The sequence below is a fragment of the Bufo bufo genome, chromosome 1, assembly GCF_905171765.1.
Source record: "Bufo bufo chromosome 1, aBufBuf1.1, whole genome shotgun sequence".
NCBI classification, from domain to species: domain Eukaryota; kingdom Metazoa; phylum Chordata; class Amphibia; order Anura; family Bufonidae; genus Bufo; species Bufo bufo.
The window spans coordinates 654,186,840-654,247,787 of NC_053389.1; the positions used below are offsets into that span (position 1 = coordinate 654,186,840).

General features: G+C 44.1%; 1 protein-coding gene across 1 annotated transcript; it reads left to right on the top strand.

The window, feature by feature from the left end:
* The first annotated feature begins 8,710 nt into the window (after window positions 1–8,710).
* LYSMD2 (LysM domain containing 2) lies at window positions 8,711–56,061 on the top strand. The gene is made up of 3 exons (XM_040413968.1): window positions 8,711–9,106; window positions 38,411–38,754; window positions 55,460–56,061. Exons 1-3 carry the CDS (start codon window positions 8,864–8,866, stop codon window positions 55,506–55,508), a joined length of 636 nt encoding a protein of 211 aa, XP_040269902.1. The 5' UTR covers window positions 8,711–8,863; the 3' UTR covers window positions 55,509–56,061.
* The last annotated feature ends 4,887 nt before the right edge of the window (window positions 56,062–60,948 follow it).

Consider the following 60,948-nt stretch of genomic DNA (forward strand, 5'->3'; position numbering starts at 1 on the left):
AGTAGCATCAATAAAATATCAGACAAAATGGGGTCACAAGGGTCTAAAACAGATTATCCCAAAACTGAGACGGGAGAAACATGCAAAGTTTATGTTGCACTGTGTAGTCCCACAAATTACTTCCTAGTTAACCCATGGGTGGACTGAGTTCATGAAAGCTGCTAGCCCCTTTCCCAGGGATGGCGATAATAGCCCGTACCACATGGACATGATAAAGGGTCTTTGTCTGGGAGACAAAGAAGCATGGCCACATTTTGACCATGACCCGTCCTAGGATATGGATTACATGATACAAGGGGGGAGGGAATCCTGTAGAGTAAGCGATGTTATATGTGTAATATTATTATAGAAAACAAAGAATTGTTCAATAATTTTCTTTCCCAAGCAGTGTAATGAGGGAATCCAGCTTTTAACAAAATGACTGTATGATTATAACATGTATATTGTCTTGTTATAAGATTTGATTAATCACAGAGTGAAGACAAGAAGACATTGGAAAATACAGCACAACAGCGACATATACTATCAGCACTTCTGGGTGTGGTGTGGCTATCTGTTTCCAGGAAAGCTGTGTTTGTCTGTGCTGCAAGTTTTGGGATGAAACAAAGAAAATTGTGTGACTGGGTTGTACGACAAATGATTCAGTGGAATGTGAATGGGTGTGGCTTTGAGTTGTAGTGGAGTTGAAAATGTGAAGACTAATGGATGCTTTTAGCAGAGCTGTGTGTGCAATTCAGTTTTTATGTGTAAGGGCGAGGTTATGAGCTGTTTGTGAAAATGAGTACATGAAAATGTGAATGAAATGTGTATGGAATACGATATTTGTTTTCATATAATATGCGCATTGAGAATTTTATTTATTTTTCTTGGAAGTTTTTGGGTTTTTATTGGTGCCAACAGTGTTGATCGAGCTGTACATTTTTTTTTAAATTGAAGTTGATGAAAAGTTTTTTTATGGGCCCTTTGTGTGTTCATGTCTGTATTGTCAGATCTGTTTGTTTCAATGTTTGAAGTTACATGTTACATGTTAAGTGTTGTGCTTAACATCAGAGCTCTGTTCTCATGGATAACTGGGACACTACTGACGGACAGAAGGAGGACCACAGCGTCCGACTAAAAGGGGTGGACTTAGATGACTGAGAGTAGGATTCATGGTAGATATCAGTGCAACCTCAAATGTGTTAAGTAAAGATTTGTTCATTAAGCTTGACTTACAAGTGTCAAAAATCAGGGCATAAGAGTACACTCAGATCTCATTCCAATCTCTACACCAGTGCCACTATTTCTTGCAAACATACAGAACCACCCAGAACTTAACAACATTAACCCTGCATTAAGGTCTTCAAATGAATATGACACAGGATTCATAGATTGCACACCTTACACAGCTACTGTGAAACCAGGTGTCATTTCAGTGTTCCAGAAACAATACCTACTGCCAAAAGAGAAAGTCGATGTACTTAGGCCAATGATAAAATAATTCCTACAAAAGGGAATCCTGGAAGAGGTGATTTCACCCTACAGCACGCCCGTGAATCCAGTGACAAAGGCAGATGGTACTACCCGCTTTGTACAGGATTTAAGGGCCATCAACAACATCATTGTGCCTATAGCCCCTATTGTACCTGACATCATTCAATTACTATCTGCCATTCCAGCAGACGCTGTTTGGTTCAGTGTGATAGATCTGAAAAATGCATTCTTTTCTATCCCAGTTGATAAGATAACCAGACTACTTTTTGCTTTTTCCTTTGACAGATGTCAACTGACCTGGTGCAGACCCCAGGGATATGCTGATTCACCTGTAGTGTACAGCATAGTCCTCCAAGCCACGTTAGAACCATGGTACCCCCCCCCCCCCCCAAGGTTCTGTGCTGCTGCAATATGTCGATGATTTGTTACTGTGTAGCATGTCAGCGGAGGCCAGCATTCAGGATGGTTTATCACTGTTACAATGGTTGTCAGGATGTGGTCACAAAGTGACACTTAAGAAAATGCAATGGTGTAAAATGCAGGTTGAATACTTGGGCTTTGTCCTCACAAAAGGTGAAAGGAGAATCAGCACAGAAAGAGTCCAGTCTATTGCGGGCCTGGTCACCCCGCACACCAAGAAAGAACTGTTATCTTTCCTTGGGATGATAAACTACTGTAGACAATGGATTCCTGATTGCTCCCACTATTGATAATGTTTTGAGGCAAGCCACTCTGGAAGAAAATCCAGATTTGATTAAATGGTCTTCTGAAATGTACAATGCATTTGATTATCTGAAATGTTCGCTCATGTCGAGTCCAGGGCTGGGCCTCCCTGACTATAATATGCCCTTCCACATATTTGCACGCTAAAATTGTAAAAACATGGCGGGTGTACTGACACAAGAACACGGAGGCAAGTTGCGTCCTTGTGTATTTTTCTCAAAGGTAATGCCCACCCCTGTTCAAGGGATGCCGGCATGTCTGTGTTCTCTTGCAGCCTGTGCTATGATGGTAGAGTTGGCAACTCCTTTCACAATGTGACGTTACACCATTTTTGTACACCACTCATGATGTTGTAGGCCTCCTCAAGGACATCCACACTCAACACAGCAGGCAGCTGAGCTCATGGCACTCACTAGGGCATGTATTCTACATACTGATAGACCTGTCACCATTTATACTAAGAGTAGGTACACACATGGGGTAGTGTGGGACCATGGTATGATTTGGCAGAGGAGAGGATTCACGGCAGCAGATGGTAAGGATCATGTCTCACAGGGCAATGCGCTGGGACATAAGGTGGCAAAACGAGTGGCCAAATGCAACCCCACAGGTCCGTGTAACCATTGGGAGATGCCATGTCCGGCACCTCCAACCCCTGAGATGTCGCAAATGCTTAGTGATCTTCAAAGGTATGCCACTGAACAGGAACAGCAAGACTGGTGCTATCCAGTATTGCAGAAAAATCCTAAGACAGGATTAGTCTGCAAAGAGGGGTAGGATATAACAGCATTAAGATACTCATGGGAAGGCCTTTCCCCACCCCCTGGGCCAGACGCCCAATTATAGTGCAGGAAGGAGACCTTGATTTAATAAGGGAAGAAATGTCACCAAATTGATACAGGTACTTAATAAAACTTAAGAAAAAGTTACTTGTAAGTCTCCCTCTCTTCCACAGGAACCCACCCACCCATACAGGGTGGGGGATGAGGTAGTGATCAAAACACTGAAGAAAGGAAAATCCCAAGGTGACTTCGTATATGGCCCACCCACTACCGTGGTCGCAGTAACCAGAACAGCCGTGCTGACTGAACAATCTCCAACTTGGATCCACGCCACCCGAGTGAAGCTTGTGAGAGCAAAAGAGGAGGCAGGAACGGAGGCAGACAGCCTTGGCCTTGAAGAAGGACAAGAGGTACTAACGGGGGCAGACAGCCCTGACCTCCAACGAGGCCCAGAGGTACTAACGGGGGCAGACAGCCCTGACCTCCAACGAGGCCCAGAGGTACTGTTATGGACTATTGATACAAAATGGACACTTGCTTGTTGAGAACTATACTGTAGTTAAAATGGCGGCCAGGTACCCAGCCAATGCCTATAACAAGAATCTTGCTCTTTGCTTTATCATGTGTCACAAGACGGTTTCCGTTCAGCTCAAGCAAGCAGCTTCAAAGAAAGAAGTAACGGCTTCACCCACCAGCAAGGGGGGAGGGGGGGGGACTTCCTCTTGTCATCGATGTGACAGAAAATACAGAGTTTATAGCCAATAGAAAAGATACACGCCACCGTACACCCCCCCCCCCCCCCACTCCTTTCTGTCCTATATACTGTCTACTGTTCCGCAATAAACCAGAGATCCTGTTATAACCCAGCTGTGTGTTGTCTCAGTATTGATCTCTCAGTATACGTATACTTTAACATTAATTTGGAGCAGTACATCAACCGAACTGGCAGCTTTGCCAGAACCAGAACAGTACTAACGGGGGCAGACAGCCCTGACCTCCAACATGATGAGCTCCTCACTCTTTTCTGGGAGATGGTTGAATGTACTGACTAAGATTGCTTCAATAATCTTGTTGATTTTACCAATTAGTAGTAAGGGAGAAGTAGCCGCAACTAGCAAGGGCGACGTCATCACCTTTTGGTATAATTCATCTAACACTCACGTAGCTACCTACACCTTTTGTCTTTGTGATATATTGAAAACATGTTCATATTATAACTACTGTTCCAACGACTATGTAGAAGGACAGGCCTATATATGTGTAACAGACTCATACTGGGAATCAGTAGGATGGAATACAGGGACTGAATGGGGATACAAGCCAGAAAGCGCCCTCAAAAGGAGGGATACAAATTCTAAGTCCCTTTTGACTAGAATGACACTCCTTGAGAGAGGGACGTGTTATGTGGACACCTCCTCATTGAATTATTTCAAAAAAAGGTCAGCGGAAATGAAAATTGTATTGACAATAGAAAACCCTGGTAAATATGATGAAGGAGATTATGTACTGGGATGGTACTTCCATAAAATGTGGGGAGCTGCGACTTCCCGGGTAACACAAATGTTCAGACTTAGAGATATGTATAAGTCTAAGGAATACCAACCCATCATAGGTGTCCCCAAAAACCCACTAGCCCCACATATAGTTTCTCTAAAAAACCTAAGGGCCATATCTGATCCCACATATGAGGATACTTTGGCCATGGAGACGGGTTTTTCTGATGCTAATTTGTGGCTGGAGTGGATGAAATATAGAGCAGCCTCTGAATAAAAGTAACTGTTACATATGCGGTGCTGCCAAGCCACACCTAGGTACCGTACCCCTAGTGTTACCAGAAAGTGTTGAAGAATGGTTCTTGACTCTTTTTGTTAATATATCTTATAACCATAGTGCATGTACAGAATGGAAATCAAAATACCCTCTGTTGTTAAAAAATCCTCGCCCAGGGGCAGGTATCCAGGTATATCCAGGTAAATACACATGTCACAAAGGGAGTACACATGGGAGGAATGTACAGAATTTCACCAAAGGTTATTGTCATAAATACAGCAATTTGAACATATCCCTCACTCAGAACCAAGTATACTCCATAGGAGATGTGTACTGGATCTGTGGAGATGGAAAGATAAGATCCAGATTGGAAGGTGCCTGGAAAGGTGAATGTGCGCTTGCCAAAGTATAATGAACATGCACATTTTTACTGAATCAGATATTACAGACAAAGGGGTGCTAAAGAGAAACAAAAGAAGCAGCCCCCTTTCAAGCTTTGATCCCCATGTATATATAGATGCAATAGGTGTTCCAAGAGGGGTCCCAGATCAAAGCTAGAGATCAAGTAGCCGCCGGATTTGAATCAATATTTCCCATCATTACTGCGAATAAAAATCTGGATTGGATAAATGACATATACTACAATCAGCAAAGGTTTGTAAACTATACCAGAGATGCATTACAAGCAGACTCAATCATGACATTCCAGAATCAAATGGTGTTAGATATGATTTTGCATAGAAGGGCGGAGTGTGCCGAGTATTGACTGATCCAACCTCCTGTTGCACATACATACCAAATAATACTGGCCCCACTGGTAAGGTCACAATAGCTATAAAAAAGCTTGAAGATCTGTCAATAGAACTGAAAAAGAACTCAGGTATAAATAATCCATGGGATCAATACTTTGGGTGGTTCACAAGTTGGAAACAAGGTCTCATGCAACTAGGGATTGTCATACTAATAGTAATTGTAGTAATAGGTGTAGTAGCATTATGTGTTATTCCTTGTGTGAGATGAATGCTAGAAAAAGGGCTCTCTAATATGTCATTATATCAGACTACTCTACCCCAGGAGGATCGAAGCCCAGATGGGTATAAGAATTACCTAATATCATATAGAGAGAAAAGGACAAGAAAGGAAAGAACCATGTAGTGTGATCCACTAAAGGTTCTAAGAGGGGATTTGAAAGGAATCCATGTTCTTTTTTATGTCAAAACCAATTCTGCCTTTTGCTGAAGTTTCATTTCTCTGTTAGAAACTAACTCTGATTGCTGTTAAGTTTCTTTTCTCTGTAACCCTGAATCTTATCTCTTTGGCACTACTCCCGGACAATATTCCTAATATGGAAGTTCCGTTTTTGTTTCTCATTTTCCCGTCTGTAGAATAGAACGTGTTAATATGATAGGTTGAATACATAACTCACGTTGATATGCTAATAAAGAGGGTAAAGCCCCCTCTATATAACCTGTGTCCATTAAAAATAAACCTCAGAGTGTTCATTCAGTACATCACTGTTGTGTATTTTGTTACCTCCTGAGTGAAGCGCTCTCCTGACGTCAGAAAAGGACTCAAACCAAGCCGATACTAGAAGTTTGGTGCCAGGGGTACCAAGTGGGACGTTGAGATTCCTATCTAACCATGGCAACCAGGACTGCAGTAGCGTCCTGGTAGCCATGGTTACCAATCGGAGCCCCAGTGATTAAACTGGGACTCCGATTGGAACTCTCCACTGCCACCAATGATGGGGGAAGGTGATTTTAATTAGGAAGGGGGGGGGAAGAGGGGAGGCCGCACTGGCCACCAATGATGGGGGGGTGATTTTAATTAGGGGGGGAGAAGAGGGGAGGCCGCACTGGCCACCAATGATGGGGGAAGGTGATTTTAATTAGGTGGGGGGGGGGAGGGTAGGCCGCACTGACCACCAATGAATATAATACTGGGGAGGGAGAGAGGGGGGCCGCACTGGCCACCAATGAGTTAAATACAGGGGAGGGAGGGGGGCCGCACTGGCCACCAATGAGCAGGGGGCAGTCATGTACACAGTTCTTAGTATATTCTAACTTGAAGCGTCCCCATCACTATGGGAACGCCTCTGTGTTAGAATATACTGTCGGATCTGAGTTTTGACGATCTAACTCAAATCCGATGGTATATTCTAACATAGAGGCGTTCCCATGGTGATGGGGACGCTTCAAGTTAAAATATACCATCGGATTGGAGAAAACTCTGATCCTATGGTATATTAACTCCTGACTTTACATAGAAAGTCAATGGGGGACGGATCCGTTTGCAATTGCACCATATTGTGTCAACGTCAAACGGATCCGTCCCCATTGACTTGCATTGTAAGTCAGGACGGATCCGTTTGGCTCCGCACGGCCAGGCGGACACCAAAACGACTTTTTCTTCATGTCCGTGGATCCTCCAAAAATCAAGGAAGACCCACGGAAGAAAAAACGGACACGGATCACGGACCTACGGACCCCGTTTTTGCGTACCTTATAAATATTGAGTTTTGTTTGGCTGTTAACCCTCGATGTGTTAAAGAAAAAAATTGATTAAAATGGAAAATCTGCATTTTCCTTTAATTCTTGTAGAACGCCCTAAAGGGTTAACAAAGTTTGTAAAATAATTTTTAAGTAACTTGAGGGGTGTAGTTTCTACTGGGGTCATTTATGGGGGTATCCACTATGTAGGCCCCACAAAGTGACTTCAGACCTGAACTGGTCCTTAAAAAGTGGGTTTTGGAAATTTTATTAAAAATTTGAAGAATTGCTTCTAAACTTCTAAGCCTTCTAACGTCCTAAAAAAATAAAATGACATTTCCAAAATGATGCCAACATAAAGTAGACATATGGGGAATGTTAAGTAATAAATATTTTATGAGGTATCAGTTTCTGTTTTAAAAGCAGAGAAATTGAAATTTGAAATTGAAATTTTGAAAATTGCAAATTTTTTAAACCTTTTGGTAAATTTGGGATCTTTTCATAAATAAAGGTGAAATATATTGACTTAAATTTATGACTATCATGAAGTACAATGTGTCACGAGAAAACAATCTCTGAATGACTTGGATAAGTAAAGGCGTTCCAAAGTTATTACCACACAAAGTGAGATATGTCAGATTTGCTAAATTAGGCCTGGTCAGGAAGGGGGCAAATGGCCCGGATGGCAAGTGGTTAATGTAAAAACTGCCTTTTTCAGAAAAAAAGGCAGTATTTACATTACTGCCAAGGAACTCCTCTAGTGCCACTCATCATGATTAAAGTTTACTCACTCTACCAGGTGTGTAGATTTTTTTTGGGTGTGTTGTGGTGGAGGGTGTGATTGCATGCTAGGGTGTGGAGGGCGGGATCCAGGGGGCCCAAGTAAATTCTCGCCCAGGGTCCAATCAATATTAGGGCCCATTCACACGTCCGTATGTGTTTGGCAGATCCGCAAAATACGGACACCGGCACTCTCATAGAAAATGCCTTTTCTTGTACGCAATTGCGGACAAGAATAGGACTTTTTCTATTTTTTTGCGAAACAGAAGTGCGGATCTGCAAATGATGCGGACTGTCGGACAGCACATTCCGGCCCCATTGAAAATGAATGGGTCCGCACCTGTTCCGCAAAATTGCGGATAGCATGCGGACCCATTTTGCGGAAGTATGAACGGACCCCTAAAGACGGCCCTGTGGGCCACAAAAAAAAAAAAAAAAAACCCCGAAGGGACATGGGAAAAAAAATATGTTCCTGTGCATGAGCCCTAACTCAGCAAACTACGTGTTACAGAGGACAGCCGGCCTGTATGTGCCCCCAGAAACCTGCTTCAATATTATACTTGAGGGTCTTGCTGCCACTGCTGTGGGGGCCACAGTATTTGCTCGTAGCCACCAGAGTGAATTTTTCCGGTGGGCCAGTCCGACACCGACAGTGTACACAGCGATCCCTCCAGAGGGCGGGCCCCGGCTGCAGACGGTATTACCGGGGGCGCCGCTCATATTACAGGACCGTACAGCCGCTCCTCCCAGTGCGCCCGGGATCACACCAGCGCCCCCTGCTGCTAGTGGGGATCCAGTGCATGTAGTGTGGTTACCGTTACCGGAGCGTCTCTTCCTCCGCAGAAGATGGCGGAACTGTCTCCGGTGCTACAGCCGCACAGGGATGGAGGCAGCCGGCTCGGCTACACCTTGTTCCCCAGCTCGGAGTGCGAATCTGAAGCCGAGCTGTCCCTGAGCTTGGCCCGGACCAAGACCCGCTCGTACGGCAGCACGGCCAGCGTGACGGCGCCCTGGGCTGAGCGGCTCATCGAGCATGAGGTCGGCCCCAGCGACACCCTGCAGGGCATCGCCCTCAAGTACGGGGTGACGGTAAGTGGCGGCGCGGGCCTAGCTGAGGGTCTGCACCTCCAGGCCCGGTTCACACCTTGCGTTTTGGTCTAGAGTTGTAAATGTGCTAGGCGGATCCTGTGAATCTGATTCGGGGCACAGTTAGCATGCCTGTCTATTTGGTTGGCACCTATGTCGGTGTGCCAGGCCGGTGTGGAGTGGGTCTGTCCCCTCCCCCTCTATTGCGGGTGTTCCGCTAAGGCTCTGTTCACACTTGGCACAAGGCAGTGCTGCCCCCTGGACCCCACTGTGTAAGACTGTGTTCACATTGCATTATTGGCCTCCAAACGAAAGGAAGAGGCCTCGTCTAAGGAATGTCGTACTGCGGCGTCCATCATCGGCGGAGGCCAGTAATCTGAACACAGCCTTAGGCCTCATGCACACCGCCTTTGGGCAGCCATGGCCGCATTGAGGCCCGCAAACGGCAGGTCAGCGATCCACGGCCGCCGGCCATGTGCCCCCTGCATCACGGATGTGGACCTATTCACTTGAATGGGTCCGGAGATACGGAACACCGGCAGCACTACGGAGTGCCTCTGTGGTGTTTCTTTCCGTTGTTCCGCACCACAAATAAATATGACACGTCAGACAGACCACGGACCCATTCAAGTTGATGTTGCCCGTGCATTGGGGACCGCAATTGGGGTCCCCAATGCACGGAACGGTTGCACAACAGCTGTGTGCATGAGGCCTTCTAATGGGGTCCATTGGATTTCCCTCTTTGTCCTCCATGTTGATGGTTGCGCGGTTCTTCTTTCCAAATCTGCCAGAATGTGGTGGTCCCTCGCTGAGCGCTATCAGTAAGATGAAGGGGGGGGATCGGTCTTCGTAGAAAAGTCACCTGACCGCTCTTACAGAAGAGGAGAGGCCGGTGTCAGAGTTGGAGATTTTGATATTGATGGCTGATCCTCAGGATAGATTATTGGTATCAGATTGGCGGGGGTCCGACTCACAGCTCTTCCCACCGATCAGCTTTTTGGAGATGGAGAACCACAGCCTCTTCCTAGGTGATGTGATGTCACGTTCTTCACGCCTACGTGTAGTCACTCATTGAAGTGTAATACCAAGAACGGCCACTACACAATGTGCAGCGCTGTGCTGGGTGAGCTGATCGGCGGGGGTCCCGGGTGTCGTGCCCCTGCCAATTTGATATTATCTATCCTGAGGATGAGTCATCGGTGTCAGATTCTTATAAAACCCCTTTATAACGTCCCCCCCCATAATGTGTGAATACAGGAGAAACTCGAAAAATTAGAATATCGTGCAAAGTTAATTTATTTCAGTAATGCAACTTATAAGATGAAACTAACACATGAGACTCATTACATGCAAAGCGAGATATTTCAAGCCTTTATTTCTTATAATTTGGATGATTATGGCTTACAGCTTATGAAACCCCAAAGTCACAATCTCAGGTCCCCTTTACTCAGGAGATTATGGATTAATAGTAGTGTTGAGCGAACTTCTGTTTTAAGTTCGGCGTCTAAAGTTCGGCTTCCGGTTAGCGGAGAATCCCGATATGGATTCCGAATTCCGTTGTGGTCCGTGGTAGCGGAATCAATAATCGGCCATTATTGATTCCGCTACCACGGACCACAACGGAATTCGGAATCCATATTGGGATTCTCCGCTAACCGGAAGCCGAACTTTAGACGCCGAACTTAAAACAGAAGTTCGCTCAACACTAGTTATTAGCTGACTAGAGTGTGACACTTTGAGCCTAGAATACTGAACCTTTTCACAAAATTCTAATTTTAAGTTGCATTACTGAAATAAATGGACTTTTGCACAATTTTTTGAGTTTCACCTGTATGTACTCCACTGCTTCATTCTCATTGGGAACTCGATGACCTCCATTTTTATTACTAGGGGTCCCAATATGATGCGCCTATTTCCTATCCTATGGAGAAGCCCTATAATGGTTATGTCCACCTTTTTGGAGCTTCTTAAGGGGCCTCTACATAGGAGTAAGGTCAGCGAGACCATCTGGCCGAGTCTGGAGGATGGATTTCAGATAAGATCCCGGAGCTGCTGCTTCCCCTCCCCCTATAGAGAACACTGAAGGGGGAGCCCAGCCCATGTCTGTGGCCCCTTTAAAATAAACAAATGAAGCTACTTTGCAAATAGCAGTGATAACAATGTTTACCAGTCTGTGCCCACAACTACTCTACAGACTGAAGTCCATGGTGCCTAGTGAGGTACAGTTTCTCATCGGGGGCGCCAGTTTATCCCTGGTGACCATTAGAAAGTGGCAGCGATACAAGGACAGTGCCCTTTCAGCGTCTGTCAGGTCAGATCTGGGGGGTTTTCAGAACCGCATGGCTGCCTGCTGGGTATGGCGGGACACTTCAGGGAAGACTGTCAGAGCCAATAGTTCCTAGGGTGCTATTAGTTTGGTTCTGGTGACACCCGGGAGTTGATGCCCCACTGATCTACACGTTGATGGCATAGTCTAGCTCTGTTCTATTAGGTTCTGTTACAGGGGATTTCTGAGATTCTGGTATTGATGACCCATCCTTAGGATAGGCCTCAGTATCTGGTAGATGGGGGTCCATCACGTGGGCCCCCCGCCAATCTCTCACTTCAATGAGTGCCATCACAGCTTATCAAGCAGTGTGCCACCCATAGGCCCTATCCTAAGTGCGAGGCATCAGTATAAAGCTCCTGGAAATCCCCTTTAATTACTAATATTTGAGGCTCCCGCTCTATAGCCCACATCATTTACTATGCAGTTTAAACCAGATTTTTGCTTAAAGGGGTTGTCTCCTCATGGACAATGGGGGCATATCACTAGGATACGCCCCCATTGTCTTATAGGTGTGGGTCCCTGCACCTATATCGAGAAGGGAGCCCCGAAAGTGAAGAAGGGTGCACTACACATACGCAGCCGCCCTCCATTAATTTTATATGAGGCCGGTGAAAATAGCTGGCTCGGCTATTTCCGTCTGCCTCATAGAAATGAATAGGGGCAGGGGGCATGCGTAGTATGCTCCCATTCACTTCTCTGGGGAGCCGGCTTGGAAATGGCCGGACCGGAGTCCTCCAGCCACCACCTTGCCGGGCTCTGTTCTCGATATAGGTAGGACCCGCACCAATAAGAATTATGATGTGCGGCAAATGTGTGAAGATTTGACTTTTCTTGGCACTTGCTACAGTTAAAAACGTGGACGTGGTCTTCAGTGAGTAGGCATGGACAGATTTGGTAAAGTCATATTATTATTATTATTATTATTTTTATTTTTTTCTCGGACTGGTAGAAGAAGCCCGTAGTGCAAGTGTGGGCTTGTGTGTCTGCCCACAGTATTGTCACTAGTGCTACAATAGAAATCCAATTGACAGCTCACTATACCTGGAAGCGTTGGGCGGGAAGGAGCAATCCTCAAACACCTGGTAATGAGAGAATCCCAGCAACGTTTTTCTTCTGAATTAGTATGCTTTTATTTCATCCACAAATAATGATACAGGACGCGTTTCGGCCCGTCCAGCCTTTCTCAACTGCATAATGTCAGAATAAGGGTACTTTCACACTTGCGGCAGGACGGATCCGACAGGCTGTTCACCCTGTCGGATTCGTCCTTCCGCTATTTCGCCGTGCCGCCGCTCCGTCCCCATTGACTATAATGGGGACGGGGGTGGAGCTCCGGCGCAGCACGGCAAAAGGCTGTTGGACTAAAAGTCCTGCATGTCCGACTTTTTAGTCCGGCGGCCTCTCACCACGAACTGCTGTACTGCACTGGAGCTCCGCTCCGTCCCCAATATAGTCAATGGGGACAGAGTGGCGGCACGGCGAAATAGCGGAAGGACGGATCCGACAGGGTGAACAGCCTGTCAGATCCGTCCTGCCGCTAGTGTGAAAGTACCCTTACCAGAAACAATATCAGGTGTGCTACACTGAGCACCTATATATAATGACATCATCAATTAATCAAAAGAGCAGGAAGTGACATCATGTATGAGAAAAAATAAATAAAAAATCAAATCTACCACATATCAGAGATTTTTCATCCTTGATAACGTCGATCATTGTGATGTGGCTATCTGAAAGAAAAAATACATCATATATTTTAAAAACACATAATTTCATAGTCCCTATTGAGACCTCTGGGTTGTAAAGTGTCTAATGTGTGTATCCAAAAGGCCTCCCCCCTCAGTAACGCTTTTTTTATATCGCGCCCCCCCTTCTCGGTTGGTGAATCTGCTCAATAATCTGATATTTCAACGGTGATATGGAGCGATTGTGGAAATGATATGGTATGGGCAATAGCAGGTTCTTCTTTCGTATTGTCGACTTATGTTTACTGATGCCACACGGGCACTGGATTATGTAAATGACATGAGAGTTTTCGCAGGTATAGAAGCCATTAATCCTTAGGGGTGTGGATGATAAAAGAATTGACCCTTAATCACACTGGAGCACTGCGTGCGGTGTAGACATGGGAATGTCCCTGGTTTCTGTTGTGTCAGGGTTCTCTGTGTATCTGGTCTCTTAATGTTACCAATGTCCGCATGTACCAATCGGTCCCTCAGACTTGGACCGCGTTTATTACAAATTAAAGGGGGATTCTTAAATTCTTTGACTGTGGGGTATGCTTTCTGCAAAATATGCCAGTGTTTGCGTATAATATTATCAAAATGATGGAATTGATGTATAAAAGCTATCCGATTGGTATTCCTGTCTCATCCCCTAGTTGTGATAAAGTCTCATTTCTAGCTGCTGTTGATATCCTCTCTGGATAGCCCCTATCTAGAAATCTAGATGTCATCTCATTCATCCTTAGATCTAGTTGTACTGAATCAGAGACTATCCTTTTAGGGCTCTTTCACACCTGCGTTCTTGTCTTCCGGCATAGAGTTCCGTCGTCGGGGCTCTATGCCGGAAGAATCCTGATCAAGATTATCCCAATGCATTCTGAATGGAGTGAAATCCGTTCAGGATGTCTTCAGTTCCGGAACGGAACGTTTTTTGGCCGGAGAAAATACCGCAGCATGCTGCGCTTTTTGCTCCGGCCAAAAATCCGGAACACTTGCTGCAAGGCCGGATCCAGAATTAATGCCCATTGAAAGGCATTGATCCGGATCCGGCCTTAAGCTAAACGTCGTTTCGGCGCATTTAGCTTTTTCTGAATGGTTACCATGGCTGCCGGGACGCTAAAGTCCTGGCAGCCATGGTAAAGTGTAGTGGGGAGCGGGGGAGCAGTATACTTACCGTCCATGCGGCTCCCGGGGCGCTCCAGAGTGACGTCAGGGCGCCCCACGCGCATGGATCATGTGATCGCATTGGACACGTCATTCTGGAGCGCCCCAGGAGCCGCACGGACTGTAAGTATACCGCTCCCCACTACTACTATGGCAACCAGGACTTTAATAGCGTCCTGGGTGCCATAGTAACACTGAAAGCATTTTGAAGACTGTTCCGTCTTCAAATGCTTTCAGTACACTTGCGTTTTTCCGGATCCGGAGTGTAATTCCGGCAAGTGGAGTGCACGCCGGATCCGGACAACGCAAGTGTGAAAGAGGCCTTAACCCGTAGGTACTGTGACTTGGGGATGGCCTTTTTAAAGAGGAGGGGGTGCGCACTTTGATAATGTAAAATACTGTTTCGGTCTGTCTCTTTTCTATATACAAACCGGATTCCAAAAAAGTTGGGACACTATACAAATCGTGAATAAAAACTGAATGCAATGATGTGGAGGTGCCAACTTCTCATATTTTATTCAGAATAGAACATAAATCACGGAACAAAAGTTTAAACTGAGAAAATGTACCATTTTAAGGGAAAAATATGTTGAATCAGAATTTCATGGTGTCAACAAATCCCCAAAAAGTTGGGACAAGGCCATTTTCACCACTGTGTGGCATCTCCCCTTCTTCTTACAACACTCAACAGACGTCTGGGGACCGAGGAGACCAGTTTCTCAAGTTTAGAAATAGGAATGCTCTCCTATTCTTGTCTAATACAGGCCTCTAACTGTTCAATCGTCTTGGGCCTTCTTTGTTGCACCTTCCTCTTTATGATGCGCCAAATGTTCTCTATAGGTGAAAGATCTGGACTGCAGACTGGCCATTTCAGTACCCGGATCCTTCTCCTACGCAGCCATGATGTTGTGATTGATGCAGAATGTGGTCTGGCATTATCTTGTTGAAAAATGCAGGGTCTTCCCTGAAAGAGATGACGTCTGGATGGGAGCATATGTTGTTCTAGAACCTGAATATATTTTTCTGCATTGATGGTGCCTTTCCAGACATGCAAGCTGCCCATGCCACACGCACTCATGCAACCCCATACCATCAGAGATGCAGGCTTCTGAACTGAGGGTTGATAACAACTTGGGTTGTCCTTGTCCTCTTTAGTCCAGATGACATGGCGTCCCAGATTTCCAAAAAGAACTTAGAATCGTGACTCGTCAGACCACAGAACAGTCTTCCATTTTGCCACACTCAATTTTTAAATGATCCCTGGCCCAGTGAAAACGCCTGAGCTTGTGGATCTTGCTTAGAAATGGCTTCTTCTTTGCACTGTAGAGTTTCAGCTGGCAACGGCGGATGGCACGGTGGATTGTGTTCACTGACAATGGTTTCTGGAAGTATTCCTGAGCCCATTCTGTGATTTCCTTTACAGTAGCATTCCTGTTTGTGGTGCAGTGTCGTTTAAGGGCCCGGAGATCACGGGCATCCAGTATGGTTTTACGGCCTTAACCCTTACGCACAGAGATTGTTCCAGATTCTCTGAATCTTCGGATGATGTTATGCACAGTTGATGATGATAGATGCAAAGTCTTTGCAATTTTTCGCTGGGTAACACCTTTCTGATATTGCTCCACTATCTTTCTGCGCAACATTGTGGGAATTGGTGATCCTCTACCCATCTTGGCTTCTAAGAGACACTGCCACTCTGAGAAGCTCTTTTTATACCCAATCATGTTGCCAATTGACCTAATTAGTGTTAATTGGTCTTCCAGCTCTTCGTTATGCTCAAATTTACTTTTTCCAGCCTCTTATTGCTACTTGTCCCAACTTTTTGGGGATTTGTTGACACCGTGAAAATTGGAATCAACTTATTTTTCCTTTAAAATGATACATTTACTCGGATTAAACGTTTGATCTTTCATCTACGTTCTATTACAAATAAAATATTGACATTTGCCATCTCCACATCATTGCATTCAGTTTTTATTCACAATTTGTTTAGTGTCCCAACTTTTTTGGAATCCTGTTTGTAAATCCGAATATAAATATCTTTTTTTAATGATCATGGTGTCTAAGAAATTAATAGTGTTGATCATACACCATAGTGAACCTTAACTCCTCCCAGATACCATTCAAGTGTTCACAGAACCCCACGAGGGGCTCGAGTGCCCCCGCACTGTCATCAATAAATCTCTTCCATATGTGTACATATCTCTGGAAATCCTCATGTGTATAGATATATTTTGTTTCAAAAGACGACCTATAAGCATTTGCCCAGGGCGGGGCCACATTCGAGCCCATCGCGGTCCCGCGGCACTGTAAATAGAATCGGTCGCCAAAAAGGAAATAATTCTCATGTAACACCAAATGCAATAAATCCATAAAAAATGCCTGTTGTTCACTGGAGTAATCACTAGATTGCAATAACTCCTTTGTGGCCTCCATACCCTTTCTATGTTCAATAGAGGTATATAGGGTGACCAGCCAACAATCCTCCGGAATATCATGTAATTCCCGTAAGATCTTCAAAAAGTGTGAATGATAAATCTTAGGTGGTGTATAAGTACTCTTAACCCTTAGGGCAAAGTCAGCTAATGGCAACACACCATGTACATTTCCACTCCGGTCCCCTCCTATAGAAGGGGCAGTCGCTGATTCCCTTGTGAGGAAATGTGCTTTAAGCCGGACCTTCCGAAACAGTTGCTGCAAGTTTATGTCCATTTGAAATGTATCAAATCGGCTGATTGGACTAAATGAAAGTCCGTTCTCCAGAAATTTTACAGTGTTGCAGTCTAATGGTTTGGAGGATAAGTTAATAATCAAGGAGGGTTTCCTACCTGAGACCTCGTTTGTACGCTCGATGTCAGCGCTCGTTCCGGACCTCCGGACTTTCATTTAGTCCAATCAGCCGATTTGATACATTTCAAATGAACATAAACTTGCAGCAACTGTTTCGGAAGGTCCGGCTTAAAGCACATTTCCTCACAAGGGAATCAGCGACTGCCCCTTCTATAGGAGGGGACCGGAGTGGAAATGTACATGGTGTGTTGCCATTAGCTGACTTTGCCCTAAGGGTTAAGAGTACTTATACACCACCTAAGATTTATCATTCACACTTTTTGAAGATCTTACGGGAATTACATGATATTCCGGAGGATTGTTGGCTGGTCACCCTATATACCTCTATTGAACATAGAAAGGGTATGGAGGCCACAAAGGAGTTATTGCAATCTAGTGATTACTCCAGTGAACAACAGGCATTTTTTATGGATTTATTGCATTTGGTGTTACATGAGAATTATTTCCTTTTTGGCGACCGATTCTATTTACAGTGCCGCGGGACCGCGATGGGCTCGAATGTGGCCCCGCCCTACGCAAATGCTTAAAGGTCGTCTTTTGAAACAAAATATATCTATACACATGAGGATTTCCAGAGATATGTACACATATGGAAGAGATTTATTGATGACAGTGCGGGGGCACTCGAGCCCCTCGTGGGGTTCTGTGAACACTTGAATGGTATCTGGGAGGAAAAAGGTTCACTATGATGTATGTTCAACACTATTAATTTCTTAGACACCATGATCATTAAAAAAGATGGATATTTATATAGAAAAGAGACCGACAGAAACAGTATTTTACATTATCAAAGTGCGCACACCCCCTTTGAAAAAGGCCATCCCCAAGTCACAGTACCTACGGGTTAAAAGGATAGTCTCTGATTCAGTACAACTAGATCTAAGGATGAATGAGATGACATCTAGATTTATAGATAGGGGCTATCCAGAGAGGATATCAACAGCAGCTAGAAATGAGACTTTATCACAACTAGGGGATGAGACAGGAATACCAATCGGATAGCTTTTATACATCAATTCCATCATTTTGATAATATTATACGCAAACACAAGCATATTTTGCAGAAAGCATACCCCACAGTCGAAGAATATTCGGTCCAAGTCTGAGGGACCGATTGGTACATGCGGACATTGGTAACATTAAGAGACCAGATACACAGAGACCCCTGACACAACAGAAACCAGGGACATCCCCATATCTACACCGCCCGCAGTGCTCCAGTGTGATTAAGGGTTAATTCTTTTAACATCCACACCCCTAAGGATTAATGGCTTCTATACCTGCGACACCTCTAATGTCATTTACATAATCCAGTGCCCGTGTGGCCTTCTCTATGTAGGGAAACGATGCAATCTGTCAAGGATCGCATCAGTAAACATAAGTCGCCAATACGAAAGAAGAACCTGCTATTGCCCATACCATATCATTTCCACAATCGCTCCATATCACAGTTAAAATATCATATTATTGAGCAGATTCACCAACTGAGAAGGGGGGGGGGGGCGATATAAAAAAAGCGTTACTGAGGGGGGAGGCCTTTTGGATACACACATTAGACACTTTACAACCCAGAGGTCTCAATAGGGACTATGAAATTATGTGTTTTTAAAATATATGATGTATTTTTTCTTTCAGATAGCCACATCACAATGATCGACGTTATCAAGGATGAAAAATCTCTGTTATGTGGTAGATTTGATTTTTTTTTTTTCTCATACATGATGTCACTTCCTGCTCTTTTGATTATTGAATATATTAGTGTTTCTGGTTATTCTGACATTATGCAGTTGAGAAAGGCTGGACGGGCTGAAACACGTCCTGTATCATATTATTTGTGGATGAAATAAAAGCATACTAATTCAGAAGAAAAACGTTGCTGGGATTCTCTCATTACCACTAGTGCTACAATGTCATATCTTCTGTTGGGGTGTATGGACAGGGGTTCTGATGGCGCAGCTTTTTAGCAGAGCTTCCTCACCCTCTGCTCAGGGCTGGAGAGGGATGGTTTACAGTCTGGAATGTGAGAGGCAGTGACGTCACCGCCCTCCCCAGATGTCCGTCTCCCCTCTGCTGTGCACTGTACCTCCTCAGAATAGAGACAGAGGGAACAATAGACCTGTCCTCCTGTCATCAATCCTCTACCGGTGACCCAGAGGTGATAATAACATATCCCTGTACTCAGCCGCTTTTCTTTTTCCAGGCTGCAGTGTGGCCTGTGGGCACTAGATGGCAGCACATGTGGGAACTGCTGTGCTTCAGTATTTACATGACAAAGTCGAAAATAAAAGCCAAAACTATGTAAGCAGTCATGTGTTCCGAAAATATTTACAGGATGCCAGGTGTTCCTTGTGCTGCCCATACTAACGGCATTATACAGGTGAAACTCGAAAAATTTGAATATCGTGCAAAGTTCATTTATTTCAGTAATGCAACTTAAAAGGTGAAACTAATATATGAGATTCATTACATGCAAAGCGAGATATTTCAAGCCTTTATTGGTTATAATTTGGATGATTATGGCTTATAGCTTATGAAACCCCAAAGTCACAATCTCAGGTCCCCTTTGCTCAGGGGGTATGGGTTAATTATCTGACTAGAGTGTGACACTGAGCCTAGAATACTGAACCTTTTCACAATATTCTAATTTTAAGTTGCATTACTGAAATAAATGAACTTTTGCACGATATAAAAAATTTTCAAGTTTCACCTGTAAAGTAGAGACAGGTGAGTTGATTTTAGCGGTCTGCCATTTATAAGTTAAAAGTACGTAGGGGTGTGGACTGCCCGCTGATGGCCCAGGCCTCCTAACTTGCTAGCTCTGCACCAGACATCCAAAAGCGGCTCACGTAGGACTTTCAAGTGAAACTTTAGAGACCCCTAAGTGACCAGAAGTTTCTCCTAATATGTGGAAGCTAAGGAAAAGGCAAGCGCCAAAGAAACTCACTGAGTTCTTTGTTTGACCAGCGACTGCCAGTCCGGGTTACTCCGGTTCACCGCCCTCGGCTCATTCGGCTGCAGTCTCCTCTGCTTTATTGCCAGAGACTTCCCCGGACATAGTGGATCCTTTACCATCGGGGGTCACCCTCCCGCTAACAGAAGGCGCCATGCGCGCTCCATGTTGGAATCGCTACGCTCCTCCCTCAAGGATGACATCATGGGTCTCCTGAAGGAATTTAGGCGCGAACTCCAGAGTCTGGTCGAACACACCTCGCATATGGAAGGGAAGATGGCGGAGTTCGCCACATCCCACAAACGCATTAAGTGCCTCATGAGCATCAATCAAAGATGACCTGGTAGCTCTCAGGAGCAAGATGCAAGATTTGGAAGATCGTCACAAGCGAAACAACGTGAGACTATGTGGAGTTCCAGAGTCAGTTAAATCTAAGGCTTTGGAGTCGCTCCTTAAAGGTCTACTCAAAGAAGCTATGCCTAATGTGTCCGAAATGGATCTAATTATTGACCGCATACTTCGCATCCCAAAACCTAAAGGATTGGATCCCTTGCTGCCACGCGACATTGTGGCACAAATGCACTTCTATCAAGTAAAGGAGATGTTCCTGAGGGCCCTGAGGCTGAACCCTACTCCTACAGCTTTATTTGAAGGCATTTCTGTATTCCCCCGACCTGTCTGCAGCCAGTTTGGCAAAAAGAAGGGAATTTGCTCAAGTCACTAAAATACTACGTGATCAACACATCCGATACCGCTGGGGTTTGCCCGTCAAGCTTCTGATTATGCATGAAGGAAAACAACATGTCTGCATCTCCCCTCAAGAGGCGGCACACAATCTGCACAACTGGGGACTGCTCCCTAATCTACCTTACCATACAAGGAAGCTTTCCCCAAGCCTGATAGGATCATCCCGAAATGGGAGTTCCTTGGATCCTCCCTAAAGTTCTGAAGGATGTTTGGGTGTTGGGGCACGTAAGTGACTTCCATCTGCTATACCTCCCCCATTTTGTCTGCTTTTGTTTTTTGGAGGTGATGTTTCTCCCTCTGAGCAGACACCTTGGTATACCCCACCTTTTATTCTACCCTATGTTTGTCTTTGACCGTTACAATTTTGTACAACGAGATCATTTTTTGTTTCCCGTCAGTTTTGGTCTTCTTTTTTTTTTTTCTTTTTTATGTTATCTTTACAGGTGTTCTTGGGTCTCAAAGTTCAGAGCATCTCTCTGATTATATTTTTCTATCGCACCGTAATGCTCTACATGTTTACAAATGCTTATATATAATAAGTTCCCTAATCTCTCAGTATGGGGTTAAAGATCTATTCTAATAATGTGCGAGGTCTGAATTCACCATTCAGGCGCTCTGAACTCTGGTCTGACGTACTAAAGTCCAGATGCGACGTGGCCCTGATTCAGAAATCTCATCTACTGGAATCTGATCAGCATGGGTGGTGATACATCATTACATGACTTCTGGAGATATCAGCATGGCGGTGAACGTGATTTTACACATATCTCATCGCAGTCCCGCATTGACTATTTTCTAGTTTCGAGAAATCTATTGCATAAGGTGGTCAGGTCAGACATTGGGTGTGCTGACCATGCGCCTATATCACTTGAAATTGGTAGTGGTCTCCCTAACCACTTACGCCCACAGTGGAGGCTTAACCCATACTTGCTTAAGAATGAAAAGAGCGTGGAGGAATATAGCGCCCATATGCAGGAATTCTTCAGCTTCAATGATGCATCGGAGGTATCTATCTCAACCCTGTGGCTAGCACACAAGGCGTATGAGAGGGATCTTGTTACAATCAGCTGCACGCCTCAAGAAAAACGGAGAGCGACAGTTATCGGAAGCCGTATTAAAGCTTGAAGAGGCAAACAGCTTTTAGAAGTCCTATCCTTCCCCCTCACAACTAGCAGAACTTCAGCGTCTACAACCTTCTCCTGTATAAACATGAAAGAGTATTGAGTCAATTGAAAACATCCTTTGATCATATGGGAGACAGGGCAAGGGCACTACTTGCAAGCAGACTTAGGGTCCATTCACACGTCCGTTTTGGTGTTCCGCATCCGTTCCGATTAAAAACGGAACGTTATGCGGATCCATTCATTTTCAATGGAATCCGCAAATAATCGGAGAGCACTCATGGTGCTCTCCGATTCCGTGATTCCGTTCCGTTCCGTGGGTTCCGTTATTCGGATCCTGGAAAAAAAATATACCCTGTCCTACTATTTGTCCGATTTTGCGTTCCGTCATCCCATTCTAGTCAATGGATCCGTCAAAAAATCGGATGACATGCTAAAAGCATCCTCATGTCATCCAGATTTTTGGATCCGCAAAAAACAGGAACGTTTATCTGGAAAGGTAAAAATACTGACGTGTGAATGCACCCTTAGGCGCAGGGCAGCAGAAACTAGAATAGAGAGACTCCACTATAATGGCTTAGTGATTACACATCCTCAAGAGATTGCAAACGCGTTTGCCTCCTATTATGCTCGCCTGTATAATCTTCGGGATGATGCCTCCACTCCTCAACCCCCTCAGGACAGGATAAGATCCTTCTTGGATCCACTCACTCTCCCCTCCCTTACTGGTGATCAGTTATTGTTTCTAAACAATCCGATATCTGAAGGAGAAATCCTTTTAGCACTCAAAGCCACCCCATTAGGTAAAGCACCAGGCCCAGACTGCTTCATCTCCAATTATTATAAAACTTTCCAAGCACAATTGGTTCCTTACTTGACCAAACTGTACAATGGCTTTCTTTCCACAGGTGCCATTCCCTCGGACATATTAATGGTTACTGTTGTCACACTTCCAAAACCAGGTAAATCCCCTGATAACCCCACAAACTTTCATCCTATATCTCTATTAAATGTGGATTTAAAGCTACCCGTATATGCTAAAATTCTGGCCCCCTGTATTAACACTCTCCTACCCTCTCTAGTAGACTCAGACCAAGTTGGATTTGTTCCTGGGAGACAGTGCAGAGATGGTACTAGGCGCATGGTCAACTTTATTCAGCTAGCGGACAGATCCAGGATCCCCACAGTGTTCGCTTCTCTTGACGCTAAAAAAGCATTTGACAGAGTGCATTGGGGGTTCCTGGATCAGGTCCTGCAAAAGTTTGGCTTTCACGGCCCTGTACTTTCAGTCATCATGGGTTTATATACCAAACCATCTGCTAGAGTGCTGGCCTCTGGTTATCTATCTGACCCCTTCCAAATTTCAAACGGCACCCGGCAGGGTTGCCCGTTGTCACCTTTAATCTTTGCACTGGTCATGGAGCCTCTAGCGGCAATGATCAAGAAATGCCCACAGATCACAAGAATATGAATAGGTGATCTCTCCCATGTCATTGGTTTATATGCCGATGATGTAATCCTTGTACTGACCAATCCTGAGGAACCCTTAACTGCCGTGACTCACATTCTTAGCTCATATTCACACTGTTCCTATTCTAAGCTGAATGTTAAAAAAACCAAGGTTCTAGCCTTCCATGTGCCAGAAGATACCAGAAGCCGGATACAACAGAAATATCTTTTTCAATGGGCTGAGTCTTCCATTACCTACTTAGGAGTGGAGCTGGCCCACTCTGTGGCGGAGACCATGTCCATAAATCTGAGTAATTTAAGGTCTGAATTAAAGCAGGATTATGCCAAAATGGCTCAAGTCCACCTATCCTGGATAGCTCATATCAATGCAGCTAAAATGTTATCCCTTCCTAAAATGCTGTATTGTTTTCAATGTCTTCCACTTCAAATATCTAAAAAGCTAATTGCACAGGTTCCGTCACATCTGATGAGCTTTATATGGGGTAATAACCGCCCTAGAGTATCAAAATTGGCTTTACACCCTCCAATAAGATCTGGGGGACTGGGAGTTCCTGATCTTTATTAATATTATCTGGCCAATGTGGCAGAACAGACACTAGAATGGTGGTCCTCATCCACCTTGCAGAGATGGCTTCAAATTGAGGAGACATATGTCAGGGGGCAGTCTTTGAAAGCTATGTTGGCTGCATATATTATAAAGCGTTATCAGCATAACCTGCTATTGCTAACCATGCAGGCCTCAATGTTTATCTGGGCTCACCTTGTAGACTCCAAAAAACGTTGTCCCATTTCACTAGTCAAATTCCCTTTTACTGCTCTGGGATATCATATCCCTACCATATCCCTCGCAGTATGGGTAACTCAGGGTATCCATTCCATTGGGTGCCTATATGATAAATACTCTCTAGTAGATTTTGCAATACTACATAATAAGTACCTACTCCCAAATAAACTGTTCTATCAATATCTCCAGATACGGCATTTACTACGTTCCCTGCCGTCACCGCCTATGTCAGGAGAATAATTCTCTCAATGCCTTCCTTGATAACCGCAAGGTTCCACGTCCCAAATTATCTACCCTCTAATCCAGTATATTATCCTCCGACACAGAGAGTAAGCAGTCATTCATGTTGAGATGGGAACAGGAAATGGGGAAGTCCTTCTGTATTTCTCAATGGCAGAAGGCCCTCTATTGGTCCTTAAATGCTCCAAAATGTGTCAATCATGTAGCACAAGCGAGGAAAATCCAGTTGCGCTGGTATCCGACCCCTAATAGACTTGCCCATCTGGTTCCCAACTATTCCCCCATTATGCTGGAGGGGATGTGGTGAGATAGGAACCCCACTTCATATGTGGTGGTCGTGTTCATCAGCACCTTTTGGGCTGAAATTATTGATGTTATTAAAGAGGTCACAGCAGAAAACCTTATTCTCTCCTCGGAACTAGCTATTCTGGGTATTGGATTAACAGATATCTCCACTAAATCCGGTGGTCTGTTGCTCACATCCTAAGTGTGGTCCGTAATATTATTGCCTGTCAGTGGAAGTTGGCACAAAGCCCTTCAGTTGCTGAGGTTGTTCAATCGGTTAATTCGCACATGCATTGTGAGATGGTTTTTGCCCCCACCTTAAGCTCCAGGATAGACGCTCAATCAGTGGATTCCTTGGCTTTCCAGTCGCTTTGCAACTGCTGTGCCTGATTAAAAAGCACTTTCTTACATCTGTATTATATTTGCATTTGTATCATACTGCACCTGTATCTTATTACTTTATGATGTACTACATTGCGGCTTCTGATTTATGCTCAAGGACAATGTACTCCTGCTTTAGTTTCCTTGTATTTCTTGTTTGTAACTTTTTTTTTCTTTATTGAAAACTTTAATTAAAAAAACATTGAACCTTATAAGTTAAAAGTAAGTGATTGCCAAGAACTAACATCACAATCATTGCAGACTGGGCCTGGAAAAGAGTCCCGGCCACCTGAGAAGAGTCCTGGTTATTCATGAATTCCTGCCCACCTTCTGATGACTGAGTCTTCTACAGAGTTTTCTCCCTTTCCCTCTAAATTTTTTACTTTTTTCACTTTTTATTTTTAATAACTATTAGATCTCTGCCTCGTGCTTAGCTCAGCATGGAGATTGCCATGGCAGGCCTGGATAGCTTCAGCAGCGCCCAGGCTGCCCTGGCAACCAATTGGTGCCCCCGCAATTTCACTGCGGGGGCTCTGATCGGAAGGCAGAGGTAACCACATCCTTCTGCCTTCACTCACATGTGCCTCGATCAGCGTTGAGGGGGTTAAATTATGGGGACATCGTGATCTCCGCTCCTCGTCAGTGTGGCCGGGTGCTGGCTGTATGATACAGCCGGCACCTGCCACGTATGGAGCGGGCTCGCTGTAGAGGTCCGCTCCATACATCCCCTGCACCACCGTGACGTACCAGTATGTCACTGTGGTTGACTGGGTTAAAGGTATGCTTTACAGCAGTCACCATGAACCATAGACACAGAATAAACAGGAGCTGACCTCTTTGATTTCTATGAGCCAATTTTCTGGACATGACCTGTGCAGAGGTCATTGTGCAGTGAGGGGGAGGAAATCACCTGTTGTGAATGGAGGAGCCTGTTTTATGTGCACATAGGTGCATTCTGTCATTGTAATCTTGCTTGTGATTATAACGAGATGACTGCTGATATGTAATCTTTACAGAACAAGAAGGGCTTAATGGCCAGTGCAAAAATTGCAGATTTTTTTTTTTTAATATAGTGAAACTAAAAAATTAACAAAAAATCTAAAACAATCCCAGATTTACTAATCCCAAAGATGGCATAAACTTAGACCGGCTGTCTAGACCTGCACCAGAGGGTGCTCAGGCTGGAGGATAACTGTGGTGCAGGCATGTGGTACAATTTTAATGCAAAATGGTGCATCATAGGTCCTGGTCCTTTCCTGCAAAGCCCCACCTCCTTGTCAAGCATGTTAGAAAACAGTGTAGATGTGCCAAATTGCGCCACGCTTTAGGCTACTTTCACACTTGCGTTCGGAGCGGATCCGTCTGATGTTTCATCAGACGGATCCGCTCCGATAATGCAGACGTTCGCATCCGTTCAGAACGGATCCGTCTGCATTATAACTTAGAAAATTTTCTAAGTGTGAAAGTTGTCTGAGCGGATCCGTTCAGACTTTACATTGTAAGTCAATGGGGAACGGATCCGCTTGAAGATTGAGCCATATGGTGTCATCTTCAAGCGGATCCGCCCCCATTGACTTACATTGTAAGTCTGGACGGATCCGCTCGCCTCCGCACGGCCAGGTGGACACCCGAACGCTGCAAGCAGCGTTCAGGTGTCCGCTCACTGAGCGGAGCGGAGGCTGAGCGCTGGCAGGCGGATGCATTCTCAGTGGATCCGCCTCCACTGAGAATGCATTGGGGCCAGACGGATGCGTTCGGGGCCGCTCGTGAGCCCCTTCAAACGGTGCGCACGAGCGGACACCCGAACGCTAGTGTGAGGTTATTGGAGCTTATTACATAGCACATATTAGTAAATCTGGGCCAACAAAAAAATGTGTCATCCGAAAATGACCTGTTTAAAACATATTTTTACATTTAAACATATATATTTAGAATTTGTTTATTTTTATTTTCCCTGCAAGTTTCATATAAAAAAATAATAATTATTGTAAAATCCTGCAGCTTTGACACTGGCCGCTAGGCCTATTAATATGTGAAGACTTGCTGTTCTGTGCAAGTAATGGTGATACACTTCAGGTAGTGTGAGCGCTGATGGAAGATAACACGGGCCCAGGCAAACTGAGCGTGGAAGGAATGATCACTGCTGCAGCCGTTCCTCCCTCATTCTTGATGGTCGGCAGCACATCATTGATTACACAGGGAGATCTCGGCATCTTTTTCCCTGATGAATGATGGCGATGAACGATCTTTTGCTTGTTAATCAGAGGCTCCATTTTATACAAGCTGATTATTGAGAACGAGCATTCGTATTCCTAATAATCGTCCAATGTAATAGGGCCTTAACTTTTCAGTATGCTTCTCATTATCCTCACAGGCAGAATTGGAATGAGCGATATCACAGAGTATACGCAGTCCATAATAGGTGATGTCACAGCTTATCTACTCCCTCCTCTGCACAGGTCACAGAGCAGATATACTCCCTTCTGACCTCACAACATGCTCTGTGACATGTGCAGAGGTCGCAGAGCATGCCTAGAAAAATCTCCCACAGGAGTCGTCAGGGTCACCTACTGTCCATTGTGTCTGTGACATTATAAAGGTACTTTCACACCAGCGTTTTTCTTTTCTGGCATAGAGTTTTGTCCTAGGGGCTCTATACCGGAAAAGAACTGATCAGTTTTATCCCCATGCATTCTGAATAGAGAGCAATCCGTTCAGGATGCATCAGGATGTCTTCAGTTCAGTCGTTTTGACTGATCAGGACAGAGATTAAAACCGCAGCATGCTACGGTTTTATCTCCGGCCAAAAAAACTGAAGACATGCCTGAATGCCGGATCCGGCATTTTTTCCATAAGAATGTATTAGTTCCGGATCTGTCCGTATGCGCAGACCAAAAAAAAGGTGAAAAAAAATAAATGCCGGATCCGTTTTGCCGAATGACACCGGAAAGAAGGATCCGGCATTTCAATGCATTTTTTTCAGACTGATCAGGCATTTTTCCGACTGATCAGGATCCTGATCAGTCTTACAAATGCCATCAGTTGGCATATGTTTTGCCAATTCTGCGACGGAACTGCCTGCCGGATCACTCTGCCGAAAGTAGCCTAAAGGGTCTCAATACTGGAAAAAAACGCATCAGTTTTGTCCTAATGCATTCTGATTGGAAAGCAATCCGTTCAGTATGCATCAGGATGTCTTCTATTCCATCCCTTGTACGGTATTTGACTGGACACAATACTGCACTTGCCGGATCTGGCATTAATTTCCATAGAGATGTATTAATGCCAGATCCGGTACCAAATGGCACGTCGCCGCCTCTGGTTTTCCGGTCTGCACACACCGGGATATAGGAGGAGCTGGTTTCGCTTTTGATCTTTGAAAAAATTTAAATACCGGATCCGTTATTCCGGATGAGACGAATCAGGTATTTCACCGGATCCATCTAACGGATCCGGGAAAAAAGGATATCAGTTTTCATATTGTTTGAAACTCCCCCCTGTGAAGGAGCCCAGCACCGCCTGTATCCACTGAAATAGAAAATATTTTAAAAGCATGGTTAAAGAAATCCTCCCCCCCCCCCCCCCACCCACAAAAAGTGTATATACTGTATACACAGTGCTGCCCATAATTATTCATACCCCTGGCAAATTTTGACTTAAAGGGTTTCTACCACCACATTTTGACCTAATTAGCTGTCAGACACTAGCGATCTGCTAGTGTCTGCTGTACCTAACCATGCTATTGTAATTCCTTTCTCTGCAGCGGTTACCCTAAAAAACGTAGTTTTATTGGTATGCAAATGAGCCTCTAGGTACTATGGGGGCGTCTTTTCAGCACCTAGAGGCTCCGTCCTCTCACCATTTCTGCCGCCCAGCGCGCTCCAGCCCGCCCATCTCCTCTAGATTGATTGCCTACTCGCGCCTGCGCCGTGTGCTTCTGTATTCGGCGCAGGCGCAGTGACTGTCTCCCTTCGCCGATTATGGCGCAGGGAGCAGTCCAACAGTCACTGCGCCTGCGCCGAATACAGAAGCACACGGTGCAGGCGCGAGTAGGCTGTCAATCTAGAGCAGAGGGGCGGGCTGGAGCGCGCTGGGCGGCAGAAATGGTGAGTGGACGGAGCCTCTAGGTGCTGAAAAGACGCCCCCATAGCACCTAGAGGCTCATTTGCATACCAATAAAACCAAGTTTTTTAGGGTAACCGCTGCAGAGAAAGGAATTACAATAGCATGGTTAGGTAGAGCAGACACTAGCAGATCGCTAGTGTCTGACAGCTAATTAGGTCAAACTGTGGTGGTAGAAACCCTTTAAAGTTACTATTATTCAACCAGCAAGTAATTTTTTGACGGGAAATGACATAGGTGCCTCCCAAAAGATAATAAGACGATGTACAAGAGGCATTATTGTGGGGAAAAAAAACATTTCTCAGCTTTTATTTACATTTGAGCAAAAAATACAAGATGTTCCGCACTGTGGAAAATCTCAGAGGACGTGGTCGGAAGCCAAAAGTGACACCTGTGCTGGCCAGGAGGATAGTTAGAGAGGTGAAAAAGAATCCAAGGATCACCACCAAGGCCATCCTGGTGAATCTGGGCTCTGCTGGTGGCAATGTCTCAAGGCAGACAATCCAACCGACACATTTGGCGTAAAAAAGGAGAAGCCTTCAACCCAAAGAACACCATCCCCACTGTCAAACATGGTGTTGGGAACCTAATGCTTTGGGGGTGTTTTTCAGCCAATGGACCAGGGAACCTAATCACAGTAAACGGCACCATGAAAAAAGAGCGATACATGAGGATTCTCAACGAAAACATCAGGCAGTCTGCAGAGAAACTTGGCCTTGGACACCAGTGAACATTTCACCAGGACAATGACCCAAAACACCCAGCAAAAGTGGTGAAGAAACGGTTAGCAGACAACAACATTAACGTTTTGGAGTGGCCCAGCCAGAGTCCAGACTTGAATCCAATTGAGAATCTGTGGAGGGAGCTAAAGATCAGGGTGATGGCAAGAAGACCCTCCAACCTGAAAGATTTGGAGCTCATTGCTAAAGATGAATGGGCAAAAATACCTGTGGAGACATGCAAAAAGCTGGTCTGCAATTATAGGAAGCGTTTGATTGCTGTAATAGCCAATAAAGGCTTTTCTATTGATTATTGAGAAGGGTATGAATAATTTTGGACTGGACACTTTTTGCTCAAATGTTAATAAAAGCTGAGAATTTTTTTTTTCCCAAATAATGCCTCTTGTACATCGTCTTATTATCTTTTAGGAGACACCTATGTCATTTCCCGTCAAAAAATTACTTGCTGGTTGAATAATAGTAACTTTAACTCCAAAATTTGCCAGGGGTATGAATAATTATGGGCAGCACTGTATATGAATAATCTGTAGGATAAGCAAACAAATGGACACCAGCTGACACTTGGAAAACAATGGAATATGCAAACAATAGATAACAGCTGCCGATTAGAAGGTGCAAATGCTGCCGATTAGAAAATACAATGAGTCTCTGTTTCAACCTAAAAAGGAACAACCTATGGAAAAAATGCAGATAAATATCCTCCAAAAAACTTGACGTCTTTCTCCCTCATGGGGTGGGGTTCAATTGAATGCTCCAAGGGAGTAATACTGTTTATCAGGTTAAGGAGCGGTGTGTTTTAGGTTGAAACAGAGACTCATTGTATTTTCTAATCGGCAGAATTTGCACCTTTTGAATCGGCAGCTGTTATCTATTGTCTGCATATTCCACCGTTTTCCAAGTGTCAGCTGGTGTCAGTTTGTTTACTTATCCTACAGATTATTCATATATACAGTACATATATATACATTTTTTGTGGGTGGGAGATTTCTTTAACCATGCTTTTAAATATTTTATATTTCAGTTCTTTGAATATTCATGTATTTGATATGTATTGGGGCTATCAAATGTTTATGCATTTTACACGGACTCTATCTTTTCCATACCATAAGGAGGTGTGCCTGCCCTATTTATTATTGTTGTACTTTTGGAAAACCCCTTTAACCACTTAAGGACCACAGGTTTATACCCCCCTAAAGACCAGGTCCTTTTTTACAAATCGGCACTCCACAACTTTAGCGGTTTATTGCTCGGTACTCAAATGAATTTTACCTCCTTTTCTTCTCACTAATAGAGCTTTCATTTGGTGGTATTTCATTGCTGCTGACATTTTTACTTTTTTTGTTATTAATCAAAATTTAACGATTTTTTTTGCAAAAAAATGACATTTTTCACTTTCAGTTGTAAAATTTTGCAAAAAAAAACGACATCCATATATAAATTTTGCTCTAAATTTATTTTTCTACATGTCTTTGATAAAAAAAAAAATGTTTGGGTAAAAAAAAAAAATGGTTTGGGTAAAAGTTATAGCGTTTACAAACTATGGTACAAAAATGTGAATTTCCGCTTTTTGAAGCAGCTCTGACTTTCTGAGCACCTGTCATGTTTCCTGAGGTTCTACAATGCCCAGACAGTACAAACACCCCACAAATGACCCCATTTCGGAAAGTAGACACCCTAAGGTATTCACTGATGGGCATAGTGAGTTCATAAAACTTTTTATTTTTTGTCACAAGTTAGCGGAAAATGATGATTTTTTTTATTTATTTTTTTCTTACAAAGTCTCATATTCCACTAACTTGTGACAAAAAATAAAAACTTCCATGAACTCACTATGCCCATCAGCGAATACCTTGGGATGTCTTCTTTCCAAAATGGGGTCACTTGTGGGGTAGTTATACTGCCCTGGCATTCTAGGGGCCCAAATGTGTGGTAAGGAGTTTGAAATCAAATTCTGTAAAAAATGGCCAGTGAAATCCGAAAGGTGCTCTTTGGAATGTGGGCCCCTTTGCCCACCTAGGCTGCAAAAAAGTGTCACACATCTGGTATCTCCGTATTCAGGAGAAGTTGGGGAATGTGTTTTGGGGTGTCATTTTACATATACCCATGCTGGGTGAGAGAAATATCTTGGCAAAAGACAACTTTTACCATTTTTTTTATACAAAGTTGTCTTTTGCCAAGATATTTCTCTCACCCAGCATGGGTATATGTAAAATGACACCCCAAAACACATTCCCCAACTTCTCCTGAATACGGAGATACCAGATGTGACACTTTTTTGCAGCCTAGGTGGGCAAAGGGGCCCATATTCCAAAGAGCACCTTTCGGATTTCACTGGTCATTTTTTACAGAATTTGATTTCAAACTCCTTACCACACATTTGGGCCCCTAGAATGCCAGGGCAGTATAACTACCCCACAAGTGACCCCATTTTGGAAAGAAGACACCCCAAGGTATTCGCTGATGGGCATAGTGAGTTCATGGAAGTTTTTATTTTTTGTCACAAGTTAGTGGAATATGAGACTTTGTAAGAAAAAAAAAAAAATAAATCATCATTTTCCACTAACTTGTGACAAAAAATAAAAAATTCTAGGAACTCGCCATGCCCCTCACGGAATACCTTGGGGGTGTCTTCTTTCCAAAATGGGGTCACTTGTGGGGTAGTTATACTGCCCTGGCATTTTCCAGGGGCCCTAATGTGTGGTAAGTAGGTAAATGACCTGTGAAATCCTAAAGGTGCTCTTTGGAATGTGGGCCCCTTTGCCCACCTAGGCTGCAAAAAAGTGTCACACATGTGGTATCGCCGTATTCAGGAGAAGTTGGGGAATGTGTTTTGGGGTGTCATTTTACATATACCCATGCTGGGTGAGAGAAATATCTTGGCAAAAGACAACTTTTCCCCTTTTTTTTTTTTATACAAAGTTGGCATTTGACCAAGATATTTCTCTCACCCAGCATGGGTATATGTAAAATGACACCCCAAAACACATTCTCCAACTTCTCCTGAGTACGGCGATACCAGATGTGTGACACTTTTTTGCAGCCTAGATGCGCAAAGGTGCCCAAATTCCTTTTAGGAGGGCATTTTTAGACATTTGGATACCAGACTTCTTCTCACGCTTTGGGGCCCCTAGAATGCCAGGGCAGTATAAATACCCCACATGTGACCCCATTTTGGAAAGAAGACACCCCAAGGTATTCAATGAGGGGCATGGCGAGTTCATAGAAATTTTTTTTTTTTGGCACAAGTTAGCGGAAATTGATATTTTTTTTATTTTTTTCTCACAAAGTCTCCCTTTCCGCTAACTTGGGACAAAAATTTCAATCTTTCATGGACTCAATATGCCCCTCACGGAATACCTGGGGGTGTCTTCTTTCCGAAATGGGGTCACATGTGGGGTATTTATACTGCCCTGGCATTCTAGGGGCCCTAAAGCGTGAGAAGAAGTCTGGAATATAAATGTCTAAAAAATTTTACGCATTTGGATTCCGTGAGGGGTATGGTGAGTTCATGTGAGATTTAATTTTTTGACACAAGTTAGTGGAATATGAGACTTTGTAAGAAAAAAAAAAAAAAATTCCGCTAACTTGGGCCAAAAAAATGTCTGAATGGAGCCTTACAGAGGGGTGATCAATGACAGGGGGGTGATCAATGACAGGGGGGTGATCAATGACAGGGGGGTGATCAGAGAGTCTATATGGGGTGATCACCCCCCTGTCATTGATCACCCCCCTGTAAGGCTCCATTCAGATGTCCGTATGTGTTTTGCGGATCCGATCCGTGGATCCGTAAAAATCATACGGACATCTGAATGCAGAATGACAGGGGGGGGTGATCAATGACAGGGGAGTGATCAGGGAGTCTATATGGGGTGATCACCCCCCCTGGAAGGCTCCAGGGAGACGCCTGTATGTGTTTTGCGGATCCGATCCATCTATCAGTGGATCCGTAAAAATCATGTGGACATCTGAATGGAGCTTTACAGGGGGTTGATCAATGACAGGGGTGTAATCAATGACAGGGGGGTGATCAGGGAGTCTATATGGGGTGATCACCACAGTCATTGATCACGCCCCTGTAAGGCTCCATTCAGACTTCCGTATGCGTTTTGCGGATCCGATCCATCTATCAGTGGATCCGTAAAAATCCTGCGGACATCTGAATGGAGCTTTACAGGGGGGGTGATCAATGACAGGGAGGTAATCAATGACAGGGGGGTGATCAGGGAGTCTATATGGGGTGATCAGGGGTGATCAAGGGTGAATAAGGGGTTAATAAGTGACAGGGGGGGGGGGTGTAGTGTAGTGGTGCTTGGTGCAACATATTACTGAGCTACCTGTGTCCTCTGGTGGTCGATCCAAACAAAGGGGACCACCAGAGGACCAGGTAGCAGGTATATTAGACGCTGTTATCAAAACAGCGTCTAATATACCTGTTAGGGGTTAAAAAAATCACATCTCCAGCCTGCCAGCGAACGATCGCCGCTGGCAGGCTGGAGATCCACTCTCTTACCTTCCGCGCCTGTGTGCGCGCGTTCACAGGAAATCTCGGCTCACGCGAGATGACGCCAATCGGCGTTAGTGTGACCTGGGAGCGCCGCAGAAATGACGCCTTTCGGCGTTAGCGTGGCGGGAAGTGGTTAAAGGGTCGTTTAAAGTGTGTTTATTTATTTTTTTATTATTGTTATTATTATTATTTTATTTTTATAATAATGACCTATCTACTGGATCTGTCATCAGTATCTGGTTGGTGGCATCCGACAACCAGGAGCCTCACCGATTAGCAGTTTGAGAAGGCACCAGTGCTCACAGTAGTGCCACGCCTTCTCCAGCCTCTCCTAAGCCATGTGATGTCACATTCATCAGTCACATGACCTGGGCTCGGCTCGGCCCCATAGAAGTGAATGAGTCTGAGCGATATACTAAGCGCAGTCATTATACAATGTACATCACTGTGCTTGGTGAGCAAAAAGAAGGCCCGTGCCTTCTCAACAAGCTAGATCGGTGGGGGTCCCGGTTGTCAGATTCCCACCGATCAGATTCTGATGACCTATCCAGAGGATAGGTCATTAGTAAATAAAAACATTTGGAAAACCCCTTTAACCCTTTCAGGGCCCTGCCATATTTCACCTTAAGGACCAGGCCGTTTTTTGGAAATTTGACGTGTCAGTTTATGTGGTAATAATAAATTTGGGACGCTTTTACTTATCCAGGCTATTCTGAGAGAGTTTTCTCGTGACACAGTGTACTTCAAATTTCAGTCAATATTTTTCATTTTTATTTTTAAAATCCTAAATTTACAAAATGAAATAGCAAAATCGCAACTTTCCAAATTTAAATTTCTCTGCTTTCAAAACAGATAGTGATACCTCATAAAATAATTATTACTTTACATTTCCCATATGTCTACTTTTACTTTATGTTTGGATAATTTTGTGAATGCTATTTAATTTTTTTGGGGCCGTTAGAAGGCTTAGGCTACTTTCACACTAGCGTTTTTTGCGGGTCCGTCATGGATCTGCAGAAACGCTTCCGTTACATTTAGAGATGAGAGAATTTCCGCTAATGAAATTCGTTCACACTTCGTTTGTTTGTAAAAGGTGAATTGCGTTATGGTCCGTGGTAGCGGAATCCATAACGCAGTTCTATGACAATGCATAACGTAATGCCTTTAAGTTCCCAGTCCCAGTCTGCCTATAGATTACATAGAATGTGTCGGCAGATAAGAACCATTTGGCCCATCTAGTCTGCCCTTTAGAAGTCTATGGCCTGCCAAACGGATCCGTTTCTGTTATGCAGGAGAGGAGTCCCCTGCATAACGGAAACAGAACAGATCCATTTTGCAGCCCATAGACTTCTATTATCACGGATTGAATAATGGAATGCCTCTAAGGGCATTCCGTTTTGCATTTCGTCATAGAATTGCATTATGGGGAGGTAAAGGGGGCGGGGGGGGCGCTTGACTTCAGGCGAGAAAGTCTTTTAGGCAAGGGTGCAAAGGCTATCGTTAACGTAGCGTGGCCCGTTAAATAAAAGTCTTTTTACAGACTTTTGCCGCATTGCACAGAAAAGACACAGACCCCTTTTTATAATCGTACTACAGGCTGCAATGCGATACTGCTGGCGGTTTAATATGCATTTTCTAGGTGACAGGTTCCCTTTAAGGACCAGTTCAGTTATCAAGTCACTGTTGGGCTTACATAATAGAAACCACCTATAAATGGCCCCATTTCACAAACTACACCCCTCAAGGTATTCAAAACTGATTTTGCTAACTTTTTTAACCCTTTAGGTGTTCCACAAGAATTAAAGAAAAATGTACATACAATTTAACTTTTTGGGCAGATTTTCCATTTTAAACCATTTTTTTTCCCCGGTAACAAAGCAAGGATTAACAGCCAAACAAAACTCAATATTTATTACCCTGATTCTGTAGTTTACAGAAACACCCCATAAATGGGCACATGGCGGGGCACAGAAGAAAAGGAGCGCCATATGGTTATTGCAGGGCAGATTTCATTGGGATAATTTTAAGTTGCCCTGTCACATTTGAAGACTGGATGGGACTGGAAAGTAGTTATAAAAGTGGAAAGCACTCTAGAATAAATATGACCACTGAAGGAGTCAGCATAACTCAGAAACACGTCTGGTATTATTGATATTACTTACGGAATCCAGGACCCACTTAAACAACTCACTAACCCATTGAGGAAATATCGTGTTGCTGGAATAAATACAGATGAAGTGTGGAGTGCTCCACAGACACCACGTGATCTGCACTAGTATACATCGGAGCGGGGAAGAAGCGCAGCAAGCGCTTCCGATACTCACCCTCCATGGTCGTCTTTGGGGCCCGCGCTGCACTGTCCTGACCCCGTACAGCGTCAGGACATAGTGTGTGCACTATGACCTGACGCTGCACGCTGTCAGGTGACAGTGCAGCGCGAGCCGGAGAAGACCGGGGAGCGGGACACTGGACCCGGTGATGAAGAGGAGCCGCGGCGCAGGAGAGGTGAGGAGTTTTTTATTTTATTCATAGGTCTGATAGGGGTTAATAAAGGTCTGATCTGAGGTCTGATAGGGGTTAATAAAGGGCTGATCTGAGGTCTGATAGGGGTTAATAAAGGGCTGATCTGAGGTCTGATAGGGGTTAATAAAGTCAGTGAGGAGGGGGGGATGGTATGGAATTTGGCATTTGGCACTAGTATATTATAAATTGACTACCAACTAAAGGCTTTATTAATTTATAATTTACATTTATAATATACTAGTGCCAAATGCAAATTTCCACCACCTTAGTGACTACCAACTAATATAATATATATTATGAGACCTAAAATATCAGTATAAATTATCAGTTATCGGCCTGAAAGTTCACAGATTATCGGTATCGTCTCTAAAAAAAAAATCTATATCGGTCGATCCCTAGTATCAGTTTAAATACGCAGTATATTAGGACTATATATACAGTCCCTTATTGATTGCCTATGTGGAGATGAGGAGAGATCAATCAGATCTACCCCATATACAGCTAATAGAGAGGCATTGGTATTTTAAGTGTGTGTGTTTGTTTATTTTTATATTTTATTTTTTGTATATTTTTATATTCTCACATTTTAGCTATATTTTTATACTAGTTATAATAAATAAATATTTGGATTACATAAATCTGATGTCTCTGGATAGTTCCAAATGAAGAGTGCCTGTCTACAACAATACATATAACTAAGTTTGACGGGATGAGTCATAGACCCAGAACACCTTTTATCCAGAACAGGAAAAGGGGTGAGCCGCTAAATTAACCAATTTTGTATTATGAGAACACTTTTTTTTTTTTTTTGTCCCACCTTGGGACTTCAACTTCTGGGGTCTACAATCCTGTATTGTAATGCATTGCCTGTCAGCTTTTACCCAGACACAGAGCATATGAGAACCAGCCTGAGGGGCTGGATCTCATAGGCTTCCGTAGAAGGCAAGCCCCTGTGCCTATGGAAGGTATCGGGGTGCCTTTGCCATTGGGACTCAGTCACTGCAGTGCTGGGACCCGATGGGAAAGCCCCCTTATTTATTATGATTTTTTTTTTTTTTTTATAGGCTCAGAACAGTGTAAAATAACATGGGATATTACACTTTCTGGTCCCCCTGGATACACAGGACATGACCACCCAGCCAGTCACTGGCCGCAGCGGTGACCCGCCTCATTCATGAGTGGTCATTTCCTGCACGTCGAAAGGGACCACAAAGTAGAAACCAACAGGTGATCGGAAAGCATCAGAACTGGATTATACTGTTTTTACCCTTTAAAATTTATTACAATCAGTTAGAAGATCCCTTTAACATTATATATAGTTATTGATTATGAATTGGTGACAAAACAATTTGTTTTCTCCATTTATTTTCTAGATGGAACAGATCAAAAGGACCAACAAACTGTTTTCTACTGATTGTATCTTCTTGAGGAAGTCCTTAAATATTCCTGTTATATCAGAGAAGCCCTCTCTTTTTAATGGACTAAGCTTATTGGACTCGCCAGAAAATGAATGTCAAGAGGATAGCAATGCAGCGGGTGAAGAAGAGGTGTCCCCGCCAGCAAATCATACCCCTTCACTCAGCAGTCCCAAAAGCGGCCGACCAGTAGTTACACAAGATGAAGAGCTATCTGCCAAAGACTTCCTTCATAGATTGGACTTGCAGATAAAGAGATCCACACAGGCAGCCAAAAGACTGAAAGAAGAAGAATACCTCAGGTAATTCACCAATATGTGCATACAAATGGAGAGCTGCTGCAAACCAAAATTCAGCATCCTCCTGCAGTAACCGTTATTTGTTTGGGTTTTACCTGTGAGCCTCATAGTCTTCATTTAGAGAAGGGGTTGTACAGGTGGGACCTCTACCAGTACCATAGTTTGTGTATTGTGATATGCTGATGTTGACATAATTGGGAAATATTGGGGGGAGATATATCAGGACTGGTGGATCCATCCGCCAGTCTTGATCTCCCTGCACTGGTATGAGATGTACCTGATCTGTTAAGAGGCAGACGCCTCTTATCAAATCAGTCGCATCTCTGCTCTGCCGTGCACCGGAAAGTGAAGTCTATGTCCGCTACATGCTGGTGTAAACTCCAGCTATAACCTCCGCCACAAGTTATAGTAAATGTGCTGGCTGTGTGAAGCCACAGCCCTTTTCCTCCTCACTTCTGAAAAGTGCAGAGCAGCTCAAAAAGTCGCAAATTATGGTGCACACATGTGGTGTGCTATAACGTGCGACTTTTTTACGCCACAATTGTGGCGTATAGGCCTTGATAAATGTCCCTCATTATGTTTTAACTCATCGAGCTGCATTTAGTAATTTATTAGATCCAACTACACAGTGGTGGGTTGGGATAAACATCAGAGATAAAATTGGGGGTTGTTCAGCACCAGTGCGCAAGTGCACTCCGCCATGGCTGAAAGAACAAAAACACAATGCAACAGCATTCTGCGAACACACATAAATAAAATAGTGCCATACTCACTATAGACAAGTCATAATGCTAGTGCTACGTTATAAATGTGAGATTCTTGGCAAATACCTTTTGTGCTAAATTATTTGTGCCTGTCCGCCAGCGTCAAGGAAATCTCCTTAAGACAGGAGCCTATAGTAAATACCAACTCCGCTGGTTCCGTACTGGCCTCAATTAGATTCAGGAAATGCAGGTTCCACATGCATGCTGAGCCCAAACTAGCCCACCCTCTGCATTCCCATGCCATTGTGGCAGCATAAGAGGTATAATACAGTGAGGGCTCAGCATGCATATGGAACCTGTGGAGGTGGTATTTAGTGTAGGTTCCTGTCCTAAAGAGATCGCCTTGCCGGCGGCGGACAGACACAAATAATTTTGTACCAAATTTATTTGCCAAGAATCTCACATTTATAACATCGCATAGTACATTTTCTGTAGGGAGTATGGCACTATTGTATTTACTTTATGATGTGTGTTTGCAGAATGCTGTTGCATTGTTTGTTCTTCCCCTCCTTTTCCTACAACCTATATTTGGCAGGAATATTAGTGTACCACAGGAATGCTATAGCATACAGACTATTGCAGATTACATGGTGAAGACAGTCTGCTTCGCCCCAGAGATGCACAATTTTAGTGTACATTCTGGATTACAAGAGCAGAGGTACTCATTTTGTCCTCTGGTCTAATGTACTGCAGTCAGTGATGTATCTCAATGACCTCTTGATGCCTAGCACATTGATGCACTTGTAATGTGTGCAGTAAATGCCTCCAGTACAGATATAAAGGGAAACTAAACATGAAAAATATTATCTCATATTACAATTAAACTGAGAAGTACAAAACCCCAATTACAAAAAGCTGGGATGCTGCGTAGAAAAATGTTGATAAAAACAGAATGCAATGATTTGCAAATCTTGGACTCATATCAGATGTTGAAAATGAGACATTTTACCATTTCAGAAGCAAAAATGGGGAGAGGTTCATCTGTGAAAAATTGTGGAACAGTTTCAGACAAAATGTTCTTCAATGTAAAATTGTAAAGAATCTACAGGCATAATATCAAAAGATTCAGAGAATCTGGAGAAATCCATGTGCGCAGGGGATATGGTCCACAGTCAATACTGAATGGTCAGGATCTATGGGCCCTCAGGCGGCGCTGCATTAAAAACGGGCATGATTCTGTACTGGAAATCACTGCGAGAGCTCAGGAGCACTACTAGCAGTCAGTCTCAGAACACAGTTCGCCGTGCAATACAAATGCAAGTTCAAGCTGTATCATGCAATGAAGAATCCATATGTCAACATGATCCAGAAACACTGGCGTCTTCTCTAGGCAAAAACAAATTTACCTGAGCGTATGGGATGGAGCGCTCTGTATGCGCGATTTTATGCGCGTTTACAGACGCGGCTCCGGAACAAGCGAACGCCCATTGTCACGCGTTCCCGGAAGTCTATGTACGGGAACGCGCGACAAGACGCCCCAAAGAAGCTCCTGTACTTCTTGGGGCGTCGGGCGTTTTACAGCGCGATCGTACGCGCTGTGAAACGCTCAGGTGAGAACTATTCCCATAGGGAAACATTGGTTCTTGCCTGTTGAGCGTTTTACAGCGCGTAGGAACGCTCTGTAAAACGCTCAGGTGTGAACCCAGCCTTAATATGGAGTGAGGCAAAATGAGAAAACTGTTGCGTGGGCAGATGTATCAAAATTTGATTTTCTTTTTGCCGTTTTCTGCGGACTTGAGAGGAGAGGGACTATCCAGTATGTTTTCAGCACACAGTCTGATAGTATGTGGTATTAGTGCTATGGCATCAATGCTGAACAGTATATGGAGGTTTTAGAACAATGTGTGCTTCCATCCTGACATCCTGTCTCTCTCAGGGGTCCACATACTGCATCCATCAGAACAGCATGGCTTCACAGAAAAAGAGCCCAGGTACTAAACTGGCCTTCCTGCAGTCCAGAACTCTCACCTAGTGATAACATTTGGTGCATCGTGAAAAAAAAAATCATGCAAAGAAGACCCAGAACTGTTGAGCAGCGAGAATCCTACACCAGACAAGAATGGGACAACATTCCTCTCCCAAAACTCCAGGGGCTCGTCTCCTCACTTCCCAGACTATTGGTAAAAGAAGGGGTATGATCTAAGGCTGAGGAGTCTGATGGGGGCTGATCTGAGGCTAGGGAGGGTCTGATGGGGGGGCTGATCTGAGGTTAGGGAGGGTCTCATGAGGGTCTGATCTGAGGCTAGGGAGGGTCTTATGGGGCTTATCTGAGGCTAGGGAGGGTCTTATGGGGCTTATCTGAGGCTAGGGAGGGTCTCATGGGGGGCTGATCTGAGGCTAGGGAGGGTCTCATGGGGGGCTGATCTGAGGCTAGGGAGGGTCTGATGAGGGTGTGATCTGACGCTGGGGGGTCTGATCTAAGGCTGGGGAGGGTCTTATCAGAGGCTGGGGGGTCTAATGGGGTCTGATCTGAGGCTGATATAGGCTGGGGGTCTGATCTGAGGCTGATGTATGCTGGGGGGTCTGATCTGAGGCTGATGTAGGCTGGGGGCTCTGATAGGAGGCTGATGGAGGTGTGGGGGCAGATCTGAGACTAAGAAAGGGACAAAGGCAGGGACAGTTGTGAAGGAAGAGGCGGATTATCTTGGCTGTCATTAATGCCAAATAAAGAACTAAATAAATAACATTCTGAACGTAAAAAATTAGACTGCTATGTTTGGTCAAAATGGCGCCTGTACCACAGGTGAAACTCGAAAAATTACAATATCGTGCAAAAGTTCATTTATTTCAGTAATGCAACTTAAAATTTGAATATTGTGAAAAGGTTCAGTATTCTAGGCTCAAAGTGTCACACTCTAGTCAGCTAATTAATCCATACCCCCCGAGCAAAGGGTACAAAATTGTGACTTTAGGGTTTTATAAGCTATAAGCCATAATCATCCAAATTATGACCAATAAAAGCTCGAAATATGTCACTTTGCATGTAATGAGTCTATCTCATATTAGTTTCACCTTTTAAATTGCATTACTGAAATAAATGAACTTTGCACAATATTCCAATTTTTCCAGTTTCACCTGTATATGTAATATACAGTCAGGTCCATAAATATTGGGACATTGACACAATTCTAACATTTTTGGCTCTATACACCACCACAATGGATTTGAAATGAAACGAACAAGTTGTGCTTTAACTGCAGACTGTCAGCTTTAATATGAAGGTATTTACATCCAAATCAGGTGAACGGTGTAGGAATTACAACAGTTTGCATATGTGCCTCCCACTTGTTAACTACTTCCTACAAAGGACCCTATCTGGGAAGGGTTTATTAATTACTTGAAACACTAATGCCTACACGGCTGCTAACCACTCTTGTCCCAGACTAATAAAACATAACTTTTACTTATTCATGTTAAGAAACTACTGGAAAAATAATTGTGAGCTACCTAAAGGGTTAAAAGCACTGTACCCCATCCCAAGTCTGCCCGACACCCCTGATGAAGCCAGAATAGCTGGCGAAACATGTTGGGGAGCGGAATTTAGGTTTTTAACCTGCTGACCCTACAGAGTTTTTGCAGTGAACTGTGTGCCTGATATAATAATATACGCTGCCATCAGGCTTATGTAAGGGCTCTTTCACACTTGCGCTTTTGTTTTCCGGCATAGAGTTCCGTCGTCGGGGCTCTATGCCGCAAAAATCCTGATCAGTTTTATCCCCATGCATTCTGAATGGAGAGAAATCCGTTCAGGATGCATCAGGATGTCTTCTGTTCAGGACCGGAACGTTTTTTGACCGGAGAAAATACCGTAGCATGCTGCACTTTTTGCTCCGGTCAAAAATCCTGAACACTTGCCGCATCGACTGATCTGGAATAATAGCCCATTGAAATGTATTATTCCGGATCCATCCTAACATCTTCAGTTGTTACGACGCAACGACGGATCCGGAAGTTGCATCTGCGCCGGCGCCAGGAAGTAGAAAGGGCTTGGCTGGCGCGAAAAGAGACTGAGCCGGAAATCCTGAAGCCAACATAAACGTTTTTTTTCCGGATCCGTCCCCATACCGGATCCGTACGACAGATCCGGAAAATAAAAACGTTGATGTTGGCTTCAGGATTTCCGGATCAGTCTCTTACCAAAAAAGCCGGAAAGACGCATCCGGAAAGAAAAAAATTATGCGTTCTTACGCGTTTTCCGGATCCGGCGTGTAATTCCGGCAAATGGAGTACACGACTGATCCGGACAACGCAAGTGTGAAAGAGCTCTAACCTTGGTGTGTAAACTTCATATATACCCCAGACACGGGGGCCAAGTACAGATTGGGCACAGATTTGAATCTGTTTATACAGCTGGGTTGATGGTGCTCTGTTGAGCGGTGTTAGTGCACTCCCGCCAACCTATGCACCCAATAGACCCCTTCACACACAGCAAATCTCATGGGGTACAGTGCTTTTAACCCTTTAGGTAGCTCACAATTATTTTTCCAGTAGTTTCTTAACATGAATAAGTAAAAGTTATGTTTTATTAGTCTGGGACAAGAGTGGTTAGCAGCCGTGTAGGCATTAGTGTTTCAAGTCCCACTTGTTAAGGGACCAAAAGTAATGGGACAGAATAATAATCATAACTCAAACTTTCACTTTTAAATACTTGGTTGCAAATCCTTTGCAGTCAATTACAGCCTGAAGTCTGGAACGCATAGACATCACCAGACACTGGGTTTCATTCCTGGTGATGCTCTGCCAGGCCTCTACTGCAACTGTCTTCAGTTCCTGCTTGTTCTTGGGGCATTTTCCCTTCAGTTTTGTCTTCAGCAAGTGAAATGCATGCTCAATCGGATTCAGGTCAGGTGATTGACTTGGCCGATGCATAACATTCCACTTCTTTCCCTTAAACTCTTTGGTTGCTTTTGCAGTATGCTTTATGTCATGGTCCATCTGCACTGTGAAGCGCCGTCCAATGGGTTCTGAAGCATTTGGCTGAATAGGAGCAGATAATATTGCCCGAAACACTTCAGACTTCATCCTGCTGCTTTTGTCAGCAGTCACATCATCAATAAATACAAGAGAACCAGTTCCATTGGCAGCCATACATGCCCACGCCATGACACTACCACCACCATGCTTCACTGATGAGGTGGTATGCTTAGGATCATGAGCAGTTCCTTTCCTTCTCCATACTCTTCTCTTCCCATCACTCTGGTACTAGTTGATCTTGGTCTCATCTGTCCATAGGATGTTGTTCCAGAACTGTGAAGGCTTTTTTAGATGTCGTTTGGCAAACTCTAATCTGGCCTTCCTGTTTTTGAGGCTCACCAATGGTTTACATCTTGTGGTGAACCCTCTGTATTCACTCTGGTGAAGTCTTCTCTTGATTGTTGACTTTGACACACATACACCTACCTCCTGGAGAGTGTTCTTGATCTGGCCAACTGTTGTGGAGGGTGTTCTTCACCAGGGAAAGAATTCTTCGGCCATCCACCACAGTTGTTTTCCGTGGTCTTCTGGGTCTTTTGGTGTTGCTGAGCTCACCGGTGCGTTCCTTCTTTTTAAGAATGTTCCAAACAGTTGTTTTGGCCGCGCCTAATGTTTTTTCTATCTCTCTGATGGCTTCACTGATAGTGACAGCTCTTAGGATCTCATCTTGAGAGTTGACAGCAACAGATTCCAAATGCAAATAGCACACTTGAAATGAACTCTGGACCTTTTATCTGCTCATTGTAATTGGGATAATGAGGGAATAACACACACCTGGCCATGGAACAGCTGAGAAGCCAATTGTCCCATTACTTTTGGTTCCTTAACAAGTGGGAGGCACATATGCAAACTGTTGTAATTCCTACACCGTTCACCTGATTTGGATGTAAATACCCTCAAATTAAAGCTGACAGTCTGCAGGTAAAGCACATCTTGTTCGTTTCATTTCGAATCCATTTGTTACAATTGTTTCGATGTCCCAATATTTATGGACCTAACTGTATATAGTGCAGGTAGGGGTGGGCGATATAGACGATATGCGATATAAACCATATAAATTTGGCCAACGATAGATATTTTGTTTGTATCGCCATATCGCGGTAGAACATGGCATGCGCCACTCTCGGCGCGCACCATGTGATCCTGAGTCTGCACAGTGGAGAAGGAGGGAGTCCCTCCCTCCCCACTATGTGCGGCTGCTGCTGACCACCAATGAGAATGGAGTAGGAGGGGTGGGGATGTGGCCACTGCGCCACCAATGAATTGCTGAATACAAACGTAGCTTGCGTGTGTCGGCCTTATCCCATACCCGGCCTCTATGACTGCGCGCTGCAATCCTCTGCAATTAACCCGGATCGCAGCGCGCAGTCATAGAGGCCGGGTATGGGATATGGCCGGCACACGCAGGCTACGTTTGTATTCAGGCATTATCTATATTTATTGGTGGCACAGTGGCCACAGCCCCTCCCTTCTACTCCCCCTCTTCTAAGTATTATATTAATTGCGGCCCCCCCTTTCACCCGATTAAATCATTGGTGGCAGTGGCCCCAGGGTCCCCCCTCCTCACCCATTGGTGCAGTGGCCGCTTCTGATTGGAGCCCCAGCAGTGTAATCGCGGGGCTCCGATCGGTTACCATGGCAGCCAGGGCGCTACTGAAGCCCTGGCTGCAAAGGGAAACTCCCTGCTGCTGTGTGCACTATGAACAGGTCAGCAGGGAGAGTGTGAAGTCCTATTCACCCAAATACAGCTCTATTAGGGTGAATAGGACAAGGGTTCTAGCCCCTAAGGAGGCTAATAGTTATTAAATAAAAAGTTAAAAAAAACACCCCCAATATAGAAAATAATATATGACAATATTTATCGTATATCGCACATGCTTCAAAATATATCGCAATATAGATTTTAGGCCATATCGCCCATCCCTAAGTGCAGGCGCCATTTTGTGCTGCAAAAATACAGTGCTCTAGATTTTAATTTTATTTAACTTTTTAATTTTTTTTTTATTTTATTAAGGCGCAATTTCTGTAACTTTAAGTATAGAATTTTGTATGGCCCACAAACGATTTTACAAATATCCAAATGGCCCTCGGCAGCAAAAAGGTTCCCCACCCCTGCCTTAGGTGATGCTAATCTACATGCATTACATGTCCTGGGAATAAATTATATTCTCCAGCCTATGTATGCATAATATAAATTACTAGAGCATAAGTAATGCAAATATGATTCATCCCTACATGTCTGCATTCTCCATCAGAGGAAATATGTCCTATATTTCTTTAAAAAATGCAATCTTTGTGTTTTTCAATTGTGGTTTTCATTCATATTATAGGTTTGGGGGTGACGGGTAGGAATGGAAATGGATTTGCCATGTCCCTGTCAGGGAGCAGCGCTGCAGTAACCAGACATGGCCACTACACAGTGAATGGAGCTGTGCTTGTTTCCGGTGTTCTAACAAAAATCCTTACTTTGTGAAAATACCTTACCCCTCGTGACTTCCGGGGGTGTGCGCCTCAGCGCAAGCGCACTACCACGGCACGGGTTAGGTAAAATTACAGGGAGTGCTGACTCACGGACACCGCGCATGCGCCCTCAGGGTGAGGAGATCTGACGGTCTTTTCCCCTTACCCTCACACTGCGCACATGCGGATTGTGAAATCTCCTTTTGCTCCCAGCACTACCAGCCATCCGGGGGGTGGGTGCAGCATATTGGCTTAACCCTAACCCTTGTGAGGGTGAAGAGATTCCACAATCCACGTGTGCGCAGTGTGAGGGTAAGGGGAAAAGACCGTCAGATCTCCTTACCCCTGAGGGCACATGCGCGGTGTCCATGAGTCAGCGCTCCCTGTAATTTTACCTTACCCCTGCCGTGGTAGTGCAATTGCGCTGAGGCGCACACCCTTGAAAGTTGAGGCGCATCCCCCCGGAAGTCACGAGGGGTAAGGTATTTTCACGAGTAAGGATTTTTGTTAGAACGCCAACACCTGGAGCTTCTGCAAACAGCTGATCGGCAGGGTTTCTGGGATCGGACCCCCACCTATCTGATATTGCCCTTAAAGGGAACCTGTCACCGGGATTTTGGGTATAGAGCTGAGGACATGGGTTGCTAGATGGCCGCTAGCACATCCGCAATACCCAGTCCCCATAGCTGTGTGTGCTTTTATTGAGTAAAAAAAACGCGATTTGATACATATGCAAATTAACATAAGAGTCATATCTTACTTGTGTGACCAGAGAAGAGTCATATTTTCAAGCTCTGATTCATCTCAGGTTAATTTGCATATGTATCAAATCTTTTTTTTTTTTTTACACAATAAAAGCACACAGAGCTATGGGGACTGGGTATTACAGATGTGCTAGCAGCGATCTAGCAACCCATGTCCTCAGCTCTATACCCAAAATCCAGGTGACAGGTTCCCTTTAAGATTGTTCAGTCCCGGAGAACCCCTTTAATATCAGACGAACTACTGTTGCATAGTTAGTTAGTGTTCCCTTTATTCATGTTATATAAGAGCACTGCAGGTGTGATAGAGATGACAGTTGCTGCTTTAACACGTAGAAGGCTTCAGACACCTGTGATAAGTTTATTCCCTGCTGTGTCGCCTCCATAATCATCCGTGTATAAACGCCTGTTGGGAGTGGATGCGTTCAGAGAAGAGCGGTAACTGAATTACAGCCTAATGCATTCATTACATAATGCTGACAGGAGGATGATTACTCTTCACATATGCCATTGCTAGTCATGCATGTCATGCTGCATTCGCTCGAAGGCTAGGGAACCTAGCCCAGTTATTTCAAGCTTGACGTATATTTTGAGCTTCTACGGAATATATAATGACCTTTTTTTTATATTTTTTCCGATCTTAAAAGGTTTCCTTATTGTGTAAATGTGTTCTATAATTTATTATACCTGAGCAGACCCCCAAATCAGACCCTAATTCTTCATCAGACCTTAGATCAGAGCCCCCTCCATCAGCCTCAGATCAGACCCCCGCCAACCTCCATCAGCCTCAGATCCACCCCAACCTCCATCCGCCTCCATCTTCCTCAGATCAGCGCCCCATCAGCCTCCAATCAGACCTCAGAGCACACTTTAAAAAATTAATAAACTCGCCTGCTCCAGATGGCCTGCAGATCCAGGACTCTTGGCACCGCTTCTTCCAGCCCGTGCTGCACTGTGACCTACTCTACATCCTTCCGCACGCATAATGGAAGTGATCATTAGCATTCGGACTGTAGGACCCCATGCCACTCTTCCCCCACTTTTAAGGGAAAAAAGTGCGTCTTATAGTCTGAAAAATACGGTAATTCTGTTTCTGATATACTCTGTGAGGAGCCAAACATCAATTTAATTTGCTGCAAATCTCTGCTCTCTGTCCAGCTATATACGTTTTAGTTTTTTTCCAAATCGCTTACAGTGGTATAAAATAAAGGCCCCTTCTTTATACCAGTTGATGATAAGGAACACTTAAGGAGCCACCAATTACCCAATAAACAAGCGAATGCCCGTCCATCAGGTGAAAGCATTATTGATGCAGCATTCCAAATCATCATCTCTAGGCCTCAGATTGTCCTGTGTCAAAAGGGATCTGCTGCCCAGAAACCATGAATCTGTATTGCTGTAGAGATCGCTCATACAGCGGAGATAATTGCTACATGTAAATACTGCTCTCACCTTCTCTGATGAGCAGACCGTTATCGGGAATGAACTGTTAATACAGTGTCTGAAAAGTCAGCCCATGTAAATGCCCTTAAAGGAAACGAGTCACCTGGATTTTGTGTATAGAGCTGAGGACATCGGTTGCTATAGTCCCCATAGCTCTGTGTGCTTTTATTGTGTAAAAAAAGCGATTTGATACATATGCAAATTAACCTGAGATGAGTCCTGTCCCTGAGATAAGTCACATACAGGACTCACATACAGGACTCATCTCAGGTTAATTTGCACATGTATCAAATCAGTTTTTTTTACACAATAAAAGCACACAGAGCTATAGGGACTGGGTATTGCGGATGTGCTAGTGGCCATCTAGCAACCCATGTCCTCAGCTCTATACACAAAATCTCCCTTTAAAGAGAACCTATAAACTCGTTTTGCTTAAAGTACCTTTTCAATATGCTCATGGCGCTCCAGAAGTGACTTTTCTTCCCTTTTTTTTTTAACTCGTAGATCTGAATAAAATCAACTCTAATCCTTGTTCCCATCGTATGCAAATTAGCTACTTCAAATCAAGGAAGCTGGCACGTTCCTCCTCGAAGGCAAGCTTTCTTCACCCAACCACTGTCTCCTGCATTTGGATTGATGTTTCCTGGTTTAGGGAACGTCATCCCCTGGCCTCCTCAGATCCCATGCAGCCTCCGTTCTGTTGCGTTTTTGGTGCATGCCCAAAAGATCTTGGGTGTACAGTTCCTGGCACTGCAAGAGCATTGAGCTGGAAATGCAACTGAATAGAACTTGTTTGGGGTCTGAGGAGGCCAGGGGATGACCTTTCCTGACCCAGGGAAAATTAATCAAGATGGGCATACACTGGGCGCAAGGATTAAAGTTGGAAAAAGGGAACAAAAGTCACTTCTGGAGCGCCATAAGCATATTGCAATGGTACTGTAAGCAGTATGTATGGCATAAACAATAGAAGTAATACTCTCCTTACTAATCCCCTGACTTGACGCTCCTGTTCCAATGCTTTCCGGGTCTCCGACCAGTGGCTGCAGCTGTCAAATGTCATGTCAACGCCGGTGTACAGAGACTGGGGAGGGACCTGGAGAACATTATCACGGGAGTGCTGGGGGTTGGTATCCCGAGTGGTTTTCCCTATTTTATTCCATTGCTTGCTGTTCATAAAAAATGTCTGTGAAAGGTCAACCCCTTTAAGTAGGAGCCATATACAACTGGATCCAGATTGGACATAAGCAGCGTGCTATATTTATCCAATTTATTTCTCGACTATTCGCTTCTAGATGGATGTGTAGGTGTGGGGACTTGGGGCGAGAGGTCAGAGGAAGAGGTGTCCGAATAAGCGTCATTGAAGCCGCTTTGGTGAGAAGAAGCAGAGGAGTACAATGTAGTGAAGAGGACGGGTAGGCGCGGGCACGGTGATGAGCTCCGTTTTAGTGCTTCCTATTTGAAATCTCAGTAATACCGTTTGTGGCGTGTTCTCTGGCCATCTGCCTAGAGCGCTCTTCTTGCCTCTGTCTGACAGGCCATGATGTCTCGCCTGCGGCTTTCTTCGTATTGTGCTTGCCTCCATCTGCGTGTTTCTGCTGTCCAGTTGATTTGTGCTGTATAAAATCTCTACTGATACAGCTGGCAAGAAATTGGCCTAGATTTAATTTCCCTGCTCAGGGCTCCCCTGTATCAGCCAGAGTGCCGTAAAGAGCCAGACAGTCCATTGATTTCAGGGAAGTGACTGCTTAGATGTCTCTTCCCCCGGTGATGACAATAGATTACTGGCAGCCCGCCTGCCGCAGAATACAGGTATGCTCTCGTAGATGAATTAACCTATCATTTTATGGTTGTATTATAAAGCCAATTATTTATCTTGTGTGTTTTTTTTTTTTTTTTTGTTTTTATGGAGAGTATAAAAATGTATGCAGAATGTGGGTGAGCCATCACAGTATATGGATGGCATTCATAACGAGCCTTTAGGGTAGATTTTAGGACGAGCCGCATATCTTCAGAGTGTTCGTTATTCCTTCACAATTTTAGGAGAAAAGGAAAATGGCTTTAATATTGAAAAAAAAGAAAGAAATAAAAAAGCACAAAAGAATCCAGAGGTTGTATCTCCGGGTTGGTGCAAGATCGCGTCTCTAAATTTTCATGTCATGAACAGACAGGTCGTTATCCTTATGCTAAAAAATAATGGGGGAGATTTGTAAAGCCAAGTATGCTAGAATTCTGTTTGCGCAAATATATTGCTGTACATGCCTTGCCTCTGGCGCATGGGAGATGATAAATCTCCCCCTTAGGGTCCATTTACACGTCCGCAAAATGGAGCTGTGGCTCTCCTGATTTAAACGCTGTTTTTGTCTTGTTGATCTGGGACTCCGTGAGATACAGTTTACTCATGTGCAAATTGGCTTTTAGTGCTCTGAGGGTGTCACCATTGCTATTGTTGCACACGTTTGTCTACGTTCTAGGACCAGGGCCTGCCTCATTGCTCTGCCACTGCCTGGCCCTGTCCATCAAAGCAGTGAGGGAGGCGCTGGTCACAGAAAGGAGCGGAGATTGCAACAGAAGCAATGGTGACACCCTCATTGCTTTGAACGCCTAATCTGCATATTAAGAAAAAGTATCAGAACTCGGGAAGGCAGCCTCAGATCAACAAGAGAAAAACAGTGTTTTAATCAGGAGAACCACAGCTATGTGTCTATGCAGTTGGATGGTCACTGTGACAGACTCCCTTTAAATCAATCGGCTCAATTTCTGTTGTGGTTATATGCTGTAGTGATTTTTACCAGAATTGAAAAAATAAACAGTAGGAATTGCTCTAAAATAAAAAAGAAGCAATACTCTCCTTATAAACTTCTCGCCGCTCAGTGTTTGCTGTGCTGCACCCACGAGGTGCCTGAGGAATTAACAACAGATTAGTGTTGCTCAAAGGGCTTCTCTTATTTTAGCAAATGGCATTTATCATGTAGATAAAGTAAATACAGTCAAAGCCACTTACTAATGTATTGTTATTAGCCATATTGCACCCTTTGCTGGCTGGATTCATTTTTCCATCACATTACACACTGCTTGTATCCAGGGGTTACGTCCACCCTGCAATCCATAAGTGGTGGTCGTGCTTGCACACTGTAGGAAAAAATGCCGACCTCTCTGGTGGCCGGGACTGTGGGAGCGCACATAGGCACGTATGTGCAGCAGCTTCTTGTATCTGAGCTGCAGCGGTGGACATGACCTCTGGATACGAGCAGCGTATAATGTGATGGAAAAATGAATCCAGCCAGCGAAGGAAGCAATATAGACTATCACAATACATTAGTAAGTGCCTTGTATTAACTTTATCTACATGATAAATGCCATTTGCTGAAGTGAGACAACCCCTTTAATGTTTTATTAGTACCGGTATTAGCCACATTTATGACATTCTTGGAAAGCCCCCTTTTAATTCTTACACAGCCGTACAGCTATAGAGGATTTGTTCTTCCGAGACCTATTTGTACAGGCTTGTCTGTAGCAGACCGGACAGCATGAAATGAAAGAGCGTGTATAAAGCTACAGAGAAATCAACACCATATGAGCTGTGTGTAAATGTCACAGATCCATAGCTTTTATCTGCAGGTCATGTTCTGATGGAAAATTGGTCCCATTGATCAGTCTTTCAGATGAAATATTTGTTTAAGGATTTTTCTTTTTCTGTGCGCTCTCCTATAAGTAAATGTAGTAAAGCCTAAAGGCGGCCATACACATTCAGCAGCTGTCTGTCCGCGAACGCTCCGTACAGTATTAGAATATATTGGCTCATATTACTTCGCAAAGTCTCGATGAAGCATCCGAAGTCGATTCGCTCATCCCCAGTCATAACCCTGGAAACGAGGAGTGTATAATGTGATGGAAAAAGGCATTAAGCCAGCAAAGGAGGCAATATGGACGATCGCAGTACATTAGTGTCTTGTATTAACTTTCTCTACATAATAAATGCCATTTGCTGAAGTGAGACAACTCCTTTAAGAGTCAGAAAAGTTGGGAGCCAGCCTTAACACACTGCCGTGTCCATTGGAGGTCTATGTCAGGAGGATTTCCCAACAGAAAACGATATATACTGCAAACGTCCAGTGCAGGCGCAGTGTGAATGCGCTCCCCTGAGATGCAATGCCCTTTCTCTCTAGTTTGTCTCTGCTTTACCTGGCCCACCATGCTTCTCCCCTGGCAGTTAGGAAGCTTTATTCAATCAATATTTGCCTTTTTTTCATGATAGTAGTAGTAACGGAGGAACACTGTGTGAATCATCCATCTGCCCACCTGGGAAAGAGGCCCTGGTCTTCTGAAAGCGTACAGAACTAGAAGGTTGTTAGTCCTGCTTGAGCAAGCTCTCTGTCCTCTTCACTGGCAAGTTTTTTCCTACTGGACTCACAATTACGCCTCATGCACACAAACGTGATCAATTTTTTTGCGGTGTGGAGGCTGCATCGCAACTTCCAGATTGCGGACCCATTCGAATGAATGCATTCGGCATCTTTTGTGGCCCCATTGAATTGAATGGCTCCGCACCCGTTCTGCAAAATTGCGGAACAGATGCGGACTCAGAATTTGGTCATGTGAATGCACCCTTAAGGTGTTGCGAAATAGTTTGAGGCTGGTTTTCCTGAAAGGAGGATGACCTGGTAAACCCTGGACCTGCACTGGCTGCAAATGGAAATAATACGATCAGCATTTCATTTATAATTTGGGTAAACGGCTTGTGGTAGCCAATCCGTGTCATTATTGCTACTAACGTGGTGAATTGAGCCACTTGTATGTTTGTACCATTGATATTGTGAGTGTCACATGGAGTGGCAGCAGAATTTACATCCAGCATCTAAAAGGCATCCAAAAGAAAAGAGGACAGTCACACAGGCAGCCGTCTTCAAATAGGCCAATCATTTATTAATGAATGGTGGACAATCGGCATCTGTAATATAATAAGAGACTAGAACACGTCAATGCCTAGCTCGTCAATATCAGGTTCCCATTGTCTCATCAATTTTAGATGGGTTGGGGTCCCACAGTCTGCATCCCCAACTGATCAGATGTTTGCAGCTTGCACTGGAAAGAACACAGGGAATGGTATCTGAAGCACAGCTCCATTATCTGTCTATTGGCCGTGCCGTGTTACTGCAGCTCAGCTCCCATTTAAAGGGCTTATGCCATGATTGATGTAAAAAATGGGGGGAAAAAACATGATATAGTATATGACAATGTCTCTAACAAAGCTCAAACCAGCCCTGTACTGCACATGGGTCCAGAGATCTCCACATTCACTGCTCCAATTGCTCTGCTAGATTTTATTTAGCCTGGCAGCTCAGGGGTGTGCCCTTTCTGCTGCAGCTCTCTCCCTGTAACCACCACAGCTTCTAACAGAACATTTGGCTGGTCGCAGTTGAAGATCTAAACTGAGCATGTTCGACCAGCATACTGAGACGGACAAAAAATAAGGAAAAGAAACAGCAGGTGGCGCTACACAGATACATTATATTGAATAGCTCAGTGGCTATACAATTTTTTTTTTTTTATTACATGCAATTACAAAAGTATTCAGATCCGGGTGCTGATTGAAAAATGCAGAATATGCTTTGTGACAAAACCCCTTTGTGAACTTCATCATATGTGTGTGCACTGATTTCACCTTACAGTGATTTGCATATATAGTTTTATATGGTTGAAAAAAGACATCAAGTTCAACCAAGGGATAGGAGGGGATGTGAATTTTAGAAAAGGGAGTGAGACACAGATTTCTAAGTCATTTACTTTTAAAAATTCCTCTAAGCCCTTTTTAAAACTCTCTAGTGTTCCTGTTGTGACCACGTCCTGAGGAAGACTACTCCACAGATTCACAGTTACAGTAAAAAGGCCTTGATGCTTCTGGAGACTGAACTTTTCCTCCTCCAGTCAGAGGCAGTGCCCCCTTGTCTCTTGAGGGCATTTTAAATGGAACAGTTTTTCACCATATTTTTTTTTGTGCGGCCCATTTATATATTTGTAAAGGTTAATCATGTCCACCCCCCTTAGACACTTCTCATAACTAAGACCCTCCATGCTCCTTATCAGTTTAGTCGCTCTCCTCTGTACTTTTTCCAGCTGTAGTGCATCCTTTCTATGGACTGGTGCCCAGAACTAAACTGCATATTCCAGATGAGACCGCACCAAAGCTTTGTAAAGTGGTGATATTACATCCCTGCCCCGCGAGTCCATGCCTTGTTTAATATATGATAATATCCTGGTGGCCTTAGAAGCAGTTGATTGACATTGTATGTTTCTCTATGTTTCTAGGCATGAAGAAGAGGAGGACTCCTATGCAACTGCCTCCTATCAGCACTGAGCGATAAGTATCCTTCCTGTGTGACCTACCATCCAGTGGAAGCTGACTGAAGACCCACCAACAAAATATCTAAGAGACTTCCTATAAAATAAAATCCATAGCTTATATTTTATTACTATATTACACTGAAATGAAATTCCTGTTCTTTTATCCACCACTATTCAGTGTCCTTATTATACCGCATTCACAATCAAGTTACCGCCTTTTCATTGCCGACATCTTGTAGCAGATTATTTGCGAGATAAATTACCTTGTGTTCTGAGTTCCAGGTTGTGTTAAAAAGGGACGGTTCCCGCCACTGAAGACTGTTTCCGAACTGCTCAGCCGCAGTGTTACGTTACAATATGGTGTGGATGTTGTGTGTGTTTTTTAGTTTTTTTTTGTTTTTTTATTGCACCATTACTGAAAAAAGAACTGAATTATTGAGTTCTCCTACAACTTCTTAAAGAAATCAGCTTCTGTCTTCATACAGGCAAGGGTAACGGTCAAAAAGAATCTGTTTTCTTCCAAATGTGACAATGGAAATTAGTGGCCTATCTAGTCATTCCATTGTAGAGGGTGTCAGACTGGCCCCGGTGGGCCTAGGCTATGATACCATACCGGGCCCAAAAGGTCCAGGAGAAAAAAAAACATTTACAGCTGCCATTGAAGCCAATCACTTGCCGATGGGGTCCATTTCTTTGGATGACAAATCTACTAGACTTTATTGATATGGGGGTTGGGCCCAAGAAACCCCGGTCTGACGCTGGTTGTACACCCCTCCACCATCCTTTGTTGCATTAGGCAAATATACCATTCAAAGTTGGAAGGTTTGCTGACACCAGGCATGAACCTAGTAATGGATTGGTAACCACTTCCAATTGTCACTTTTTGGAATACTGCAAGGGGAAGAACAGCAGAAAGGAATTTGTAAAACTTGACTCTTTGAGAGCCTTGAGGATGATTCAATGATTTGAATTTACTATGGATTTTTTTTATATTAACTAGTGTTTGTTCTTTTAAAGGGGACCCGTCACCACTTCTGACATGTCCGTTTTCTGGAACATATTTACCTAAACCTGTTTTGTGCCGTTCCTCTAATATTTCTCCCAATGGTTTATGAATAAATTGACCACTGAGTGTTGCCATTCCCCTTGTCAGAAAGCTGTGTCCCTCCAAAGTATGACGCTGGCAGCACTGATTGGATAGTATCAGACTGTCCCCCATTTGTCAATGTATTCAGACATTTCTAAAGAGGAATAACAGAGGAACAGTACAGCGCTGAAGGCTTCGGAATTATTCTCTCATGGGGAATTCGAGTAGTTAATAAAACAGACCTGTCAGAAGAGGTCAGGGGTCCCCTTTAACATGCAAGTTTGTTTTATCATTCTTACTTTTTCATGTGCTGAGAGGATTGAGTTTGTTTTTGAGTGTGCTATATTGATTAAAAATCTTAAAATATCCTGTTCTGCGTGTTGTGTTGTAGTCCTTTTATTATTTATTCATACTTTATATATACAGTTATAATTACTATATATCTATAGTATAGATATTTATTTCCTGTGTGTAGATGAGCTTTCCTGTACAGTCCAGCCCAGGTATGAGAAGGGCGCCTTGTGGATACGGTAAATATGTGCTGGGAGCTTTTGCGGCACCAAAGGCAAACCAAGAATAAATGAGGTGTGAACAGAGACGAAGGGCCCTTTCACACCTACCGATGATCCGGCCAATTATCGGGGATGAACTTTTGTAGAAATGCTCATCCCCAATAATTGCCCCAATTACTCGATGAATGAGCAAACACTCCTTCACCGCTGATTGTGTCTTTCCCCGACACCAAAAATCCAAAGCTGAACTCTGCTTCATTAATGAGGCACAAAGCCGAGTTCGACTTAGTATTTTGATGCAGTAATTTTTGTGAATAAACGAAGTGACTGACACGTGATAGAGGCGAGACCAAGTAAGTCTGGAGATATTTCCTGAAACTTCAGAAAGACCTCTGCGGAGGACATACATTTTACAGTAGTATGGAGCCCATATTCTTAACGTAGTTTTTAAAAGAATCGCGCTCGGATACAGCAATCCGAATCTGATTCGCTCAACTCTAGTCATAACCCCCTGTATACAAGCAATGTATAATGTGATGGAAAAAGGAATCCAGACAGCAAAGGAGACAATATGGACAATCACAATACATTAGTCAGTGCCTTGTATTAACCTTCTCTACATGATAAATACTATTTCCTGAAGTGAGACAACCCAGATCTTCAATATGAATTACATGTTTTACTGCTTGTCAGACGCATAGGTCTGTCTAAAATAAGATGGGATGCGGACACTAACATTCCCAGCAGATATAGGGCTCCCTACAGCCCAGGTTTTACAGGGCTGGTATGCCATCTGTACACCTTTTGTATGTTTCCAGTGCCATACAGAGGGCTATTTCCTTTCTAGCAGAAATATATTTTGCCGAGTTTCAGGCTACGGACATACAGAACAGTAAATGGCACCCAGCCAGCATTTCTAATATTTCATCACAATCATTAGTCTTCTTCCTGAGCGGGTCACTTGATGTGTGGTATAAATGGGGCCATCGCCTGTCATTGTGTGAATAAACCTGCAGGGCATTGATGAATTGTGCCTCATAACGTGAAATTCCCATTCACACCCTGTTATTACTGTACACCGCTGTGTGAAGAATTGAGTTTGACTTCAAGTGTCACAGAGAATATCTTCAGCATCTCACAAGATGGAGACAACGGCAGGTTCTCTGTGGTAAAATACGCCCCATGCAGGTCTTTGGGCTGAAGGGTCATGGCATTAAATAGGACCTCATGTAACTTTTGTCCCTCCCATTCTTGAGATGTGTTCACCCCCTTCCCCCCGATCACGTTGTTACAGGGCAGTGTCTATTTCCTCGCTCTGATGCTGTCCAGTAAGCGGAGACTCTGTCAAAGCATCATCTTCCCAGCTGGATTCACTGGGGGAGATTTATTCAACTGGTGTAAAGTAGAAGTGGCTTAGTTGCCCATAGCAACCAATCAGATTCCACCTTTCATTTTTCACAGCTTCTTTGGATAATGAAAGGTGGAATCTGATTGGTTGCTATGGGCAACTAAGCCAGTTGTACTTTACACCAGTTTGATAAATCTCCCTCAGTGTGTTTAAGGAGTACACCTCTGCTTGTTGCTCGAGGGATTCTGAAGACTTACCCGGCCGCACAGTACATCCTCTGCCATATGTCCATATCCTCTTCTATTGAACTCTGCTGCACGTCCCTAATTCCCCCTGGTTTTTAAGTGACTGTAGCCCGGCTAGGTTCCCCCTAGGGCATAGCAAGTGTCGGTGTGTTCAAGTGTATGAGGTGAGTATAATAAATATATATATATACACACACTGTATATACACTGCTCAAAAAAATAAAGGGAACACTTAAACAACACAATGTAACTCCAAGTCAATCACACTTCTGTGAAATCAAACTGTCCACTTAGGAAGCAACACTGAGTGACAATCAATTTCACATGCTGTTGTGCAAATGGGATAGACAACAGGTGGAAATTATAGGCAATTAGCAAGACACCCCCAATAAAGGAGTGGTTCTGCAGGTGGTGACCACAGACCTCTTCTCAGTTTCTATGCTTCCTGGCTGATGTTTTGGTCACTTTTGAATGCTGGCGGTGCTTTCACTCTAGTGGTAGCATGAGACAGAGTCTACAACCCACACAAGTGGCTCAGGTAGTGCAGCTTATCCAGGATGGCACATCAATGTGAGCTGTGGCAAGAAGGTTTGCTGTGTCTGTCAGCGTAGTGTCCAGAGCATGGAGGCACTACCAGGAGACAGGCCAGTACATCAGGAGACGTGGAGGAGGCCGTAGGAGGGCAACAACCCAGCAGCAGGACCGCTACCTCCGCCTTTGTGCAAGGAGGAACAGGAGGAGCACTGCCAGAGCCCTGCAAACTGACCTCCAGCAGGCCTCTAATGTGCATGTGTCTGCTCAAACGGTCAGAAACAGACTCCATGAGGTTGATATGAGGGCCCGACGTCCACAGGTGGGGGTTGTGCTTACAGCCCAACACCGTGCAGGACGTTTGGCATTTGCCAGAGAACACCAAGATTGGCAAATTCGCCACTGGCGCCCTGTGCTCTTCACAGATGAAAGCAGGTTCACACTGAGCACATGTGACAGAGTCTTGAGACGCCGTGGAGAACGTTCTGCTGCCTGCAACATCCTCCAGCATGACCGGTTTGGCATTGGGTCAGTAATGGTGTGGGGTGGCATTTCTTTGGAGGGCCGCACAGCCCTCCATGTGCTCGCCAGAGGTAGCCTGACTGCCATTAGGTACCGAGATGAGATCCTCAGACCCCTTGTGAGACCATATGCTGGTGCGCTTGGCCCTGGGTTCCTCCTAATGCAAGACAATGCTAGACCTCATGTGGCTGGAGTGTGTCAGCAGTTCCTGCAAAACGAAGGCATTGATGCTATGGACTGGCCCACCCGTTCCCCAGACCTGAATCCAATTGAGCACATCTGGGACATCATGTCTCGCTCTATCCACCAACGTCACGTTGCACCACAGACTGTCCAGGAGTTGGCAGATGCTTTAGTCCAGGTCTGGGAGGAGATCCCTCAGGAGACCGTCCACCACCTCATCACGAGCATGCACAGGTGTTGTAGGGAGGTCATACAGGCACGTGGAGGCCACACACACTACTGAGCCTCATTTTGACTTGTTTTAAGGACATTACATCAAAGTTGGATCAGCCTGTAGTGTGTTTTTCCACTTTAATTTTGAGTGTGACTCCAAATCCAGACCTCCATGGGTTGAAAAATTTGATTTCCATTTTTAAATTTTTGTGTGATTTTGTTGTCAGCACATTCAACTATGTAAAGAACAAAGTATTTCAGAAGAATATTTAATTAATTCATATCTAGGATGTGTTATTTTTGTGTTCCCTTTATTTTTTTGAGTAGTGTATTTTTTTAACCCCTGAAAGGCACTTTAACCCGTTTTTTAACATCCGGTAGACAGGTACACTCCTGTCTACACGGCCATTAAAAACGTGCCGAATGATTTTTTAATGCGGTCTGCCTATCTGTGATTTGACATGTCCTATTTTTTTGACAGCCGCTATTCACTGGCTGTTAATTTGGCCATGTGAATAGCCCCATAGACTTCAACTGGTTCTAAAAAACAGCCGTACGTTGGCTGTTTTTTCATGTGGATGTAGCCTAAGAGCTGACAAAAAAGAGAGAGATGAGAGGGCAGACAGGCTCCTCACATAGGAAAACACTGAGACCTTGCAGTGTGAGGGGACAGCATTCTGTGCCATTGCTACCCTTCCACAATGCAGTGAGATGAGACTCTGCCCTTCTGTCTCTGCAGAGCCAGGCATGATGGGAGATGTAGGATTCATTAGGAAAACCATATCTGGGAGGGAGAAGGAATCAAGATGGCT

Coding starts and splice junctions, on each gene's coding strand:
- LYSMD2 (XM_040413968.1), top strand. CDS start 8,864: ATGGCGGAACTGTCTCCGGTGCTACAGCCGCACAGGGATGGAGGCAGC. Junction 9,107..38,410: donor CCCTCAAGTACGGGGTGACG/GTAAGTGGCGGC, acceptor TTTATTTTCTAG/ATGGAACAGATCAAAAGGAC. Junction 38,755..55,459: donor AAAGAAGAAGAATACCTCAG/GTAATTCACCAA, acceptor CTATGTTTCTAG/GCATGAAGAAGAGGAGGACT.